This window comes from Eupeodes corollae, chromosome 2 (genome assembly GCF_945859685.1).
Source record: "Eupeodes corollae chromosome 2, idEupCoro1.1, whole genome shotgun sequence".
NCBI classification, from domain to species: domain Eukaryota; kingdom Metazoa; phylum Arthropoda; class Insecta; order Diptera; family Syrphidae; genus Eupeodes; species Eupeodes corollae.
This window is the reverse complement of record NC_079148.1, coordinates 54,130,635-54,202,723: the sequence shown is the minus strand read 5'-3', so window position 1 is coordinate 54,202,723 and position 72,089 is coordinate 54,130,635. Positions and strand designations below refer to the sequence as shown.

The 72,089-nt window shown below is 32.2% G+C and overlaps 1 protein-coding gene across 1 annotated transcript; it reads right to left on the bottom strand.

Moving 5' to 3' along the window:
* Window positions 1-25,820: 25,820 nt before the first annotated feature.
* On the bottom strand, window positions 25,821-68,758 carry LOC129947542 (uncharacterized). The gene is made up of 2 exons (XM_056058139.1): window positions 67,662-68,758; window positions 25,821-27,291 (listed from the first exon to the last, which is right to left on the bottom strand). The coding sequence occupies exons 1-2, from the start codon at window positions 67,771-67,773 to the stop codon at window positions 26,510-26,512; spliced, it is 894 nt and encodes a 297-aa protein (XP_055914114.1). The 5' UTR covers window positions 67,774-68,758; the 3' UTR covers window positions 25,821-26,509.
* Between the last annotated feature and the right edge of the window lie 3,331 nt (window positions 68,759-72,089).

Genomic DNA, 72,089 nt, shown 5'->3' with positions numbered 1-72,089 from the left:
TTGTACGAGTAGGTACAATATCTAAGCCTCAAAATTAAGTAAACCTTAGCTAAGATATGCTTCTTCGAGTAGCCTGTGCTGTGCGGTACAAATCTATAAGTTGTATATGATTTTCAATTTTATTATTGTTTACTCAAAAGCACGCGCACTGATCCGATATAGTTCGGTCAGACGGACCCCGAAGGCTTTTAAACCAAATCCTCCGTCACCGTATTAAATTTCTATATATCTTAATTTAGTGTACGAGTATATCTGTAGACAAATTTGAGAACCACTCTTCCTTTGGGATTAGTTGAATTGAGAAGCATTTTAACGCTCATGACGTCGAACACAATTAGCAATTACGCCGCCGCACAAACGTACGTGATTCTATGGACGAGTAAAGTTAAGTGATTCGGTGGTGCTGGCGGTGGAGGTGATCTATAGCTGTATTTTTCTATTGCAGATTGTAGGTGTCACAAATCAAAGATTCAGTGCACATAACACGTTGTTCAGTCGCGGCGACGAGCGACGACTCGACGGTTGCAACGGAGAGGCTATATGATGATGATGGCGACGTAGATCCTCAACTTAGGGAAGGTGCATGAATTACAGCAGTGGAAGCCATGTTTAGCACTCGACATAGCAGGTAATAATGACAATTACCTTAGTGATGTTGACGCTGATGGAAGCACAGAGTCGTTACAAATCTCTCAATATTTGATGTCAAGAAGTCATTAGGTTGGAAACTTAAAGCTGTTGCTATACATATTGACTTGTTGTTTTTCCTTACAGTATAGCTGGAATAGTGTGAACGTAAGTTATGTGAAGCCTAATACTAGAGATTGCTTTTATATAGTTAGCTCTTGTATACTTGGTGAACTGCACGAATGTGATTTATAAGTTAATTACTGGGCATAATCGGTTATGGATGATAGATGCTAGAAAAAATAAATATTGTTGCTACATAGGGAAATGATTTGATGGATGATAATTAACTATTGAGTGATGAAACGGATGTGTTTTCTGATAGATTTTGAAGGGTTACAGTAATATGTAAGCTTTAGTCTTACATTGATTACTTAAGTATGATTTGAACTTTATTGACTTTTTAAATAACTTTTGACAGTAAAATTGTACAGTAAGTTTGATTTCTATTAACATTTATATAAGATCTAATAACATAGTCTAGTCTTCAAATTGCATAGGGTACGTCTAAACGTTCTGGTCATGAAAGTATTTTTTTTTGCCCACACAAATTGTTTAATAATTTAAAGAAGCTTCTTGTTTGAATTTTTTTGGCATTGTTCGTCGGTTTTGAAACACCATTATTTTGTATTTATATGTATTTATTTGAAGTTTCCATATCTTGGAGTAAAATTAAAGTTAATTTATTATAATCTGGAGCATGTTAGAAGATTCTGATAGAATAACAATGTCATCAGCATGGAGTAATATTTGTATGGGCAATGCATTCTATCAAAAACAATTTTCCAGGAAATACCCTACTTATTTGATCTTCTAAATAAAATTAAAAAAAAACGACTTATTTTGTACATATGGTTAGTTTAGGTTAGGTTGAAGTAGCTGTCCAAGATGGAAACGGACACACTTATTAGAGTTTAATGGCCCATTGTGATACCACATAAATCATGAGGCCTCCTTCTAAGCTCAATGGAACCAGTTTGAGTCCCTATAACGAATCGTGAGAGGCTGATTATGCTGATATGATTTAGATCGTTAAAGAAGATTTCTCTTAGTTAATTCTTGCGTTTTCGAGCTAGAGCAGGGCATGAACAGAGAAGATGAAAAACTGTTTCCTCCTCTTTCTCGTCCATATTCAGCGTCTGCAAAAGTCATTTGAGAATGCCCTCCTCACAGCGTCTTGCATTAACAATAGTTTACAACTAGCTATTTGTATGCAAGTTTGTGCCAAACGTCGTAGGATGGGCTGCACTGTAACGTTCCTGGCGAGTTCATCTGCCTTACAGAGACCTGGAATGTCTCTATGGCCCGGCACCCAGCAAAGGTGAATTTTAAAGACGGAATGAGGTTCTTAATTTCAGGCATTTAGAGTGGACACCTCCACCAACCCCTTCTTTTTTTTTTGAACCATCTGTATAAAAATGGATTGACCCATCTTCCAGAAATGTTTTATCCTTCCAGAAAGATCTGGGAGATATGGAAATCTTGAAATTTCTGTCGAATGGTGTAGCCTGTGTGCTTTGGAATTGATTCTAAATACTTAAGAATGACATAGTAGCCCATTTTGTTGTTAGTCCACTGCGACGAAGCTTTGAGGTGGATACAAGAGCTTGCTACTATTTGTTTGCTAAATATGTCATGTATATGTTAGGTAGAGCAAGGTGTCCAGTGCCTCAGATGGGGTCGTGCAAAGCGATCCGCTTATACATAGGCTAGCTGAACGTTGAACTTCATTTAATTTATTCCGGTTTATTTCATTCTCTAAAGCCATCTAACATACTGCCAAACCGTACATTAAAATCGGTCTGATTACCAATATGTATAGCCAATGCGTGATTTTGGGTTGTAAGCCCCGCTTATTACTAATAGCTTTTTTGCAAGAAAAGAGTGTAACAGTATTGTTTTGACTCTTTCCTGTACGTTGCGTTTCCAATTTAGTTTTTTTTTTTTTATAAAAGACAAGACCCAGGTATTTAGCCTCGTCTAAGAATTTTAATTGGATTCCTTTAATATAGGGAGGGTTGACAAATGTAATTTTGTTCCCCCTTGAAAATAAGACTAAATCGGTTTTGTGTGGGTTAACGCCCAGTCCACACCGATCAGCCCAAAGTATTAGTCTATCTAAGGCTATTTTTAAAAGAGTTCTTTTAAGGTGTTAAGATGCTTTCCAGACACTGCACTCTGAAGCCCTCCGCCTCTAGACTAGTTAGAATTTCATTCACCACTAGGATCCAGAGGAGAGGGGATAGAACACCACCTTGCGGTGTACCTCTACGAAAGAATCGTCTGCCAGAAGAGTTTCCCAGTTTTGAGTTGATTATTCTGCTAGTCAGCATTAAATGAATCAACTCCCGAAGTGAACTCTCTACATTTAGAGAAGTTAGTGCTGATGTGAGTGCAGATGTGTCCACTTTGTTAAATTCACCTTCAATCTTAAGGGAAGCAACCATAGTAAACTCTTTATAATGGAGGGAATATTCGACGGTGTGTACTTAAGTGTTTAACGCTGTTTCCACCGATTAACCTTTACAGTAGGCATGTTGAGACGAAGGCAAAAGTCTTGTATCAATACTTGCCCTTAAATGGATATCAATCGATATTTCCAAGGTCTTAAGAAGGAATGATGATAGATTTATAGGTCGTAGATCTTAAGGATTGACTTGCGAGCATTTACCTGCTTTGGGTATAAAAACAAGTTTAACTTCTCTCCATGCCGAGGGAATATGGACCAGGTAAATACAGCTGGTAAAAATTGCCTCAAGGATTATTGCAATTACCCGTAGTACCCGTAGCATGATGGTTAGTGCCTTGGGTTCAACCCCTACCTGTGCCACCTAAATTTTTCACGGGTACTGCCTTTTGCGAGGAATTGACAAATCCTCCAAGAGTAATTATTCTTGTAATGAAAAAGTGCTTTCTCAAATAAGCCGTTCGGATTCGGTATATAAACAGTAGGTCCCCTCCATCCCTGACAACAGTACTCGCACACAGGAATGGTTGAGTCTGTAAGTAACTAGGCCCTGTTGCGCCACCTAATTTTTTTTTTATTATTGCAATTATGTCAGGATGCTATTATAGCTCGGCTTGTATTATTCCATTTTTTCCTGCAGATTTAAAAGGTTTGAAGCTGTTGAAAGCCCATTGTAGCTTGTCCCTTGAGATCAGACCTTTTGGATATGTTGTATTGGGACTTGAACGTATAACTGTTGCAAGTTTCGGTAAGAGAACTACCAGGAATATGAGTGTATAATAGTAAGTTCAGCGATTCATTACTTGAATTTTTCCAGCAGCCGTCTGCATTTTTCAAGCAGCTTGGCATCGCTGGATTCGTTGAAAGAATTTTCCGTAACCTCGAGGCTTCAGAAGTTTCTTCTATTGTGTCACAGAAGGATCGCCAAGAAGATCGATTAGATTTCCTTAGTGCCTTCTTGTAAATTCTTAGGGATTCTTTGTAAGATTCCCAGTAAGAGTTTAGTCTTGCGGCTTTGGCTCGGTTAAAGAGTTTCCTGCATTCTTTTCTGAGAGCTCTGAGGCCCACTATTATGGTTTCCTCCAAGCAATTTCCAGCGATCTGTTCATAGCTAAGGTGAGGTCATTGACTTTGTTGTCAAGTTTATTAGCATTAGAGAAAGGACTATAGAGTTCTTATAGTTTTTGAACAATTCTTAACATTTTTGTTAAGTCTACAAGATTGCTTAGTTGTAAAAATAAAGATATACTTGAAAAAAAAACACTCTTCTAAAAGTGTCAGTATGTCTAGACCTAAAAGAGACAGCGTTTCATTAATAGGCAAGATCACAGCAAAAGTTCTATAAACCCTAACTTTTAAAAGATATTTTTAGTCGATAAACAATTTTTACCAATTTTAGTAGCATTTCTTAAAAGTTTTTATTTCTTATACAAACGAATAAATATTGGCTGAATGAAATTAATTTGAAGTCAATATCTCTACTTTTGAGCTATGGACGAAGAAAAAAAATTCCCAAACGTACGAACGATCAGACGTCTCTCTAAAAATCTTTTATTTTGACTCTAACGACCTTGGTTCGACGTGGTCCTCAAATCCTTAAATAATCAGTTAATTCAAACGTGGAAATTTTATTGCAAAGTGATGCTGGGAATTGCGATATCCCTACCTCTGGAAAGTCTTTGAACCTTCCAACTTAGTCGCTCGTTATATATTTTTTGTTGTATGGTTAACATTTTGTGCCAGAACACATAGATACTCCAGCTAATGTTATTAAATGTTCCTAGAGTTAATTTTATATTTAGTGAGCATCTTTTAAAAGAAATCAATTAGTTTTACTTTAACTGTCATTTCATAAAAACAACATCAACCAAATGGCCAACAGGCTACCACTTCCACCTTTTCGTTTATTTGTCTATGTATGTCACCTATAACTTCACGAATTATATATAATTAAGGTCTAGAATCAGTATTTGCATAGACCTCTTCTTTTATGTGGCCGGAAACAAAAATTTATTACGCTTTTGAATCACAAAATTGTGATCACCTTTTCGAAAAAGTAGGGTCCAATCATAACACTAGCCCAAAAATTACACCAAACATCTTAAACGTTAAGAATAGAGAGGCCTTTAAACAATCATTTTTGAAGTTTAAAATGCGTGAGAAATGGGTCCATCCGCAAAAACACTGCGTTGCTGGTGATCGACTTGATCGATCTCTAGTGTTAACTCAATTCTATAATTTGTATGACATTAGTCCTTATGTAAAAGTAAAACTGGGTTTCCGACAACATTACATATTACAGCAGCAATAATTTCAGTTGCTCTAAAGCGAAGGACATGGTTTCAATTTCTTTTACAAATATGGCCTAAAAATTCAAAATTTTCCAACAGCTTTACAATGGCCGTCTCAGAAGATTCTTCATGAAAATTGGAAAGTGCTTTAGATTTTAGACTGCAATTTTTGTACAGAATTTGTTTGCATTGTTTAAGCCTGTAACTTTACACAAACGTGTTTCTTTCTAAATACTTAAAAATGACAACTTTAAAAATGCTCAAATAGCAACGTATCAGCCAATAAATCTTCTGAGTGTGAAGTCGAATATCTCGTATTTCAAAATAATATGGGATTAGAAAATTGAAATTGTCTTTTCTTTGCCATTTCTCACCCAGTTTCGTCTTGGATAATATTTAAAAAAAAAATAGCTTAAATGTGTAAAAAATGGGAATTTTATATTCATACAGATTAAAGGTTCTACCCACATATTATGAATAGTCAATGGATATGAAAAGACCGATAACGCACATTGAATTTTAATGAAATGATATAATCTCAATGATAGAGTACTTTTTGTAATGCACCTCAGAAAATCGTAGCTAGGATTTATTTTAAATCCACAAGGACAAAGTAATTCAATTTAAATTAAGAATAAACAAAAATTGAAGAACAAATAAAATATATCAATTTAAAATAGACATGTCTTGCAAAAAAGTCATTAAATATTCAAAATACCAGAGACATGCGCAAAAGAGCTACCAATGTGTACAGGGGTGGATTGAATGATAAGCAAAGGTAAGAATCAACTTATGTCTTTAACTCTTTTACAATTAGAAATTCAAATCATAAGAATTATTTTTAAACTTCTTCTTAAAGTTTCAATTAAATTAATTGCTTATAAATACAACCGAAATCACCCTTACTTAAATTTGAAACATTTTTTTAAAGCTTGGATTTGGGCCCAGTTCAAATCAAAATCCATAGCTGGTTCTAAAAACTTTAATGCGTATAATGTAAATTTAAGAATGTTACGTGTCGTGTTTGTTTCTGTATTACCAACATTATTTTCAATTACGGAAACAATACTATAAAATGATTTCATTATAAAATCACTCAGCACCGCATACGAAATTAATTTAAAAAAAAACGTTTAAACTATTCTAGAAGAACCAAAGCTATACTTGGACTTTGTAGTTTGGTATTGTACTGATGAGATTCTTAAATGCTCTATCTTAAATATGTTTAAACTGTTGGCAGCTACCATCTGATGCTGATCTTAGTCAATCTACATATCTATCTCTTTAGATCGCTTAAAGTCAAGTTAAGTTAACCCATAACCAAATGCTGGTGGTGATGTTGGATGCTGTTGGTTGTTGATTGTAAATTAAATTTGCAAATGAGCCGCTTGTAACCGATGTACACGATATCGAGTACTGACAGCATTAACATCGTCGTCGTCGTCGGTTGTCGTTGTTTTTTTTTTGTTTTTAATATAATAAACAGATATGCTAATTAATTACCTCGCTTGAATTTATGGATTGACGGAAGTATATCAAGGATGCCAACGCGATCAGGGGGAGTTATGAATTTGTGCATTCATTACAGTTTCGGATATAAATATTTGTTTGAGGAGGTGATCTATCGGAATGGAAGCTTATTAAGAGACTTTGAGGCTTAAAAGCTTAATTTGCTTCTTGACCTTTTAATAAGGTTAGCCTTGATAGAGATGATAATTACAAACAACCTTTGCTACGTGAACCAATTAGCAAAAAAAAAAGCCACTCAAACTCGTTTGAGATCTTTCTAGATATAATACAGTTGGTAAGACTGTTTCAGTTAAAGAAAGATTGTGTACGAAAAGAAGAGAATATTTTATCCTTCAAAGTACCAAAAGGAATGTTAGATATTTCTACAAGTTGGCCATCAAGGGCTGATTATTTTCGGACCAATTTTTTATTGACCAATCCTTTATTATTATAAAAAAAAGACGTTAAAAACTTAAGTGAAAAAGAAGAGGTTGTAGTAATCTATGCTGGTCGAAAAATATCTTATGGGATAAAATTAAAGGTAAGTATATTGTCTTGGTGTCGGCTATTAATAGTATGGCTTATGGCTTATGGCTTGTTTGAAAGCACGTTATCTAAGGTTTTCGTTATGACTAGTTCAGTGTTAAGAATGCAGTGGACAAAGCAAGAGCGCGCGTTCGTTGTGGAGGCCTACTTTTCTTTCAACCGTTCGATCATCGCAATTCAGCGTGCTTTCAGAAAACATTTCAATATCGCATCTGCAGGTCGTGTGATCGGAAATCGATTTGTTTGTAGGTGGACACGTTCAGGGATACTGATAGTGTGCAAAAGAAACATAATGGGCGCCAGAAAACATTGAAAGGGTAGGGGCGTCGATTTTGAAATCCCATAGGCGATCTGCACACGAACATTCGGCTGTTTTAGGAATTTCTAGTCGCACAGTGAGACGAATTCTTCATGAGTAACTTAATTTTCACCCATACAAATTGGCAGTGGTGCAATAAATTAATCCACGAGATTATGTTGCGTGCGAAAATGCATAAGAAGCCTTCCCCGAAAGCCTGCCTTAGGACTCCCGTGTTTTCTTTAGTGACGAGGCACATTTCCGTATTTCAGGATGTGTGAACAAACAAAACATGCGATATTGGAGCCCCACTAATCCGAGAGAACTTTATAAGCAGCCTCTGCATACAAAACGTCTGATTGTTTGGTGTGCAAAATTCAGAATCGGCATTATTGGCCCATGGTTCTTTAAAGAGAACGAAGTTACGGTCAATTCTTAGCGTTATGTCAGTTTGATTGTGGATGTTTTTCTCCTCAAACTTGAAGAAATTAATGTAGGGGAAGTGTGGTTTGAACAGGATGACAAGGTCAATGAATATTGTGCGGGACACTTCCCCGAACGTGAACACTTTTCTTAGAGTCGATCTTCAGTGGCAAGCACGATCGCCAGATCAAGCCCACTGTGATTTTTTCCTGTGGAGCTACCTTAAATCGGTGGTATACACTGATCGTCCAAGACCCTTCGTCATCGTAAAATAATATTCGTACTGCCATCGCCGACATTATTTAACTTTAAGTCGGCAACAAAATTTTAACTGGCGGCCATTTTGTCAACTGTGAGTTGATTATTTGTTTGTGTACTTTGCATTTCAAGAATTGAAGTCTCTAGTAGGGAGTAGATTTGATAAATGGGTCCAAATCAAGGTTTCCATTGATTGCAATTTTAATTTTTACTTGCGACATATAGGAACTATATGGCAAGTTTTGCATTCGTGCAAAAATTTGAACTCGAGATTTTAATCAAACATGATATTACGATGGCGATTCCGTCCGGTCTGTTTTGTCTGTCTGTCCACGCTTCTTTAGCTTAAGCAATTGGGTCGATTGAGTTCAAACTTGCAAGTGAAGGTTCTTAGCAGATTCGCGTTAGGCTTTTTTTTTCATTTTTTTAAGATCGAAACTAACAGTGGCCCCCATAGATAAAGCTCACTTTTCATACAGTCAATGGTGACTGCTACAGAGACTATGATTATTAATTTTTCAACTTATAAATTGGGCAAACGTAATGTGCAAGAGCTTCTACACAACTCGTGCCACAATTGATTGATTGAAATAAATTTTTTGTAACCCCATATTTTGAAGTTACTGACCTGTGAATGGCCCTCCAAAATAATGTGATTTTACACTATGTATACTATATTCTGTTAGGATATGTGAACTCGATAGTCTTCCAATGCAGAAGTACCCTAATTTAATCTTTTCAGTTCAAACCCATTTTAATGAGCTTCTATTTGTTTCAATATTCTTAAAATCTCACTTATTGCGAAACTGGTTTCATAGTTTATAGAATAAGTATTTTGAGGAAAGTGGAAATAATAAATGTGCTAAGAACTGAATAAGAACTATATTTTTTTCTTTATTTTTAAATCTTCCCGATTGTAACAACTTTATCTAGAATATATCGAGGATACCATTAAAGTAGAATATTTAAGGAAAAAACATGTAATAACAACCCCTTCCAGTTTGCGCACCTGAACATCAAGAATTAGAGGAGTGCCTCGTTTAAAGTCTATTAAACGATCTCACGAGTTTCGTTCGTTCATGTGGTTCTATATCCCCTTGTGCTGTTGGATAAAATATTTGTTTAATATTTCCTTGTTCTTCAAACAATGAATAAAACTTTATAAAGTATACAAACTTATCTTTTAGGCTTAATACTCTACTCCAACGCAAAAATCCACCAGAGTCTACACTAAAAAGCCCACAAACAAAAAATTCTTAAACATACTTTGTCTGCCTGGTTTACTTGGGTTTTTGAAAAATAAAAACAAAACAAAAATAATAATTGACCAATGACCATGATCAAAGTACCTTCAGCTGTCGGGACACTTGAATGGCTTTACCTACATTCTTTAGAAAAGAATTGACAAAAAGAAGTAATATTATTTTTATTGGCATGTGGCGGATACGTCAAAGTATTGGACCTACAGTAAGACGCTTCAGGGGAATAGGGAGGTGAGTTTTAGCTTGCCAAAGTGACATGGTTGTCTAAAACAATGGCCATTCTCTCTGGTGAAGACTTTAATAGATTGCTCCTGCATTTTTGTGCGTGTCTTTGACAAGCACATGAATTCACTTTGACATGATAATGGAACGTGGGCCACGGAACTTAATTTTTGTTTTTATTTTAGAAGGTAGCAAACTATGTGGGCGTTTATACACGCGTCGTGTCGTTGTCGTGGTCTAGGTTGCGTCCAACTCCACCACTCGTCGTAGTTGCTGCTGTCGTCTGGAACATTGTTGGCCTCAAAGCATTGTTTGTTTAAGCCGATGTGTACAAGAATCACGCATTATTGCTTCAAAAAATAAAATATAATTACATCTTTTTTTGTTAACCTTAAGAATTTTATAGATAAAAACAAAACATAAGATTGTTCATTATTTAAAAGGTTGTGTATAGTTGATGCTTTATTTGCCATAAAATCACAACTTGCGGAAGTGTCTGCAGATTGTATACCTTAATATGGAAGCATTCAAAAGAGGCAGCTTATGGCCACGCATGTTGTGTACTTATCTTAACTTGCCTATGTTTGTTTTAAATGTCAAAAGTTGGTACTTTGAATGATTACCTCAAAAAATTAAGACATTAAACGGCTTAAAGAGATGTAAGAAAAAATTAAAAAAATAACAAGAGATTTAGACATTTGATATAGTCAAGATAAAAATGTCTTGCAACACGCGATGCGTCAAGGTTTATACATTACAAACGTTTTCAATGAAAAACATTTGCGCTTCGCGTTTGCACTCTTAAGTACAAAGACAATGTTGTTAAATTAAGAAAAGCTTTATCATTAGAATATTAATTTTAGTTTTTGGCAGTTAGTTAGACCATCAACTTATATCAATCATAAGATAAATAACAAACAAAAACATTCTGTATCCGGTGTTATGTTCGTTTGAAGTAGTCTAGCGTACCTATATGGGATAACGAAATAATATCATAATAAATCGGACGAGTGATTCGCACGTTGTTGTAAAATTTCAAGGCTTACAATTAGTGGAAGTTTAACATTGAAGATGCAAGGTATATATTGGTTTATTAATATAATGACTTCGTTAGAAGAAGTCCATGAAAAGGTACTTAACAAAACTAATTTGTTTTTATTTTGTGTGAAACGAATTTTTGTAAATCTTCATTTTAGGGTTCTTATAAAACTCAAAAGCAATTATTTAAGAAAACTGTTGATGATAAAATGATTTTCGTGGATTTTCGTGACAGTAATGTATTTTTCGAAAAAAAAACACCTATATTTATCTATTATTTTTAAACGCAACAATTCACATACCATACATAAAATAGAAAAAGTGGACTTAATGCCCTATCTAATTAGTCTAATCTGCAAAAAATAAGCCCTTGGGTACATCTCAAGTCTATGGAGTAGAGCTAATTAATCCTGAAACATGGAAAAGGAAGATAAAACCTATCCTGAGTCTTTCAGACCGATAGCCTTAAATCATTTGTACTTAAAATTTTAAGGCAATCATTTGAAAATTTCTAATGTTCTGAAGTATTAATATTTAATAATTCAACGTCTTAATACAGAGTAGAAAGAAACCGCACTGTATAAACTTTCAAACACCTTACAACAAACCTTAATTACAAAAGAAGTCCATATTTTTTTAATTGTTTTCGATAATTTCTTACATGAGCACTTGTAAGGAAGAACACACTAGCCACTCTTATCATATGTATAGGTGAAATGAAATAATCATCACAACATCGAAGGGTTTTATGACCTTTGCTGTGAAGTTTTGTAGTGGATGAATTACTAGAATAACTAACTTTTGGAGGAATAAGATGCATCGGGTTTGTTGATGCTACAACCATTAGGGTTCTAGGAAAGTTTGAAGGAACTCTTTGTGATATCATACAAAGCGGGCTAACAATTACAAACAACTGGTGTTATATAATATTATTGACCAATACAAATTTACAACCTGACTTGAAACCCTTAACGATTAGCGGGTGAAATAATCGAACTATAAAAGGAAATTATAATATCTAGGAGTAATGATTGATAGTAAATTTCTATTGTTAAAGCATACAGAATTCTTAAATGTAATCATGATCTGCAAGAAACATCCAGGGGAATATAGGAATCATGGTGTACATCCAGATATGTATCTCAAAGTCACAAATACCAAATGGTCAAAAGAAATAACTTTCAGAGAAACTCAAGGGGTTTTTATATACCCTTAACATGTTTAAAGTTTAAATACAGTGCGAGCTTTAGGAAAATAGGGAAGAATGAAAGAGGAGATACCGATGCACATTGGTCTTAAAGTTTTGAATATCAAAATGATAGGGAAAACAGAGCTTGGTAAAGCATTCCACATTCTCGGTGTGCGGTTAAAAAAAGAATCTCTAGACTTGACAGTACGTCCGAAATTGAGCTCAACGTTAAACTGATGTGAATTCCTAGAAGTACGAGGATCCTGTCCAAAATATCTAAACTTGTTTTAGGGGCACCTGTCCAAACATGTGAGTTATATTCAAGTTTTTACGAATGAAGGCTTTGTAAATTACAGCCAGATCAAAAGGGGTGAAACATTTCTTGCACCTAGCAGCATTTTTGGCAATATTGAATATTTGATCATTCCATAAGAGGTGATCTGTGATACGCATACTGAGTGCTGAAACTTGATTAGTTTCCTAGATGCAAGTGCAACTCATGGATAGCGGCATTGGGGTTGGGTTACGCTTTAACGACAGCAGACATCATTGAGTTTTTAAAGCATTAACTTGTACACTGTTTATAATTCCCCATTGGACAATGCTGTCGATATCAGAATTTAATGAGCTGTTGAAGTTTCACATCCGAAGGACAAGGATTGGAATCTAGAAACGAAAAGCTGAGAGTACTGTTGTCAGCGAAACAGTTCAATGGATTAGAAGTGACAGACAAAGGATCGTTTATGAAGATAGGGAAGAGAGTATTAGAAAAAAGGGAGCCCTGGGGAACACCAGCATTTATTTTATGAATTTCAGACTTGAAACCATCCAATATTACTTGTATTGAACGGTTAGAGAGGTAAGTTCTAATTCAACGAAGAAGAGATTCGTCAATACCAACACACGCATTTTCGATAAGCTTGGTGCCAAACTCTATCAAATGCCTATGGAATGTCAAGTGCAATAATCTTACTTTCTCCTAAACGATTTAAAGATTTGTTCCACTGTTCGTTGAGATAAACCATGAGATCACCAGTAATTAAGAAGCTAAGAAGCTTCCGTTCTTTGAGATATTTCTTAAGCTGATAATTAATCAGCGTTTCCATGACCTTTTAATTTAACAAAGAAGAGTGGATAAGCGAAGCTATATCAACTATAATATTTAATCAAATGCCTTCAGGTACACTGATGGTTCGAGAACATCTGATTGAACTAATACAGGGATCTTTAGGGCCTAAAAACAAAATTTCTATACCGATGGGGCAGTTTACAAGTATTTTCAGGCAGAAGAAAATGCCATTGCAAAATTGTTTGAACGAAATATCGATAGAAACCATATTAATCAAAACATAGCCATCATGTCAAATACTCAAGCTGCACTGATAGCAGTTATGTACTTCCTACTTTATTGGTTTGAATGTGGGATTGTATTCATAAACTGAAAAATACTATCACACTTTAGTGGGTAGTTGATCATATAGTGGTTCCGCAAAATAAAGAGGTGGACTCTTGGCGAAAGAAGGTTTCGCCCGAAGCATAGTGTGGAATGGAACCACTTTGAGGAGGCAAAAACGAGTATAATCTCATTATATATAATGAGGCAGGTAAAAATACTACTTGGGAATTTGACCAAAAACTAAACCCAAGAATAGTAACTACCCCACTCACTGACCACTGCAAATTGATGTAGCCTTGGGCGTAAAAGACAGTGTCAGTTGTAGGTTTCATAGCACCCATGAGGAAATACCTGATCACATTCTGGGAAAATATGTAATACTCTTGTACCAAAGCAGGAAACAGTTGGGATACTATACATCGTTGAGGGTACAAAATTACTACTTTTCTAGAGGAGATTAATTTGAAGGAAGAATTGAAAGGTGGGAGATTCACTCAGTTCTAGAAACGCACACAATAGATTTTTAAGGTCTCATTGAAATTATCCCAAAACTTAATTCATCTTGACTTGAACTTCTCAAGATCGTAGTTAAAATCTAAAAACTAAGAGTATCTATTCATGCAGACTAGTAAAATGCTATAGATAAATTTACTATTAAATAATTCTTTAATTAAATATCCTTTGATAAATGAACTGTCAAATTTTGTACTAAGACAATTTGTTTGCTCAAAATTATGAATATTTTTTTTGTATAGCTCTAAATATGAGTAAACACCTGAGCGTTGAACTTGTCGAGTTGAAGAAGCTGAGTAAGGTCAATGATTCTCGTGAATTATTTCTCCAAAAGAGTCCTGAAACTAAAGGTCGCTCGCCCCTCTCCCTCGCCCCTCCCCTTCCCAATCATTACCCCCTCCTACGTCGGCTTTGTGCTATTATGCTGGCTGATGGCTCTTTATTCCCTGACTTTATAGTGTATCACTGTCCGTCAATACCTTGTTTCCTTCCTTGGATGCTTATGGCTTAGTTGCTGTTCATCTCTCCTTTTCCAAAACATATCCCTCCCTTCAACTTTAAAATTGAGCTGGATCTAACGTGTTATACGACACGTGCCGTTGATCAGCCAGGCTGAGGGCCCAATTTTAAAAAATAGCTCAGTCATTAACGGAGTATCCGGGTACCAGGCGACCTCCAGATTAGTTAGCCTTATCTGTGTTAGCCAATCTCTGCACGGATGGACCCCCCTTTACTTCGCCTACTCAAAAACAAAACCAGAAGCAAAAACGAAAACCGGCACCGGTAGTCCAGCTACACCGGGCGACAGTTCGGCGGCAACGCCGGCTGTTGTTGCACCTGTGCCAAACTTGGAAGAGGGGATTGTGCCAAGTCACTGCTCATCCTCGTGTGCTGTCCAGGTTGTATCTACAACGGGCGGTAGTTCGGCCGCAAGGTCAGCTGCCGTTACTGCTGTGCCAAACACCGAAGAAGAGCTTGTGCCAAGTCACTGCCCATCTTCTAGTGCGGTACAGGATGTATCACTGGGGAAAACTCTTCCTCAGGTCGGTAGTAGAAAGTTCGTGAATAACGATCTTTCCACTACCAAAGAGAGTAAACCTCTCCGGAATGCTCCTAGGAGGTTATATAAATAACGGCGTTATGCGATGAGGATTCTAAAATCCCTTGGTTCAACATTGGGCGATGGAAGTATTCCCATCCATAGCAAGAGGCAGGAGTGGGCTAAATCCATTCTAGACTAAACGACTCCACGTCAAAACGACAAAGGTCTTTGGAGGAGTCTACTCCCGTCCCTAAAAAGACCAAAAGTGCAGAACACCAGCACTCCCAACGTGGCTAGAGTACCTCTCACTAAACCTTTTAGTGATGTACTTAAAGAACCCAAAAAGATCATAGTCGCGGTCATTGATAGGAGCAATATTGATGGCACGATTACCTCCGACCGTTGGCAGATGGTGAAACTGGGGATCTTGGCAGTTGCAAAGGAAGATAATCCTTGCAGGCCGAGAGCACGCGAATGAATCCCGAAATAACCCAGATGATGTCCAGATGACATAAATGAAATGATCAGGATCAGCAACCCGGATCTCCCTTGCTACGACTGGAAGATAGCGAAAATGGAGGAGCCAAAGGGTCTTTTTCGAAGTGCTCGTAATCAATAAAGAATCTGGTGCGAAATAACTGAGTGATAAGATACGTGTTCGAGACAGTCACGCTCCACGTTTATAAAAAAGATGAGATAGACGCTTCATGCGAGCCTGCACAACCCTCCTTGAAAGCTGTCTCGCAAGACGTAGGGGATCCCAGTGCTATCATCACCTTCCCATCCTTGGATGTGGATGAGAAAGTAGCGGGGCCCTCTTCTGTTGCAGCACAGTCTTCTACTATAAATGTCAAAAGTTTATCCCTAATGGAGACCGATGACTCAATCAACAAAGTTCCCCTAGTGAGGAAGAAGATGAACTGTTAGGTTCCTCTTCGTCTGATCTGGATGAATTGGATTTAACAGTGGTGGAGGTTGATCTGCATATTTATAGCCAAAATGATTCAAATACTACAGATTAATCTCTAACACTCTAAAATGGCTTCGGCCTTCCTTCTTCTCCGCCTGTCAAAAACTGGGGAAGATGTCGTTCTCATCCAAGAGCCTTCGATTGTGAAAACCCTGGTTCGAGGATATAAATGTAACAGGAAAAGGTAACCCAAGGTCCTGCTTACTAGTAAAACGTAGTCTAAATGTATTTTTAATCCCTAATTTCAGTGATAAAGATGTCACCACAAGCATAATTACTGGCTAGTATCAGCGTATCTGGGCCACGGCCACCAAGGCTCACTGCCTGGTACCATTATGGAGAAGACGGTCGCTGAATCAACAAGACGTAAAACCAACCTGTTTATCGGCTGCGACGCCAATGCGCACCATACTACGTGGGGTAGCACCGATATAAATAACAGAGGTGAGTCTTTTTTTGATTATATTCAAACAACTAATCTGGTAGTAAGTAATGTAGGTATTGAACCAACCTTTGTTACTAAAAATCAACAAGAAGTATTAGATATTGTATTGTCGCGTTACATCTCTCAAATAAAATACTGAATTGGAGAGTATCAAAGGATCATAGATACATCCAATTCACACTTATTGTAGAGTCCCTAAAACCGATTCAATTCCGGAATTATAGGAAAACAGATTAGCCAAAATATAGGCAGACTCTGAAAAGTCTAAAATAATCGAAAAATACTGGTACTTACCTTTTTAAATATCAGAGTACCAAGTATGAGTGCAAGAAACAATTGCTTTAACCTGACACTACTCTACTTATTGAAACAAGTTTTTGTCACATCTAAGACTTTATTAATTACCTAATACAAGATGTCACAATTGGGATGATAGCTAAAAAAGAGTTTACGGGCAGCGTAACATTATGTTATAATTAAGTAATTTGAAGACTTTGTTTGGATACTTAATTTTGAAACTTCCTTTTTTCGTCTATTGAAATATTTATTGGAATGTTGTGCTTACTTACTTTTTATCTCAATATCAACTGTCAAATTATTTTTCGTTAAACAAATAACACTGTCTTAAAACAACAACCTTGGACACCTGTCATACTTATTTAGCAATTCCATGTTGCGTATGACGAATTTGCACGAAATTGGTTTGATAGAAAACAAATTAATTTTAAATTTCTATACATGTTATTCATAAACGTATAGTGCACCTACAATTGTTATTTTATTTTTCAGTTTTATTGTTTTAAAAGTTCATATATACATGCATATTTCAATTTTGTTTTTCAATCTCGTCAAGTCAACACATATAAGGCACTCCCAATTCTATAAATGACAGTTGCTGTCAGCTTTCCAATTAAATTGCGTAAAATGATTTGTTAGCTGTTACATTTTATTCGCATGAATAGTAATCAACTGATCCTAATCCAATCACTGTCACTGTTTGCAAAAAGAGAAACACAAAAAACGTTTCAGGAGATAAATGAGTTCTTTTAAACAAATAGAAGTTTGAAGCTTTAAGGTCTAAGAAAATACATATTCATAACAAACCTCACGCAGTAAGAAAAATGGAAATAGAGTTCTTAATTTTTGTTTGTTCTCAATTTGTATAGTATAATAGACATTTTTTTTATTATAGTTGAATAAAATTTAATGTGCGTATTGTCTGTCCATCAGTTTTCTGAGATTATTCTGCTCCAATAATTATTTATTATTTAGTATATGCAAACAGATCAGTCACTTTTAATTTTGTTTGTAATTCTATTTTTTTTAATAAATAATGTGTCTCAATTAGCAATAGTGTCTACTTAGCAATTATACATTTTTGAATGAAATATAAATCACGCCTTCACAAACAATGAGAATATATCTTTTTGAAACACTTATAGTGCCATTGGCAAAGTCCCATATATAACATAACAACAATAGGCTTAGAGTGGGCCTGGTTGTATATATCTTTTCTGGATGATTGATTTTAGGTCTTTGAAAATACAGGTAAACTGGCGCTTTATACATATTGTGGGTCATGATTATTTGACTTCTAATTATTTGCACTACGCAATTAGCTTAAGAAATATGAATTTATGAAGGTCGTTATTTGTATCACAAAGTGAAAAATGATTGACTTTAATACTGAAAGCCTAATTTCAAAAGTATCACCACAACTTAAAAATAATTGAAATGAGTCTAAAAATAACTAGACACATGTTGATTGTACTTCTTACTTCTTACTACTATTAATCAATCTTATATCTTGACTGTCAAAAGTATTTTAAGCATATGAGCTATGTTTACAAGACTACAATAAATAGCCTAAGTGAAGACACCATCATGGATTATCTCAGCTAGACACTAATTGAATAGAGGATACATTAAAAACAGGAATAGTTTGTAGAGAGGCTAAATATAAAACAACAAAAAAAAACGAAAGTTGTATTGATGGTAAAACAATTTAAGCCTCTTGACTCTTCCTTATACTAAAAACGAGTTAAAAATACATTAAGTCCAAAGCTTTGTTTTGTTTTTCCGTTGCGTGTGCTTGGGATCTTTCTCATCATATGCATTAAGAAAACACACTTTGTTTTACTTTTATTATGCCTGGTTGTTACAAAGATTGGACCGTCTTTCGATAAGTCTTAATTCCGCTAGGAAATATTGTTATACATTTAAAGTTTGAGTATCTTAATCATTTCATTATCAATAGTGCTTTAAAAATGACTCAGATTTCAGTTTTGAAAATAAAGGTAATTTTTGAACACTTCTCCGAGTTTTGTTATTTGTTTGTAATTTTGAGTTTGAAAACTTTTTTTTCAAACACACCAATACGGTGTATCCAGGCATTTGATCAATAAAAGTGTAATCTGTAAATTGTATTGATGGCATCAGACAGGAGGTATATACAAGTCTCTATTTATGGCTTGATTATATGTAGTCAATACAGTCGAACTCGCACGATCTTTGTAAAGTAATTTTTACGATCTAATCTTAGCCGATGAGACTGCTGCTGCTGAATCTTCTTCTATATTATACATTGAATTGAAATAAATACAATCTTGGAAGCAATTTACTTAACTAGACAATAGAGAATTTATGGCAACAACCATGTACGTACATAAAAAGTTCTACAGATATTTAAGTGTTGAGTTTCACATCAGACTTTTTCTAATTTATAACGAGATGTAAACTACTTAATGAGAGTGATAAAATACACGTCATTAACTTAGAAGTATTAATTGAAAGCTAATTTATAAGGATAATGATTTAGAAAGACAGATGAACGGAACCAATAAACAGCTCCAACATTAAACGGTCTTTATGAAACCTTGAAATAAGAGTTTAGAAGGCAACTATCAAACAACTTTATTTAAATCATGATTGATAACTTTTGTTTGTCGATTTGTGTTTGGATCAAAAGCTTTAAGCTTTGTTTTCAATAAAACTTAAGAAAAATCGATAGAGTTGTGATTTATTTTTTGAAAATCAATTCTCAGTGTTAAAACAAAATTAATGAGTTTTAAAGCAAATTACAATTTCCCTTTTTATTTTATAAAATAATTTAAAACTTTTGAATACAAATTTAAAAATATAAAATGAAAAATAAACAAATACGGGAAGTGGTATAATTTCTTGATAATTGAATTTTTGAAGATTCTTTGTAATTGTTCTTTAAAAATATATAGATTAGTACTAAATTATAAGCTTTCGCTTTTTTATTCCTTTTAAATTTCTTTATTACTTTAATTTCTTTTTGTATTGTACTTTTTAATCTTTTGAGAAATTTTAAAATTAAGGAATTACAATTTTAGAAGAAATAAGAATATAAGAAAAGGAATGGTACTAATATCGAAATTCCCCAAAGATTCAATGGTATTTTAAGGTAGTAGGAATAGGGGATAAACATTTTGTTAAACATAAAGTATTTCGAAAGGTGTCGTATAATTTAAAGCTCTTATTGGATCCTATAATTATGAATTATGATTACAAGCAAGTTTTCGGCATTTGGAAGAGCACTAAATTCTGCAATCTTAAGTTTTTTAATTTTAAACCTTAAGGAGTGTTGTTTCCAGCTTGACCTCCATTATAAATGTTTGGGGGAAGGGATTAGAGCACTAAATTAATATATAAGTTCCTCAATCATCGAGTTGCGATTTTCGATTGGGTATTTCCAGCTTTACGTAACACGTTAAAATTCGTATTAAATAAATCTTCAAATCAGCTTAACGAAATTTTAATGTTAAATCTACCTCCAAAACCTTGTAAGAAAAGAAAGAAGGGTATCAATTAACCAAATGTAAAATCTACTTTGAAATTCACTTTTCTTTGTTTTAATCGCTCAAAAAAGCATTATGCTTAACCTCCCTTTTCCCTTCAAAAAACATTTCTTGACCCTAAATTTTTGCCAAATAATATATCTGCTAGTATAATATTGTATTAAAGTTGATTTCCATAATATTTTACATGTTGTTTTTTAAAAAAAGGTATAACGCGTGGTTTGATGTGTTGGACTGTCATGTCAAAGGTTTTGGGTTTAATCCCTGACTGTGCCCACTATTTTTTTTTCACGGGTACTACCTCTTGTGAGGAATTGACAAATTCTCTAAGGGTAATTTTTTTCATGAAAAGTGCTTTCTCAAATTAGCCGTTCGGATTCGGTTTAAAAATGTAGGTCCCCTCCATTATTGACAACAGTAATCGCACAGAATATAATTTTGTAGCTATATTTTCTTAAAAGACGGTTCAATTTATTTTTATAATGTTGAGAATCAAAAACTACTCTGAAATCATGTATTATATGCTTTGATTGTGTTCAAGTGAATATTTCAGTTTGTTTTATCATCACCTCTTTAAAATGCCATTTTACAAAAAGTCATAAGAGGACTTTTGGAGAACTCGATTCAAATCATAATATTTCATGAATTAATTATTCCTTTGACTATCTTTTCTAGACTTATACTACATTGCAATCATTATATTTTGGAAGCGTGTGTCCAATCAACTGCCACTTGCACCTTTGTATAATAGTGTCAATAGGTTCCTGACCCTTTAGTTCTTCATTGAAACAATTGGGCCGAAAAACTCGTACGATTTTTCGCAGACGCCTATTAAGGAAGATCTGCTGTTTCCGTGTAATCAGTGCTGTTATTTTTCAGGTGCTGATATCGTCGTAGTTTTGTCGTTAAGCTGATAGAATTGTTCCTTCAAACATTGGATAATGTCTCGAATGCAGTTTTAGATTTAAACCTTCAATAGAAATCATACTTCTAAGATACTGAAAACTCTGTATATTTTCTAAACATACTCGTACATCGTCTTAATACTTCTTATACCCTAATAGCTAATAGACGTTATTGCGTTTTGTGCACTCAAAGGTGCTTCATTTTTGTTTTAGTACTTAACAAGACCAAGTTTAACTAAAAATTAAACTTCCGGACGTTTTAAGCTTTCAAATTGTTTACTTAAATAAACAAGAGAAAACTAATGTATAAACATTTATGATTTATAGTTTATGGCTTCGAACTGGCACTCATTAAATTTATTTGTTTAGTTAAGTTGATATAGCCAAACTACATTTTCAGCCCGTTTAACTTAATTAGTTGTTTCTATTCAACTTAAACAATGAACTGTCAACAAATCAGTGCACTCAACATGTCATTCATTGTTTTGATTTATTCTGACAGGTTAATTAATAAAATGTTAATATAAATCATTATAATTCTACACCAAGAATTTCCGCAAATTCTAAATGCTATTTTTTGTTTGTTTAGTTTGAAATCATGAAGTTATCATAAATGTTGACAATATTCTTTCAAGTAGAGAAGTAGGTGTGTTCTCTATTACACGTCTCATTAATATTCAACTTACCCAAATCAGCCAACTCTATTTTATTCTGCCATTAAAACAAAATCAATTACTTTTCAGGACTATCTAAATTCCAACACTCACCCTTTTATCGGTCGCTATAAGACAAAAAGAACATTGTTGCAGTGGTTACCATTATTTATTACCACAAATGGATGAAATCTACAAGACTACACTGGGTGACAACGACAACGTCGACAGACAGGCTAATAGCCCCCAAGCAATTTATATCTCTTGGCTGGTATACCTAAGACGGCTCGGGAGACGGGATGTATGGAATGGATTACTTGGCGCGTCAACTTTTCCTCTCAATTGGAAGCTTGAGTCATGACCACTTCAGAGTTCGGACTTCGTTCGCTATGGAGACTTCGGGGTAGACGCCCAGTACCTAAATTTTATACAATCTTTACGTATGATTTGTCCTCCAACCAACCTCAGAGAGAGAACTCTATGTCCATATACTTGCTTTGAGTTAAGTTACCTAGGTGAAAATGTGGTAGCAATGTTTCGAGTATGTAATGTAGCTATAAGTACGTCTTGTTGTCGGGTCGGTGAGTGCGGCTTCATGGTCATTGCCCGGTCGATTTCAGCCTACGGCAAGTTTGAAGTTTGCCAAGATTTGGCGCGAGTTGACCAATAAATTAGAACACACAGTAGATAGGTATCCGCGGTAATTAATTTGTTGTTCTTTTGTCTCAAGGCGTGAATATGCAATTCAAATTTAAATCAGATATCAGCTTGACTGCGCCAACATTTAGCCTATAGCCGATATGCGGAAATCTCTGTACTCTGTTAACCTTACCACAAAAAATAATAATAGAACTAAAAAAATATACCTACATATTTTTTTAAAATAAATTTGCATCCAAGTAAAAGTATAAGTGGTATGCAAGACACTGTAAAACATAAACAATTGAAACTTAACAGCGGAGTTACATATTTTGTTCAAATTCTAGGGTGTGGTTCCTGCTTTAAACAATTGTTAATTTAGACAAATTTGCGTTTTAATCACCACTGGCTTCGGCTTAGTTGATTATGTTTAATTTGTATAGACCTTTGACTTTAAACTAAAACAACATTTACACTCCTTTAATATAGTTAACAAGAGTAGGTACATCTGGTATTCTGGTTAATGTTGGAATTTCAAAAACTTAAAAAATCCAAGTGGCCAGCTGTAATATTTAACCCAAGTGTTTAAAAGAAAAAGTATGGCAGCCGGGAATTATTCTCTTTTTGTTATTCTGTTTTAAAAGCTTTGCTTAATTTTGGGAAAAGTCTGGCTTGTTTAGCGAAAATCTATTTTCAGAATATTTATATAAATACTTTTTTTTTAAATAAGCATTAACTATATATACAAATCTTACATAGTACTAGGGAAACAATTTTTTTAGATATGCGGATGCGAAAAAATATGATTTCGATTTTTTAATGATTTTATTTTATTAATTTTTGATGTGAAAAATTTTGTAAAATAGAATTGAAAAACGCTGATTCTTTACAAAAGAATTTTGACAAAAAAATATTATTTTCTCATTAGGTACTAATCCTTTTTTTGACTTATAAGTTTACTTATAAGAATTTTAAGTTACTTAATTGAGCTCGAAACGAAAATACTAGAAAAGAAATAATTTTATCAAAAATCATTGATTCAAAAAAAAAGAATGAGATTAGTAACTCAACGATTTTAAAACTTAAAACACGTTTTGATGGTTTTGAGATATAATATTGAGATACAAAATTAAAGTCAGTTGTTTTAAATGACGTTCTCGAAAGGATTATACGAGTATAAGATAAAAAAGACATAATGTTTTGGAAATAAAATAAAAAGACATACTTTTGTCTTTACTCCCCAATATCTCCGCAAAAACGACGTTGCTAGGTTTTGACCGAATAAAAACAAAAACATGAAAAGAAAACTTTCTGAATTCGTTCGTCTTCACAATCCAGCCCACCAGAGTATACCGAGCTTAATTTTTGTCACAATATAAATTTCGAAGGAGATTACAGTTCTTGATTGTAGCGTCTCCAAAATCGTCCATTTAATTTAATTTGTACTTAATCCATTTTTACTTGCGACGTATAGGAACTATGTACATACATATATGCCAAGTTTTGCATTTGAGCTAAATTTCAAACTCGAGATATTAATCAAACATGATATTACGATGGTAGATAAGTCAAAAAAAAATTTATTTTTTTTTTCAAAATTTTATGTCTCAAACGCATGTCGATCTTTTTTACGAAATTCAAGTGTAGAGCGTATATTTACAATCCCTAAACAACTGTATATCAAAAATATTGTTATAACAAAATTAAAACATTTTAAATATAGAAAATTTATTTAAAAAAAAGCGCTCTAATTTTTATTTATAAACTAGCATTTAAATTTTTGAAGACAAATTTATTTTTCAGGTACAATTTCGAATCCTAACGATTTACACAACGAATAGACGATCGCTTTACAATTTAAACTTACATGTTCTGCCTCTTTCTTATCTTCAGATAATTTATTTTCCATCCTGGTTCTACTAATATGAAATTAAAATCTATTTAAAGGAAAAAGCTTTGAACGAACTATTTGAATACACAAACAATTGTTTTCGTTAAGTATGCTCGAAAGTATTTTTTATTTCCGGGATGAGTTGTCCTAGGAGGAGTTGTGTCTTGAGATAAAACTACATTACCGACAAAAAATGCTGTTTATTCGATTAGTTTATTCAAATACACAAACCATTTCCCTTAACATAGTATTTTCCGAGTATTTCATATTTGTATTATAATATAAAGTTAAGTTTTTTCAACAAACTATAAGTTAATATTTAATAAAATACAATGCGCATAGTCTACGGAAAATTCTCTTTGTTATGACATCTTATTTGTTAAAATTAGTTCCGTTTCTTGTGAGAGCCGAAAAAGAGAGACATGCTTACGAAATAATACAAATGTATGATGATGATTCGTCCATAATAAATTTCTATTTTTTCACTAAACAATTGCATAACAAAAATATTTTTAAGAAAAAATGGAAAATTTGTATATATACAAAATTTAATTTAAATAAAACCGTTAGTTTTGACAAACTAAATGGCATTTATATCTTTGAAGACAAACTTATTTTAAGAGGTAGATACTAATTTAAACGGACTGTTTACGTACAAGAACAAATTCGTGCTACCCAGTCGTGCATTTTATTTCTTTTAGAATTCTTATTCATTTTGGAATTACATATTATGTGCACATAAATCGAATAAGAAAATTAACGGATGTAAGCCACTTAACCATTTAGTAAATGTTTATTTTAACTCATAAAATACCTTTAAGTTTTATTTCTACTCAAAACGGGTTTCTTAAAATTTTTTAAATTCTTAACTCGTTCTCCAGAAACAGTTACAGAAAGTATAGAGTTTTCATGAATCTTATAATCTATTCCTTTACCGAAAAAAAGGTCATATAATCGAAAATCGTTGAGCGAAATAAAGTCGAGGATCAATTGATAATATTAAAAAAGAGCTGGAGTGAGCTTAAGCCCTTAGGATTAGCTAAGGACTTAAGTCTTTCTAAGGAGCATTAATACGGATTAACAACAGAGAAGATAGTGACATTTTTCTCTTTCAAGTATCTTATAAAGTTACGTTAAGTTTTAGAAATTCTGAATTCAGAACTTTGACAATATTTCATCACGTTAGAAAATAGATTTAATCCTATTTTCCTATAATAATGTGAGTGTCAGCGCCAGCGCCCGTATCCATATTGCAGATATTTTCTTAAGTCAAAAATTATTTTTTTTTTCTAAATCTATAAAATTTACATTAAAATATTTTCAAAGATATAAGATAAAATAAAAAGAGCAACTTAAAAAAATTAAATCAGTTTATTAAGATAAACATTACACATTACTGTATTTCTAGATGCCTTACAAAAATAGACTTTAGATCTAAAAATATTAAGCCTAACTTCTCTTTATAAATCAGCATATTAGTTCTTTTTATTTTTATTTTTGTTTTCTTCTTTTGTTTTAATTTAATTTACACATAGTGGAATATATTTTGTTGTAGTTCTTCTTCTTTTTATGTTTTTTAATGACATTTCATAACTTAATTTAAGTATGTAAATAAATTTATATGTAAATACATTATGCATATATTTTTGTTTTGATGAATTCAAATGTTTCACGGGGTTGATGAAAAAATACATAATAATAATTAATTAAAATAAAATAAAAATAAAATAAGGTGATTGATTTATTTAATGAACAAAATGCGTCGCATCACGTCGCGTCGTCGGTCGCTTCGCTTTCGTGCTGCCATATCGGTTGCATCAATGGTAAAATAAAATTATTAAAATAGTTACATATTTTGTTTACATAAAAATAAGATAGGTATAATTTAAAAATGAAAAATAAAAATTAAAAAAAACATAATTCATTAGATGTGGCTGCGGGTAGATATTTGGTCAAATATCTCACCATCACTATTAACTTAGATAATTTAGGGTGAAAGTCCTCGATGGATATAGCCCGACACGGCTACTCTGATGGATGTTTAACTCAGCGCTAAGAGGGGTTCGTAGTCTAGGTCCTTTGGAGCTGTTTTCTTTTTGTACTTCTTTTCGAGCTTTGTACTGGTGAGTTTGACTTTTGACTTACTAGTGCGATTCTTCTTCTCTTCGAGCGCCTTTTCCTTGTCCAAGAGTTCCAATTGCTCGAAGATGTTCTTCGGCCTAGGATGCTGGGCAGTAGGTGTGGTGGCGTTCTTGGCAGCGTAGACTACAACAAATTGTGAAAAAGCAGAGTCGGCAGGGGTGTTGATGTCAGCAAAGTCTCTGAAATTTGCAAACTGCTCCTCAGGATATGTGAATTTCTGGACCAATTCGTCACTCTGAGGTCGGCCATGGCCATTGTTTGCGTTCTCGCCGTAGAATTGATTGAATTCACTGTTCTCCTCTGGGTGATATGGCATCTCATCTTCTGGATAAAATGTTCCACCACGGATTACACCAAAATCACCAGATCCCAAAATTGCTGGATCAAATCCTCTGGTTGGAATTGGTGCTGCGAATTTTTGAGGAGTCGGAATGGGTCCATCGAGAGGATGTGGTGGAGGGAAATAGGGCCGAGAGTGGCCTAGTGGCGGGGAGTCTCTATAAAAAGATGGATAGAAGTTTTGTGCGGCATGTGGTGGGTCGATTTCAGTATTCGGTGGCTCTTCATGATAGAAGTCCGTTGTAGAGGGGAAGTATTGACGACCTTGTGAACGTATCACCGAGACTGGCGAAAAATCATTTGGCTCCATCAACATATCCGAGTCTTCTTCTGGGAACTTATCTGAAATAAAAATAATAGTCTTAGTATTTTTTTTTGAATTTTGCATATCTATTTGTATTTTTGTACTGTAATATAAGAAAATGAAATGATATTAATAGGCTGTGTAAATTTAAGTCCAGACTTTTACAGTACTAGTAAATATATTAATGTATTTAAAAGCTTGAAAAATTTCAGAATCTTTTATTTCAAATATATTGTTAAGTAAATGAATTTAAAATAAAATATTTTATTTCGAATAGCAAGTTATTTAGACAACTTTAATTTTTGAAACTGTCATTTTTTGACACGAACTACACCATTATAAAAATTAAACAATAGTTGCTTGAAAAAAGTATTGAAATTGTTGTTATTCACTACAAAAGTAATTGAACTTTTGAATAGTCATTAGAACCTTCTTAGCAGCGTAGCAGCGTATAGTTAAATTGGTAACGAAATTTGAGCTGTTTCGACTAAAACAACTTTAATTTATTTAACTTAAAAACATTTGTTTATTGGAAAACTTTTTGTTAAATTTTTTAAAATCAAACCTTTTTTAATACAAAATAAAAAAAGATTGGTAAAAACAGTTTTTCGGTGTAAATTCTTTGAGAATTATTATTGATTAAAACTTCAAGTAGAATTTTAGTTTATGCACGAACCTTACCATTACTAAAGTTCTTAAAATAATTTCGATTAAAACATTTTTCCAAAATATTATTACAGGGTTGTCTAAATGAGATAAATAATAAAGTAGAACTTTTTAATTTTATATACTGAACATCAAATATAAAGTTATCGTTAATCGATCCGATTATTTGAAATATTAATTGTGAATTTTCTCGACGTCTCAAGGTCGCCAGGATCTTAATTAAGGATAACAAGTGGGTGTATTTTTTACCATATTTAAACATTTGGTTAAGCCAAAATTAAATTGTGTGTAATAAACTGTAACGTGATACCTAATAATTATAATTTTGAAAAAAAAAATCAGAAAACGGTTTTATTATAAATCAAAAAATTTTAAAAAAAACATTTGTCACCTCGAATATTTAACGATTAAAAATCGATATTACCTTGCGAATAACGTTTATGACATATCGTAAAATTTTTAGAAAAATAACGTTTATGCCTTCTCGTTGAATCGTTGAAACCAATCATTAAAATTTTCTATCATTGATAAAAATGTCCTGATTGAAAACCACCGACAAATTTTTGCTGACAGAAATCTGTCATTTGAATTGTGTGAAAGTGGATATCAGCGGAACGATTCGTTTCACTTTTGAACATACAAAAATCAGCTGTTCAAATATCCATTCAAAAAATATTTCGCATTGATTTCATTAATAGCTTGGTAACTGGCCCATAATGTCTTTTTTTACAAACATCAAGACATAACAAAAAACGCTACTGAAAGTTGGTAAAAATTGATTTCCAACTCGAACATATTTTCAAAAATTAAAAATATTGCCTTTAAATAATTTTTTCTTATGCAAATAATTATTTCTAAAATGTATCAAATTTATTTATACCATTGGTATAACCATCAGTAATAACCTGTAATTATTTTAAAGGCCAAATTTTTCGATATAATTGGGTAAGCAAAGAAATCTAAAGTGTATCTTATTTTAAAAAAAATATAGTATCAATATAATCAAAGAAAATACATGAATTTAATTTTTCGATCTTTGTTATTAAAATATTAAATATTGGCATAAAACTCTCTTATCGAAAATCCGGGCATTTGGTATTGATGAATTCCTTCTTCGTTGTATTAGAAACTACCTTTTGGACCGTTCAATTCAAGTAGTATTGGACAGGTTCAAATCTGATATTCACAAAATAAACGCTGGTGTGCCCTAGGGCTCCGTTTTGTCTTCGACGATCTTCCTTATTTTTATAAACAATCTTTTGTCTGAAACTTCTAACCCACTAAATTATTTCGCTGATGACAGTACCCTCAGCTTTTTATATTCGTTTTAAGATTCTCATCCTTGTCCTTCGGATGTGCGGATGTGGAACTTCAACAGCTCAGAAACTTGAATATAAATCACATATTTGGACAGGTGCCCTGAAACAAGTTTAGATGATTTGGACAGGATCCAAAAAACAGCTTTGAAAATGATAGGCGATAGAACTATAACGCCGCAATATTACATGTTTTTCGTTGTTTACCGATATTTTTAAAAACCGTTTTCTGTCGAATTAACCAGTTGCATTTTCCTCCTCAAACAATTCAGCCGTAATACTCGTACTTCTAGGAATTCACATTAGTTTAACCTTGAGCTCAATTTGGGACGTACTCTCAAGTAAAGAAATTTTTTTTTTAAATGCACATCGAGAATGTGGAATGCTTTACCCAGCTCTGTTTTCCCTATCATTTTGTATTCAAAACTTTAAGAACAATGTGCATCGGTTTTTCTTCTTCATCCTTCCCTATTTTCCTAGAGCTCGAACTGTGTTTAAACTTTAAACATGTTAAGGGTATTAATAACCCCTTGAGTGTCCGTTTATTAAAACAAAAATTGATAATTTTAAACGACATCAATACTTAAACCTCTTAAGCCTAGAGGGCAAATTAAATGTTTCTAATCTTACAACCTCAATACTACAAACAAGCCAAAAGAACAAAATAAATACAAATAAAACATTTCAAAGAATTCCATCAGTCTATATGCGTAATTAATTCTTTTGCCCTCAATTAACCGACCACGCTTTGAAATACTAGAATATTGTGTACAATTGTACATTCTCTGACTCCTGCAGTGCAGACCTAGAATTGTTTATAGAAACCACTGCTAGATCATTTTAAAACGTATAATAAAAGTCTTATTATCTAGAATTTAAGGTATGACGATCAATGAAATAATTTCGTATGGATATGGACACTGACAGTTGTCAATACAAGATTCCACAATCTAGGACTACAAGACTCAAACATTACCAACAACTTAAATGTTATTTGGTTCAAAATAATACAGAGTAAGAAATGCTTAAATATATAATTTTAACCACATTAAAATAAAATGTTCAATTTAAAATAAATTATTTAGTATAATAATAGTATCAAATATCTAAAGCTTATATAAACTTTTTCTCATACTAAATAATCATTATTTTTACTTAATTACGTACATTATACATTTTTTTTAAATTAGTTTTGCTTTTCAACAAGTCTCACGCGTTTGATATTTATTTACCATTCGACAATCAAATTACTGTCAAGATCAACAATGCATGTTTGATTGGTATCATATCATATATAACCGGTCCAAAATAGGAATGAAGCTTAAAAAAAATGTAATAAAAGATCAAGTTTTTTTGTTTAAAATAAATAAAAATCGCTTAAAAGTTGCCGCTGTATTTAACTTTCTCGCCATGCGTTGTCGTCATCGTCGCACCGACCGCTGAAACCGAGATCTGGTCTGCTCCACAAAAATGAAAACAAAATACCTTATCCCAAGAAGTTCACATCATCAATCCGAACAAAGTAAATTTTGGATTTAAACGTGGGTATATATTAAATGCACCTTTATAGGCATACAAATGTTCACATCACTTCGTCAGATGAAAAGATACTTCTTAAGATGGAAATTGGGAGAAAGTTGTTGTTGATTCTGGAGACTCATGATCTTACTCATGATTGATTGCCTTTCAGGAATCTGTTCATTTCTTATCTTTCTGATTAATAATAAAATGATGAGGTTACCGCATGATTTAAGGACAAGTATAAAACCTTTATGTGTACACGGAAACAATCAAGCTCACGACTCTCACGACTTAATTCAAGTTTGACATGAAAGTCATAAAAAAGCCTCATTTTTATATGTTCATAGATATTATACGTCCTATATTTACAGCATATAAGAAAGCTTAATTTTTTAGTGCAAGGTACGATTTGGTTAAGTTCTTTCTTTTCAAATCTTTAAGTACATCCTTCAATAAGTTCGCAACGAATTCCATTTACACGGAACTTATAAATATGTCAAAAAATGACAACATGAAAGTAATGGTTATTCAAGAGCAAGTGCGTACTGTGTTTAAGACTCGTTGTTCATGCGTTTCCTTTTAGATTGCCTTTCAATTTAAGGTAATATAAAATTCGAAACAAGAAGGTAACAGAGAAAATTTAAATTATTTTTTAATGTCTTGTGTGTGTAAACCTTTCTTGGCAAGTTTAAGCTAGCTGTTAGTATATTATACCTTATCTGCTTGACAGACAAATTGCTGGTATTTCAGTGTCTTACTTAACACATGGATGTTGAGATGCCGCGCTTTGCCGTTGCAGCGCTAAGTGCGTTGGTGCTATTGCAACAGTGCAGTTGTGTATGACATCTGTCACAATGACTTATTTGGATGAACTGAAATACAAAATCGATCCGTCAAATTGGATGATTGACATTTAGATTTATGGCTTGAATACAAGCTGTTTTTTTTTTTTGTATAAATGTGCAGCATTGCATTTTGATTTATTATTTCGATATTATGATGAGGCTTTATTTCCTAATTCTTAATGAATGCCGCGGGCGCGTTGCATTTTAAATTGTAAAATGTTGAGAATGATTGATCTTTTCCAAGAAAATAGTTAAACATTTTTGCATATAGAAAATTTGCTCTGAACAAATTCAGCGAGAAAGAGAAAATGCTTCTTGGTATATGTAATTGAAGTCGGTTGGAGTTCTTAATTTTTGTATGATCTATTTTTGTAAAATAAGTGTTGTTTTTAGTATGTCTGGCAATACTCTTTTCGGAGTTCTGTTTTTTGACAGCCAGTTACTTTATGCTTTATTTGGTTTGTCATTTTGTACTTAATAGACTTAATTCTGAGCAATGTTTGTAAATTGGGCAGCTATTGCTATTGTAGAGGAAAGTTTCAAAAAAGACCCGAATTTATGGATATTTTTGTGGAAGGACCTTGATTTGCGGGCGTGCAAAATCCAGCTCACCTTGTGTAAGCTTTTTTTTTTAGCAAAAAGTTAAAAGTTAAGCTTTGGAGCTGGGCTCGTTCCGAGTATTTGTTCAGCTGATCCAAAAAAAATTGAATTTTCTTCTCTCTCCAATCATCGACCAATAGCTCTTTTTAAGGCCATGGAAACACTGTATTATTATCAGCCTAAAAATATCTTGAGGAAAAGTATCTTAACGACCGACAATACAGCTTTCGTAGCAATAGGTTCACTGTTGATCCCATGGTTCATCTCACCGAATAGTGGAACAAATCTTTATAGAAATTAGGATTATTGCACTTGATATTTCAAAGGCATTTGATAAAGTCTGGCATCTTGCTCTCTTATCGAAAATGCGTGCTTTTTGGTATTGATGAATTTCTTCTTCGTTGGATTAGAAATTTTCTTTAAAATCGTTCAAACCCATAAAATAAAGGCTGGTGTGCCCCAGGACTCCGTTTTGTCCCCGATTGTTTTTTTGATTTTTATAAATGATCTCCTGCCTGCTACTTCTAATCCAATACATTGTTTCGCTGACGATACCACTCTTAGCTTTTCATATTCGTTTCCAGACTCACAGCACAATCCTCCTCTTCGGATGTGGAACTTCAACGGAAAAATATGATAAGCTCATTAAATTCCGACCTACACAGCATTATACAATGGGGAATAAAAAACCTTGTGGAATTTAAAGCTACAAAAACCCAGTGCTGTCTTGTATCGTTAAAGCGAGATAAACCCTCCTTGTAACTAACTATGAATGGCGACTGCATTAACCTCAATATCCTCGGTCTTAGTATCAGTAAACAACTCTTGTGGAGCGATCGTATATGCAATATCGCCAAAAATGCCGGAAGCTGTCTAGGTTTTTTAAAAGGACTCAAGACATTTTTTCTCTTTGACTGATCTGGCTTCAATCTACTAAACCTATGTATAAACGTCCAAAACTTGAATAACTCCTACCTCTGGGCTAATGATTCACTAACTTGTTAAAGCTTTTTGGACAGTACTCAAAGAAGAGCTTTTAAATGGTTGGTGACATTACCATTAACAACTCAAATACGTTACTCAAACATTGTTGGAAAGTTTCTTGTCTCATGCTTTTTTCCCGTTATTTTATGGGACTATGCTTAAGTGAAATAGCCATTTGCATTCCTCTCCTTAAACAATTCAACCGATTACGGTATTAACTCGCGCTTCTAGGAATACTCATCAGTTTACTTTTGGGCTCAATTTTGGTCGTACTATGAAATACGAGATTAATTTTTTAGACTTACTACGCGAATGTGGAATGCCTTGTCACGCGCTTGCAATGTTCAAGAATTCAAAATAAATATACACCGACACCTTTTATCCAAGTATTCCCTCTTTAGTGTGCGCTTACCGGACTAAAAATCCATGGTTTTTGTTTAAAGCCAAAGAAAAGTTAGTCACTCATAATTATTTAAGACATCGAGACAAAACCATGTTTATATCAATACCTGCCCTAAGCAATCAAGCTGGAATATCAACATGCATATGTATTATGTTTTTTTAATGGGAATAAATTAATTTTTTTATAAAAAGTCTGAAATGTGTTCTACATTTGTGTCATCTTTTTATATGGTCATCTAAGTCCCACTATATAGTTTGCAAAAACCTTTTTAACAATCATTTCCATTCTCAACACTTAACTGAGCCTGAACTTGTTGAGTATGATTTGAGCACATTTTTGCAGAGCTATCCTATTTATGTATAAAACAAAAACGTACTGAATCACTTAATAGTACAAACTAATGAAACTACTCACACTAAGCTTTTGTCGCTCTTACATCCAAACATTTAATCTCTAGATTCCATTAAGCATTTTTCGCCATCTATTTGCTGACAGTATTCCAATCAAGCAAAAATAACACAAATAACCTTGATTTCCGGAACAGATCAATATGAATTAAAAAACAAAAAACTATGCATGTTCGCAGTTAATGGATTTCATAAATTACATCATAACAACTATGAGAACCAACTCTTCTAAAAACACTTAAGGTCGAACTATACGCTAATGTAATAATTTTGACAGTACTAAATATACACAAACGTTCTAGTTTAGACACCTGTAAGTCATGAAGGGTAATCCGTAACTATACTCTATTATTTTATATGTTCTTCTAACACCTCTTAATAATATTCTAACTATCATTACCTTTGAGCTGCCAAGTTGTTAGGTAATGTTTACAACTTATAGTTTCTCAAACCAGACCATAAATCAAATAAATCACCAAGCACAACATCTCGTTACTTCGTTTCTCGATCAATTCTAAATTATAAACGCGGAAGATCTTGGATGTTGTGGTGATTCTAATGATCACTTGCCGTAATATTCTTATGTTCACTCGATGCTCAGGCATATTCAGAGCACTGGTGCTTCATAAATCGATTAAGGTGCCATAAAAACGTTAACCCGTCTTTATATGCAATAACTTTATGGCTAATAAAAATCTTGCCATTCATTTGAGTGTTCTCTATGCAATTGTACCCCTTTGTATATCTCTGATGATCTCCTCTTTGCCCCCTTGAAAAAACGCCATCGTTATGGCACGAATCATTTAAGAGAAGTTAACAAACGAATTGCAATTCATGACTAATTGAGTCGACTTCATTACTATATTGTTGCATTATACATACTATGGCAATGATATAGATTTAGATTAGGTTTAGGTATATGAGTTGAGTATATGCATCTAGATATAGACATAGGCTAAGAAGGCGTGAATTCAGGTGCTTTGTTAGAAAAAAAGACGTTTTGTTTGACTTTGTTCTTATACAAGTTGCAGTAGGTATTTTGTAATGTTTGAATCTTGAGCTTCTGATATTGGTACTTGCTTAGTATTTATTGGCTATTGTGACATTGGATTGAAATATCTATTCAATAATTCAGTCAATTATTGGCTGCTGTTGTTTCAGAATTTAAAATGTCTTCCGCATTGTTAAGAAATAGCTTTAATGGAGGAGTGAATTGTTTCTGTTGAATTTCCACATCACACACGTGATGATTAAGGTAGTTTCTAATAAACCATAATGGTTATAAGAGTGCATTATACCTTTGTTTTTTTAGATAATATCTCAAACAAGTTTTCGAAGAATTAATTGATCATCAATTATCATATGGTTGCTTTTTTCCTTTTAATGTTTCTTATAAAATGCAAAAATTATGCAATGAATGAGGGTGGGTTTTCTAATTAACCTGTTGCTTCATAGCACAAAAAGCAGGAATTGAAAGTGTCAGAGTGTAAGACTCGAAAGCCTACAACATTTTTAATAATTTTACCTAAGTTACCTGGGAGACTTAAATACGAGGTCAGAGCAGCAACTTAAAGTTTATCTAATAATTTTGGAATTGAAATATTAAAATCTTCCAAAATGTTCAGTAATAAAATGATTAAAAAATAAAACAATATTAAAAAAAGAATATTTTACTTTAAACAAAATAACAAACTGCCTACATTATTTTTCAGAATTATTCTAGTCCCCTCTCAGTTTTAAAGAAGATTTTGATCTTTTGGGCAATGAAAAAGGTGAGTGATAGATTTACTGATCGAAATATTGAAATTTTTGAGGAATTCTTATCAAAAATGTTAAGATTTGTATTTCAGATTGAGAATCGAAATTATAGATGGAGAGAAAGAGTTTTACTTACTTTCGGGTAAATTTAGTTTTTTATAAAACGACAAATGTGTTTTTTCAAGTTTATTTTGATTTTGAATCGAATAAAATCAAAATCAGTGCCACCTGAGTCGCGGTCTGCCTCTACTGCGCCGTCCCTCGGGATTGGATACGAAGACCTTCCGGGCTGGAGCGTTGACGTCCATTCGCGTCAGTGTCACTGTACAGCCCGTACAGTTGGTCGTTATATTTTCTCCTCCATTCTCCACCAATGCATACAGAACCAACAATCACCCGAAGAATTTTTCTCTCGAAGCATCCTCAGACGCTCTCATCTTTCTTTGACAGGGTCCAGGCCTCAGCGCCATAAATGAGAACCTGGACTTTACTTCTCAATTGCCTTCTAAGTCCAAAGTAGAAGCGATTTGCAAGAGTTATTCTTCATTATTTTCAGCGCTGGTGTCGTTGTCTGTGTTAATAGAGGTGCCTAGGTAGACAAAGTCCTCAACTACCTCGAAGTTATAGCTGTCAATGGTGACGTTTTGTCCAAGACGTTGTTGTTCAATGTCCTTTTTTGATGACAGCATATACTTGGTCTTGCCCTCATTGACCACTAAACCTCAATGCTCAAAAATGCTCCACTGACATCACGCTTTGAGCTTCCAATTATGTCAATATCATCATCGTATCCGAGTTATTGGATAGACATTTGGAAGATTGTGCCTCTAGTGTTGACGGTTGAGTTTTGCACAATTCTTTCCAGAACGATATAAAAAAAGTTGCATGAGAATGCATCGCCTTGTCCAAAACCTCTTTTGACATCAAATGCATCGGAGAGATCTTTTCCAACCTTGATAGAGCTGCGTGCATTCTCCATCGTCATTCTGCACAAACGGATAAGTTGGACAGGGATGCCAAAACAAGACATTGCTCTGTAGAGCTCTTTCCTATGGATACTGTCGTACGCGCCGCTTTGAAATCGATAAAGAGATAGTGGGTATCGATTGCACCTTGGCTACAGTGAGGTAGTGGTCCAAGTCAATGTTGGCCCCTCGGAAAGTTCGAATATTATGTATACTGGAGAAGTGTCGTGCGTCGATCGCAATGTGGTTGACAGTTGATTGATCTAATTTCCATGTCCCCTTGTGGATATTAAGAAGTGTAAACTGCGTACAAGCTACCAGAACGTCTCGCCATGCAGCAAAATCGATCATCCTGAATCCGTTGTCGGAGGCTCTGTCGTGCAGGCTGTATCTACCGATTGTGCCACCAAAGATGTATCCTCTTCCTAGCTTGGAGTTTAAATCTCCTAAGATAATTTTAATGTCATAGCCAGGGCACTACGCATAAATATTGTCCAGGAGCTCGAAGAATATGTATTTGGTGTCTTCATCTTTCTTCTCTGTTTGGGCATTCGCGCATATTAGGTTTAGTTAGTTAGTTTGACGAATTTATCCTTGGTGCGGATTGTCATGATGCGCTCTCTTACACTGTTGAAGCTCAAGACCTGAGTCTAGTTTCAACAACAGATCCACACCCAAAAAAACGCTGTCTTTGTTCTCTGTAGCAGTCGTCCTTGTATACATAGCAGTCTTTTAGTTTGCGTTTACCAAGTCCATCCCATCGCACTTCTTGGATGGCGGTAATATCTGCCTTGCAGCAGTTTAGGGCCTAATTGTTTGGCTGCACGTGGTCTGTTGAGGGACCTAACATTCCACGTACAGATCCGAAGTTCATTGTCCTTATTTTGTTTGCTTGGGTTGGCAACAGTGAATCCGTCCGTATCCGAGGCCTGTTGGTGCTTCGCAACTAATGTATTTTTTTACGTGATCAGGTAGCCATCCCGATGGCACAGACCTCAACCTTGGTATAACTCCAAGAACGGGGAGCCGGATAAACCACTCTTTATAGGCCTGGGCTCCGAATATGTCGAAGAAGCTTCCCTCTCTCGTTTGCTGCCCCAACCAACTTTCAACTGGGGTTAGAACCCAATCTTCAGTTGAGGTACCCGCGGGAAAGTGAGAGTAGGAGTTGAAAGACAGAGGTGGGTTTTGAGAAAAACCTGTGGATGCTTGTGACTTGAATTCACATGTCTACCATTTGCACATCACAACGATTAGTTTTGTCATAAAACGTAAACTGCAATATTATTCAAATGGCAGTCTCGGGATTGGCAGCATGCTATTCTCTTAAGGAAATTAACTAATTTTTGGACTATTAACAAGATTTTTTTTGTATAGCTTCACTAAATAAATCTTATGTTGTTCAATTGCATAATCGTGGCCAAAGTGTTAAACTACGTAAACAGAGAACTTCTAACACAGTAAAGAAATAATAGGTCAAAGAAATACGGACCAATGACATACTCTATAAATCCGACCTCGCCTTGAACTACTTTTGGATTTTCTGAGCCCCATATGAGCTTTATTACTTTGTTTCTTAATATATATATTATAAAATTCTTTGAAAGGTAAAAGTTTTAGCGCTTTTAAATTAAAATCATGAAACGCATTAGGCTAGAGCTCCTACAGTATGTAATATGTTTACAATAAGATGGCCAACGATTGTTGGTGCTTTTTTGTTAACATATATTGGGATAACATAATTTAAGGATAAATTTGTTTAAAACTGTTTTTGAATTGTTTCCTATAAAAAGATCTATTTTTTCGATATGAAATTTATGCTGGTGGCTTAAGCTATTTTAAATATCAGCAGCAGTGTATACAAAATGTTAAAATTATGATACCTTCCTTAACAATCTATACTTATCAATCAAAATGCAATGAACATATTTTCGCAGCGTGGGTGCATTATGTTTTTATTGATTTTGAGCAATCTCCTTCTATAAGTTGAAATTTTAAGAATTATTGTTTTCTTAAAAAATTGATCCATCCGAGAAGCCTTGAGCAAAAAAATATATGGGTATTAAGTTTTATTCGTGACTTTTGTATATATCAAGGTACTGTGCATAAATATGAACCATAGTTATATCTTTGTATAGAGTCTTTGAATGTCAGCATATTATAAAATTCTTTAAACAAAAAAAATTATGTTCAAAAGCCAATCAACAGACACAACCTCCGTGAAGTCACGTGTCTATTGCAGATGTAATGTAATTATTCTAAACTGAAATGTGATCTTCTCTCTGACTGCATAGCATATTGCAAAAATATGTGTTGCAATATTTTTGTTTTTTTTTTCTTTAACTATTTTTTCTCTTAACAATAACATAAATGGATATATGAGTAGGCCAGGCTGTTTACTGAGGTATTGAAAATGTTCACAGAGTGCAATCTTATTAATAAAGTTTGGCGTGCAGCATCAGGGCTTCATTACTCATAATAAATAATATTAAGTCAAGGCCTAACCCATCATCTTATAAGTTGTATTTTATTCATGATGTTGTTAAACACAACTTTGTATTAAGGCAAACATATCTGTTTGCAATAATTCTAATATTCGTGATTGAATTTTAGTTCTATGAGTTCTTGGTTTCTAAAATATTAAAATTTTACATTCATTGTAAAGTATTGGTATGAAATAGAACATAAAATTATAAAATGAAGTTTGGCATTTTTCATGGTCTTAAGAGTTAACAGAGACGCACATATTGCATTTAACAAAGTTATGAGCTACGCTCTGTAATTAATAATTTTGGGTCATGACACTTTGAATAAAACAAATAAATTATGAATATGCTTGTTAAAACGTATTAAAGTCAAAATCAAAATAGGTAAAATAATTCAGTAATTTATTATCTTTTAAAAATATTTCATACTTAAAAAATGTTTTAAAAGTCAAGTTTGTGGCAAAATAATTCAGTTGAAAGAACATTATTTTATTTTTCTGCAGTATCCATTCTAGAAAATGTTGAACAGAACCGTTTGCGTCTTTCAACACTTGGAACATATTTCATAATGTGTGTAAAAGATAAGTACTTTAAGTTTGTTCTTTTGCTGCAATAAATAATTTTCATAGATATTTGTGTATTTTTCGTAAAAGTATATGAACTTAGGCCTTGAGTCATATTCGGCCAACGCATTAGGCCTTGTTTCATAAAGAAATAAAAGATAACATTTATTGATTTCCACTTTGAGATGTGTTGTGGTCACATGACAAAATTGTAAGTAATTCCAAGGAAAAAAATATACTAAAATGTTTGTTTAAGAAATTATTGCAATTTTATGTATGAAAAATTATTACGTATTTTGCAGTTAAAAACTTTAGTTTTGAAGTTAATTCAATAAATTCAATCTACAAATTGAAATCATAAGGATATTTATTCACAAAAGATTGAATAATGATTGGGTTTACAATCAGGTTACATACTACGTGTGTTTGTTAAAATAATAATACAGACCCAATAAATTAAAGAAGGTACCAACTTAAGAAGTAATTATGTTATTAAAAAATATTCAAAAAGAAAAAAAATAGTAACTCTGTCTTTGAAAAAGCATTCCCTTTTTGTTTATTATGCTCTGAGATCAATGTATGTTCATAGACTTCATCTATAATTCAAATTCAAAGCCTTTTGAATTTGTTTCAAAATAAAATGACTGCCTTTAGAAAAGAAAATATGTATGTGCATTGTTTATCCCTTGATAGAAAATAATTAAATATTAAATTGCTTGAAAATCTTCTTTTCGATGATTTTTGTTATCACTAATAATTGAAGAGTGTTGCAAGCACTTAATTAAATGAAATTGCATTTTTATTCATACAAAGTTTTCAAAGTCCGCAAACAGGACAGTAAAGCATTTTGTATTTATTATGGGAAAAATAAGAGTTTCCAGTAAAAGTATGTGATAACCATTCTATGTGAAAGACAAGTGTAAGTTTTTTTTTTAAATTGGTAATTTTATATTTCTTATTTATTAAACATTTTTGTACACAAATTTAAAATTGTATTTAAAGTAGAAATAAAAGATTTTAATAAATATGTTAGTGCGTGCGTGTGTGTACGTCCGTACGTTAGCGAGGTTTTTTCGTCATCCATAGCTCAAGAACCAGAAGAAATATCGACTTGAAATAAATTTTGTTATACAGATAATAAGACAGAAAGATGCAGTAAGGGCTCTCAAGAAAATTGAGTAGGTGGGTTTCTTTTACTATTGCAGTTCAAAAAATTTGGTTAACCATAAATATCTCATGAACCCAAAACGCTAGAGATTTAAATTAAATTAAATATTATGTATTGTAATGTGATACCAAACAACTATATTTTTGGAAAAAATTCCAACTAACGTTTTTTTAATCAAAATAACTGAAAAAAATGTCTCCTTGAAAATTTTAGGAATTAAAAATGATTTTACACAATTAAACAATTTTTTTTGCAACGAAGAATAACATTTTTAGCATCTATTACAATTTTGAGAAAATTTCGAATTGACCGTTGTAAAAAGTTGGTAAAGTTTTATTTTCGACTCAAATATCTTTTCAAAACTTTAAGATTATAGCTTCAAATTTATTTTATTATTATAAGAAATATTGTTTTTAACATTCGGTTAAATTTTGAGAAAAATCGAATGAACAGTATTTTTACAAAAAATAAAAACCTACAAAAAAAACAATACTAAAACTTGGTAAAAATTTACTTTCGACTCAAATAATTTTTATAAAATTAGAAATATTGTTTTCATACTATTTTTATTTTTACAGAAAATATTGTTTTCGATATTCAGTAGTTTTTTTTTAAATCCAACAGTTTTTACATAAAAAAAATATAATCTACTAAAAATAGTAGGTACGCACATTTGGTAAAAATTGATGTTCTATTCTTGATGTCTCCCAAATTAATTTCATACATCAAATTTGCAAAACAAAACTAGATTTTCAAACTAAACTGTTTCTTGATATGAAAAATATTGTTGGTAATTTTAAAATTTTTGAGAATAATTCAACTGACAACTTTCTTTACCCAACACGAAAACGAGATGGGAAGTTATAAGTGTGGGTCGCACCTCAGCCACTTTTTCCATTTTATTTTAATTTTGGGGAAAACTAGGTTCCCCAGTAGGAATCGAAGATTATTTCTTAAGACTGCTATTTTGTTTTTCTTAAGTGAATAGTAGTTTTACTTAGATATAAAAATTCTTCTACTCATGTTTGCTTTGATTTTATTATATTTGCGATTTAAAAATTTCAACGATTAAATAAAAAGATTCGTGTCGAAAAACGTTTGAATATTTGGTGAAAAAATATGAAAATTTACAAATTTGTAAAAATTATATTCATCGCAAACTCTGATTTGATAAAACATTTTTCAGGAACGCACACCATCAATATTTATATCAATTTTCAAAAGTCTCGAAAATTTACCAAGGCTCTTATTTCATAGTATTCTAAAAAATAATGCTTATCTCCTAAACGAATACTAGAACCACATTTTTTAACTTTATTAGTATTGTTTTAGTTTTGTTTAACCAAAAAGAAGACTCTTTTGATTAAAATGTTTGAATATTTTCAATTTACAATTGGAAGTTGTTTTCGGTTATTAACATTTTTTTGACTTTTCAAGGTCAAAGAAATGTAAATACATATTTTGAAAATGTGTAAGTTTTGAAAGACATTAATGCATTTGTCTGTTATATGTTAGACTTTTTTTTTGTTTTTCAATTTAGATTAAATTCTGTGAATGAGAAAAGTAAATTCATATAGTAAAGCAGTTATAGCCCGAGCTTCTGTGTGAGTATATTTACTTGAGGTCATAGACCCCTGCAGTAATATTATCATCAGAAATAAATTAAATAAATTTAAAAACATATTTAAAAAACCAAATAAAATCATTACATGTCAAAAATTATAAAGTAATGACGTGAGCTGCTTCCTATTCAAAGTCAAGAGGGGGAAAACCATCCCATCTTAAAGAAAAATTTTAAACAGTCGAAATTTCCTAACCTTCTATTAGTAAAATTCTATATTAAAGGTTGTTAAATTTTAGGCTACGATGTTAGATGTGAATCAAACCTAATTATCATGGTTTTTCTGTAATTTATTTGACATTTCTCAATTTCAGTAAAACTTAATTTTAGCTGTGGAAATTACACAATAAAGAAACGCGTTAAAGTTATACAGGCCAATTCGGTCAATTGAATCGTCCAAATGTGCGTATAATTGAAAAATCACGCAAAAATTTGAGCCGGGTCTGCTGAAGATGTGCATGTTCGTACTGCAGGTAATATTGCTTCTGTTCGCGATAGTGTGGCTCCACCTTAACTTGTCGTCGTGCCCATCAAATGCACCTCTCACACTTTTCGTTGATGAAGAATGTTAACGAATAAAGCCTTTTTCACCATTTTAAGAGTCGTCGTCGTCAATAGTCAGAATGGTGGCAAGAAATGTCTACATCCATTTTCGAAGGAAATCACCTTCAATGATGAGGCACATTTTCACCTCAGAAGGTTTGTCAATAAGCAGAATTGGCGCATTTGGGCGAATGAGTAATTGTCGAGAAACGAATGCATTCACAACGAGTAACGTATTTTTATTTCCATAATGAGGCCGGTAAGGCAGTCACTGTATTTGGTATTCACTATCGTGAGATGATAACGAAGTTTTAATGGCTTGAATTGAAGGATATTGGATTTGGACGATATATGATTTCAACATGACGATGTAACTAACCTCACAGGTAACGAAACAATGGCGCTTTAGCGCTACAAATTTAACAGCCGGTCATGGAAACGTGGTGACAATGTCAGTTGGCCGCCAGGAGCATGTGATTTCAAATCATTATAGGTTTTTTTAAACAATTTACAGGCACTTAAAGGGTTATTAATACCCTTTATATGTCAATTTTTAAAACAGGGCGACCGTTAGGAAAATAGGAATTTGAAAGAAGAGGTATACGTTGACAAGCAAGCAAAAAGTCAAAAGCTAAAGGATGAGATAATTTGGCATATTAACGGCATTGAACCTCAATTATCCCCTAGCGTCATCGAAAATTTGGACCATCGCGGCGGCCATTTGATTGAACCATACCAATATTATCATAATAAAAAGAAATGACATTAGTTTCCTAAATAATTTGTTATTTATTCAAAATCAAAATCAAAATCAGCCCTTAATGTTTAACTTCCCTATATAAGCCTATCCATATCTTTATTATGTTTTACATGTTATCTTCAATTCAGAGTTAGTTTCCAAATTTAATAGAGTTAACTTGGGAACAAGGATATAAATTGATTGAAAAACAAGTTTACTTCAAATAAACCTAAAATTCTGAAACTGGATATAAATTAATGTATAAACTGCATAAAGGGTTTAAATAAATCAGAGTATAAAAGAACACTAACATTTTAGACCAATTAGTTTTTTTAAAAACTAGCGCAGGTCACAGCGCTGCAAAGCAGTTATGATTGCATAACATCCTACACTTATCTCATATGTATGTATGCAGGTTTACAAAGCGTCTAATGACTTGCTTACGGTTAACAAGATAAACATTATAATAACCATCGATTATTTATTCTTTTAATTTATTAACAATTCATTAAAAAAACAAATCGCATCAACCGTATAGATACTCGTAAACTTATAAAGAGAAAAGAAATATTATATCGGACTCTTAAAACAAAACTGATGATAAGCCTATTAAAGCTTGGTTCCGAGCAGATTGCTATTGTAGAAAAAACCTGCTAATGGGTCGGGACGGTGGGTTTAGGCAGTCGGTGAAAGTGATAACTTGCGGTACGGCAGTCGTCAACAACAACTATAAACAGCAGGGGGCAGCACAACACAGCAGAGCACTCTGTTCCGGCTGCGGGCGGCACGCGGTGTGCGAAATGACGGAAAGGCAACAAACTTCAACGAAGAAAAACATAAGACTTTTGGAGATAAGGGGGCTTCAGCTTAAGCATCAGGTTTAAGTGATTTTAAGATGAGAGTGAGAGTTATAAACAAATGTGGTTATGTCAATGCGCGATACGCAGACAACGGACAAGCTGTTGAAGTTGAAGTTGGGGCAGGTTGCTTTTGTTGATGATACGAATGTATGAATGTTATGAGACTATCTGACTATGACTCTGCCACTGATGACCGCCCTGAGGCTAGAAGCAACGTGGGATGCTGCATGTTTTTGTTTGTGCTTCTATTTTGTTTTGAACACGGATTTTCTTATCGAAAAAAAGCGTAGATTTCTATTTATTCGAAGTTTATTTTGTTGTTAAGATTAGGTTTGTTTTAATGAACCTGTTATGTAACTTGCGCATGAAATGGCTATCATCGCGTTCGTCGTCGTCGTCAGCGCCACTTAATGTCGTGAGCGAAGTCGGTCGTTGGTCACGTCATTAAATTGGTATTACTTTCTCACCATAATATGCTTTTAGTGAAATATATATTTTCATTAAATTATTTTTGATTATTATTATTATTTCTTTTTGCAATCCGATTTCTATTTTATAACTCGAATAAAAATATTGTGCATATTACATCACACATATAGTATAATATGTTTATACACTTTAATATGTAGATTGGGAATATGATTAGATTAGAGATACATTAATGTTTATAACATCGCAGATGGATGTAGTTTGATTGCGATATTAAAGTTAACATTATACCTATACGAGGTGAGATGTGATGTGATATGATATGTGATGTTTTCTTTTCAGAGGTTGATGGAAGGATTGTTTATTGCGGAATTAAATCAAATGATTATTTTTTTTCATTTTAATTGCATATCTAGAGGGACCGAAAAACAGAGGGAAAGAGAAGAGTCAAAACATTGCGAATCATTTAAACGTTGAATATGTTGTTGTTGAAGATATAAATCAATTTGGACAGTTTACACACAGGGGCGATGCGCGTATACCGCTAGTATAAAAACACATCGCTAATTTCAAAAATTTTGTCTACTCACACCTTGGAAGATGGTGGAAAACTAATTACAGTTTAATCGTCTAAGTTTAATGGAATCATTAATCTATAAAATAACATTTAAGAAAATTTCGTAAAACGGTAATTTATTGGCTTTTTAGAGGAATAGCAAATAGCAGTTATCATCTAAAAGCTTAGTTTGGAGAAAGGGATTATACTTTACTATCGTAATTAGATGTTTTGATTTTGAAATAAATTTTAAACGATTTGACAAATTTCATAATGCGTTTATTGAGCAGTAGGTCACAACTTAAATTATGGGAACTTTGCAAAAAAAATTAAACATTGGGAAAGCTAAAAAGCGTTTGATGGTAAACCTTGTGATTTGAAATGTTATGAAAATCGAATTGAATTATTGCAAGATAGTTAAAGTGTACCTCTTCCTGCTATTGTGTCGAAATTGATGTTAAACTAAATTTTTTCTAGAAATTGATTTCCACATAAACAGACATACATATGTATGTGTATAGAACACTTGATTAACATAATTACAAACAATTCGTCTTTTAAAAATTAACGAAATTAGTTGGGAACACAGAGTAAACATTTTTGTTATGAGCACTTAAGGTACATTTTTAGTCATTAGCTTCTGTTATCGACAGGTAAATTTGCCTTAAAAAATTGAAATTACAATTTTTGTAATAAGTCAAATTGTCATAGGATATCAGCCATAAGTTGTTTTTTTTATTAGAAAGTTCTGAGATGGTCAAAAATTGAAGACTACGCAGTTTGTAGGAAGTTTTGAAATTGGGTTAAATTTTAGAAGTTTTTGCGTCAGACTTCAATTTTTCTTTACAAAATTTTAAACTAATGCAAAGCCAAATATCAATTTTCAGCAGTTTTTAGTTTTATTTTTCAATTTTTGGTTAAAAGAAATCTTAATTAATTAGTTATAGAAATTGTATTCCTGTTATTTTTAGCAGTATGAAATTGACATTTTTTTAGATTTTCATAATTTACGCTTCGCTTTTAATGATTAAAAAAAGCTTATATGTAGGATTTGTTAATGATGCCAACATTCTCCCTCATTCTTTTAGCTCACACTCATTTAAAAAAGAAGAAAATTGAAGTGTTTGTGTCACTTTCATGCCCTTTTAAACTACATATACATAATTAGAGAAAAAAATTCAACTATGGGAAGTTATAATAAGTAGCCTCAAATGAGTCCAATAATTACTGTATTTCGTTTAAGTTAACCTTCCTTTACATCACTTCAAAAATCGGTACAATCGTGGCATGGGGCCCATTTGTACCTCAGAATGTTTAAAAAATTTGTTCATAACTTATTTTGTTGAATGATTTTTAAACATTTTTAAGACAAGTAAAGATGACTTTTTAATATACAATTAATCTTTCAGGCCATTCAAAAATGTGTTCTTTAATTTATTTCCAATATGTTTTTAATTTCTCGCAGATCTTCCTTCGGTTAGGGTTCTCAAGATCTAAAGTAGTCAGGGCCGACTAAGAGGCATGTAATAAAATAACACGAACAAAGATTTCTTTTAAATATGCTTTCGAGCTTTTATTGCGCCGATTATATCATCAAAATCTATATTCTCGATATTTTGGTTCATTTTTGATCTTACACAATGCCAGTGAGATGCAAATTTTTAAGGGGGTATTCTGGTCTAGAGACATGCATTTTAGGTAATTTTTGAAGTGCTGTAGAAAAAAGCAAGCAACAATTTTACCATCAATTTTTCTCAAAAAAGATTATTAATTACAATAATGTCGCAATGTCTGGAACTACGGAAAAGTTACAAACGTTTTTTTTTACAAAATGGCGACTGCCTAAAGAAAAAAAATGACCACTTTTTTGAACATTCTTCGATTTTTTAAAAATAGTAAAAATTTAAATTTGGGGATGGCCGTAGTTCCGGACGTAGACAAGTCCCTAAAGAAGACTCTCTTAAAATTTCAAGTAAATCGGTTCGGCAGAACCTGAGAAACGTGGGTATCAGATTCAAAAAAACAGTTCTGAGAAAAACGAGTTTAAAGTCATTATGTCTTTTGTTCGATTAGTTGCAGCCCAACCGATTTGGATGGCTGCTCAGCAAAATACTTATTTCTCCGAAAATAATTTGAATTTGGGAAAATCCTCTAGTAGACATATTCTTAAAAAGTTAAACTATGAAAATATGAAGAAAAAAAAATGATTTTTTTTATTTCTAGACCAGAATACCCCCTTAAACAAATTCTCGTCGCCAATGATAGACTCTGTAATGAATTTGAAAAGTTCCAATCAACAATGAAGCTTAAAAATTCGAAGGCTGTTCAAACTTCTGCTTCTTTTAAATTTATTTTTGCAGCTCCCATATGACACCACCGTGTTCCCCAGATTTACTAATATGATACTGTTCACTGTTAGGTCTGTAAATATTGAGTTAAGCATTGGAACAACAGAACGCAGCTTTTCTTCCGTTTCATCAAACAATATTTTCGGTTGAAGAGCAGAGAAAACTACTGATACAATGTCTCCCATGGTATTAGACCGATGAATAAGTTCAGTGCAAAATGTATCCCGACATTCAAACATGAATCTTTGTGTATCAACTTCCAACTTCAAACCAGCATCTACAGCCCTTTCGCCTTTAATTTTTCTTCCCTGTCTTTCAATTGAAATTTCCAGATCGGTGCATTGTTCTTTTGCGTAAATTATGGCCTTGTTCACGGCTTCATCACGATTTTCATGAAGAAAACTCGCCCGAATTTTTGCAAATATTTCTGTGCTGCACCATTTTCTTAAAAAATATCGCACCAGAAGCAAAGATAATCCAAAAACGTAAATTCGCATACAGCAGATAAGAGTATTGTTGCCTCACTAAATTGTATACAAATTTTCCTTTTGACGATCACAAAGGAGTTCAAGAGTTTAAACTATCTTCACGTAATTTTTCTTCAGTGGCTTAACGGCCTGGCGATAAACACTCCATCTATTGTATACAAGTCTCTTTGCTGACCAACGTCTCTTTATAGGAATATACCAACGATGCGTAGACCCTGAGAAAAATGTGTAAACTCTTTCCACTGTCCCAAAAAACGTTGTACTTGAAGAAGTGCTTCCTAAAGACTATACTCCATGAACACCGGCAGTAACATACCTCCTTAAAATAAAATACACCTTAAGAGATTTTCAGCTTGTTGGAAAAAAAAGAGAACAACCCGTCGGTCGCTATTCTATTTTCTATTTCTGTGGGACCATGTCTGATGTGCAAAATAGTTATTTTGCTTTTGCTGATGACACCCCTATTGATTTTCTTAGAGAATGGCCTTGGTGACTTAAGTTTAAAAACTAAGTTTGTTTTTGGACGCAATATAACTGTAAAAAAGGCACCTCTGGTTCTCAAAATAAACCTGTGATGAAACTGGACTTTAACAAAAACAGGGATGCATTCGATTTTTCGATCAAATGGTTTACATTTATTTCTGCACACGTCAAAGAAAACGTTGACCGATTGTTGTATTTTACAACTTACTAGACATTGCAGCACTAGCGACTGTCATAGTTTTGACATCTTAACCCCCTCAGGAAAAACAACAATTTATTTAGAAACAATAACCTCATCATAATGGAGGCGAAAATGAATGATCGCTCGCAGCCTGCAATGCAACAAAAAATAGTAAAACTACTTTGGATGCCCTTTGACTTATGGGGAGAGTTCGTGGATGATACCTTTGTTCAAGAGCTAAGGACACATACACAAGAACCGTCCGTGAACGTTTTTTTTGATATACTATAGTGGGGTACAAAGGGACCCCACGGCAGGTTTATGAATTATTTTCGCACTCAAAATTGTTTAAAAAGTCACTCATTATAATAACACACAAAATTAATAGAAATTAAATTCTGAGTATTAACCCCACAGAAATAAAATTAAAAACAAAAAAGTTATGTCTAAGTTTTCATTTTTTATAAATATTGACCAAAAACTGTTGCACAAATTTGAACAGATTAATTAAATGCACAAACTATTTATTTTGATACATTTGACAAATGTTTTTGTTTTAATAAGAATTAAAGTTTTTCAAAAAAAATATACATAAAAATTCAAATGAAATACAGTTTTAATAGTCTACAGATAATTTTCTTTCTTTTGACACTTCATTTGTTAAAATCGGTTCAGTTTGAGAGCTGAAAATGGAAGCCTTTCTAACGATTGATTATACTTCATTCCAATCTTGAAGGGACACTCAATAATATAAGAAACTTATTCTATTTTAAAAATTTGAAAGGCAAATATTTAATTTTGAAAGATGATCCACTTCTTTCTCAACGCTTAAGAAAATTGTATTCGAACCATGTAACGTTAATCCGTTATTTAAATAAGATAACTCTTAAAGTCTATGGTCAATGAAATTCAAAACATTTACTCTTTCGACTTTCATACGTCAATCCTTTATAACTTGTATGTATTTGTATGTTATTAATGTTTTTTTTACTGTACAAAATATGACATCAAATTATTTTTAAGACAACATAAAGAACAAAATTACCAACAAGAAAATAAATGTTCTTAACATGGTCTTAAGTGCAGAATTTTTAAGATCTTTGGACTTGCAGTTTATAGCTTTCATCCAATCACAAACTCTGCTCTGGAACCATTAAATTTACACGTTTTCAACAAGAATAATAAAGTCGGTGACCTTATCCGCGAAAATTGTTTAGTTCTTTTTATTTTATCTTAAGGTGCTTTAAGTAAAATACCAGTTTGACTACTGTCAATGACATTGTCATAGATTTTTAAATTTAAAAAATAAAAATAACAAACATAACAGTTTGTGTCTTGCAAGTGATTGTGCTTATGCGGTGATGGTGACTTGAGGTTTCTTGCAAAGTGTATGCAAGTGTGTCAATGCATATAGGAAAAGTTGTTCCAAAAATCACCATGAATTAAAGATCCAATGTGAGCAAAATTTGAATACGAAACAAATCAAAAAGCACAGTTATATTTTCCCCCCGATGTTTCCGCTACTTCAGCGCCATTACCACTTCTACTTCCACTTCCAGTTCCCCTTCTACTATTTTCGTTGATACAGGCATTTATGACAACCGCATAAAATGTGGAACTTTGGCTCCTAGTCTACATAAACCGTTAGATTCTTGACAACTCTTAGTTGGATTTTATCTAATTGTCGTTATTTATAAGATTTTATAGTGATAAAGTCTATATCTGTAGGTGTGTGTCGCCATGTTCTGTCTTTATAGAAGCTTTTAACTTGATAATAATTTGAGATATAACATTAAAAATTAAAGCTCCTTATTTAGATTAATTTGCAATATTGGAAAAGTAAAAAAATTAATAAACATGTCTAACGAGTGTCAGCTTCCATGTTTAGATTATGGTATTATTACGAGTATATTAGATCAGGGTTGTTCTTGAAATATTATACTACTATATTGTATGTCTGAGATAGGTTATTAATGTGCTCTAATTTTGGAAGGAAGTTTTTTTTTATAGTGCGGTATATCGGCAATATGCAAATTTTAATATGAAATGCTTATGTAGTAGGCGTGTATAAAATCTGTTATAGTTTTTTAATATAAGAATTAAAATTAAGAATTAAGTATTGAGGCAGTTCTAAAACAAGAAAAACGAGCTTACGGCTAAATAATAAGATAAGTGATACGAAGGTAGTGGTCAAGTCACTTTTATCAGATTTTTTTCATGTCTTAATTTTATGTTATAGACCGGCTGCTGGCGTCACATTATTAAATGTCATATCATAATAAAGGATGCACTCAAAAAGCTTAGCAATAAAATTTATTTTAGTCACCTTCGATAATGGGTGATTTTTCGGGAAATATTCAGAGCCAATCGATACAGTCAAATATTCATGCTACGAAAAAACATATAAACCACCTAGATAACGAAGGTAAGTTGTCTCTGGAACGCCAGAAATGTATGGTAACACCCGTGGGACATCTGCTCATTAAGTATTAATACATTATAATTTGGTACCTTCATTTATAATAAACTTTCAGAATCATACATTTTCAAAACAAAGTCGCTCATTTCCATAACCATAACATGATAATTAAAAAGGATTTGAGATTAAATGTAAAATAAACCGAATAATAAAATGTAAGGTTTCCTAAGATCTTGAAATATAACCAAAATTAAAATACAAACAAAATATGTAAAATTTATTGAACAAAATGTCAAACGTCAACTTTAATGTCAAATTAGTTGAAAGATCAATGAATTTAGTAAACATTTGTACTACATTGAAGTATTCATTCCGAATAATAACACGAAAGCGTTTGGTTTTATTTTATTGCTAAATTAATTTTGTTCTTATAAAAAAATCAAGTGCAAAGATTCATTGGTCCTTCGAGCCGGATTTCCCATGTTAGAACCAGACAACAGGCTAATGCTGGTTGGAGATTAAGTACTTCCTCCAGAATGACAATGAGACATATAAGTTGTATATGGACATCAATAAAGTTTTTGAGATCCTTATTAAAGACGTTATGTGTGCAATATAAGATCGTTTAAATGGCCGCCACCGTGGCTTCGATTGGTGCATTCGAAAGATTAAGTTTTCAGATTATGTTGTCTTTGAGAGCGGCGATGGTTTGCGGCTTATTTGCATAGACATGTGACTCAAGAAAAACGCACAAGAAAAAGTCTTGAGCTGTTTGCTACGTAGCTACTTCTTTTTTGAAGAGTACGGACCGATGGCGCTTTCTGCTTAAAACTCACATCAGTCCAATACTTTTTTTTAGATATGTTTGCACCTCTCGAACCTCGCATGAATTTGTGTCGTTCGTCGTTCGTCGTTGGCAATTTTACTTATTTACGTCCTTATCCATTCATCCCATCCAATAACGACTCTCATTGGTAAAGAGGATTTTTCGACAATATTTTGGTTCAACTTTCAACTGCTCCAAAATACAATTACCGAATACACGACTTTGTGTATTATCGTTTGGTTTCAGCTCCTAGATCAGTTGGATTTTGTATGGGTCCATGCCCATATGGCGGCCCAAAATTTACCACGTTCTGACATGCCAAGTTCTTGTGGAATTGACTGCCTTGGATTCTGCTGCACACTTTTACGAACAGAGGCGTTGTTTTCCGCAGATCTTCTATTCGTTGACTAACGGGTGTTGACTGATTACTCACTGAGCCGTTAAACTCAAAATCAACAATGAACGCAAAAATAAACTATTGTTCAAGGATTGTTTTATAGGTTCAATGAAATATGAAGAAAAATCGATTTAATTCATTAAACGTACAATGTGTGAAATATTTTTGTTTGTCTCTTGAAAAATGGTCCAAGGAATTTATATTGTATAAAATATTGTGAAAATATATTTGACTTGACTATTTTTTCTAAAAACACAAATCTGTTCATTGTTCATAGTTTTTGAAGTCACACATCTTCCTTGCCTTTATTTCAGTTTTCTTTGTCTTCAGCTTTTTAGCATGTGACATTATCCATTTAACCAAAATCACGTCCCATCACAGCAAACACTTTAAACAGACAACAAAAAATAAACTTAACAAATGGAGCTTCATTATGCCAAGATACACTTAGTCATAAGTCACTCATCAAACACTGTCTTTGATCAGAGAGTATTTTTGTTGTTGTTGCGCTGTTGTTATAAGTTCTCCTATAAGCTTTTTACCTATAGAGTCAACCGACTATTAATCTTTCATTTACAATATAATAACTTAGCTTACAGTCACGTCTATCTTGTGCTTCTTTCCATATGGCCCGCAAAGATCAACAATAGATTGAACTTTAAAGTATATAAAAGGCTGTTGTTTTCAAATACTATCGTACATACTCCTATAGAGATACAGATCCGTTTACAATATACTAACTTTATACTGACGGTATGCCATAAACATATTGTCAATGTCATCCGAATGATTTTTTCCCATAATATGCCTCAAATAATAACGTTCACGACTTAAACATGAGATTCTTTCCACAATAGGAGTCGTGTCATTACCAACGAAATTGAAAAACAACCCAACAAAACATGTGCTGCACCTCCTCCACACCAATAATAATTGTATATGGCAGCCTTGTTTAAGAAACTTAGAATAAGCCTCAAGCTTGAAAATAAGCATCAGAGGCATAACTATTTAGGCAAAGAATAATCATCTTTAATCTATGTATCTTGGCCTTAGGGTCAAATGCGTGGATACATTTGTATCTATATACTCGTCATAAAATAACCATTTAAAGAATATCTCTTTATAGTTTAGCAAGCATAACAACAACAACAAACATAATAACAATGCTCGTGATTGCTTATGTTCTAACAGTTCTCTATAATCACATGTCATTTGGTTATAAAGAACAAAGGCGGGAGATAATTCTAGCAATTAACCAAAACACTATACGTCTAAAAGGCTGGCATTGAGCTCAAGCGCAAGCTTTAGCAAACAACACTAATTGATGCTTTGACAAATTACTGAATGTCGAAGAACTCATTTATTTTTAGATAAAGTACTCATGCGTAGTTAGAACAAAGCAAAACAAATCATTGAGTTCTTGATGAGTCGACAAGGTAAGTTGAATTTTTTCACACCCTTTCAAGGTTTAAATTTTGAAAATTAAACGAACCAGAAAACATCACATCATAACGTAAGAAATATGGAGAAATACCTTAAAGAAAATTTCTCCATGTAAAATGCTGTACATTATGACTAAGTCTTGTGAAATCATAAAAGTCTTTCATTTTTAAAAGAGGAATTGTATACGTTCGTACATAAGTTCCATTTTTAATAAATAGGGTCCGCTGCCACTCCGTCCTGTTGGAACCAAATGTTGCCAATATCCTCCTCTTCAATTTTTGTGATAAAAAATTCCTTCAACATGGCCCGATAACGATGGCAATTGACTGTAACGGCCACTCCTTGCTCATTTTCGAAAAATGGCCCAATTATGCCTCAGGACCAAAAACTACATCAAACAGTGACTTGTTTTGGTTGTATCGGCTTTTCAATGTATGCGTGCGGGTTTTCTGTGCCCCAAATGCAACAATTTTGCTTTATTACATATCCGCCAAGATCAAAATGAGCTTTATCTGAAAATGCAAAAACTCCATCTTTTCTAAATAGCAGGCAGTATTTCCCAGCCTTTATAAAAGACTACATTTGTTAAATACACCGAAAATGAGGTTTTGAAAACTTTGGAAAGTCTTGAACAGCTATAACCTCAGTCTGACTTTAACATAGGTTCTTTAATTTTACAATAAAATAATAGAGAGAATAAAACGTGATAAAAAATAAGAGAAATGGCATACGACAGGGTGTCTGTACATTTTTAAAGAAATAATCTCAGCCATTACATTATATTAAACATCATATTTAATATCTTCCAAAGATACAATTTAAATAAGTTTTTAGAACCAAAATAACTCTTTTTTTTAAATCATTCCGAATATTGATCACCTAAAAAGTGTTGAACACAATAAAGCAACAAAGTTAATTTCTCGTATTAATCGTGCCAGATTTTAGTTTTGATGATTAACTACTTTGTTGGATTAGAGGAATAATCTTTCGTAAAAGTCGTTTTGGATGCGTTTGATTCTACCGCTCATAACCTAAACGCTGGTGTGCTTCAGGGCTCCCTCCTGTTAACGATACTATTTTTCTTTTTTTTTGTAAATTGCTAGTTGCATTATTTCTACAAGTTTATCTTGAATTTTCATTAGCATACCCTTGAGTTCTGCTTAAATCTTACTGTAAATTAACAGAGATTTGTTCTTAAGCCGTACTACATGAATGCTGTCTTCTGTGTGCTTAACAGCCATTGCATTTTTTTCGAATTCAAAATTACTTAAATTTTATTTCAAACCCTTTTTTCCTATTCTGTGTTATTGGCAAAATAAGGGTACCTACAATTCCTATAATGTGCTGTTGGTATACAAAAAATTTATTTCCATTTCAAAATGGATTTCCAATAAAACTTCTTGCCTTGTGAAATTCTCTCCTATGAAATACCAACTTGCTGTGTCATAAAACAACCACTATACAAAATAAACCAACGTACAAGTATAATTATTTCAACTTCAAAATGCCTAACCTACTTGAACTTGCTTGAAGAGTCCGTGGCAACGATAGTGTAGTATTTGACCAAGAGATAATGTCAAGCCTATATGGGATATGTCGGATTTGCTTCTTGGCCGCCGCTGCCGCCGACAATCAAGCAGAAGCGGTGTTGGTGGCGTCGGACATGTGCCAGATTTGAATGTCTCATCCTCAAGCAATAGATCGGAACATGTTCCGATGTTCCTATACGCCACTGCTACTTGGCCATAATGTCAATGCCGAGTCCGACTCCGACAACGATTCTCAACTCAAATGAAGACTCTGTAATTGGAGATGATATCGTGTTGCACATGATGCTCATTTATTTTGTATAATAAATATCAACAGCAGATTCTTTTTGTGTTGTTCTTTGATGATGCGATGCTGGTGCTGAAAAAGAGAGGTATCAAGTGCAAGCCATAAGTCGGTGTGGGAACGGCTCTCGAAAAAAGACTTATTGTTGTAAGTTGTTTTGTAAAACCTTTTTTTTCGATTGGCTTAAGGTGTGATGAGACTTTATATACTATTTTAATCTGCCATCATCATGATCACATGGGTTGTGCTGGTGATGATATTGGAGGACTGTGAATATAGCATCACACTCATTGTTTGGTTTGGTTTTATTCTTGTGAATGGTTCTCCAAGAATCGTGATGTTCCTTGGCATCTGACCCATTTAGGTGTTGCTCAAATGCAATTCAATTGCAGCATCTTTCTCATAATATCAATATAAAGGTAAATCCCATTAGGTAAACATCACCTAAGCTAAGAAAAAGAAGTTTTTATTATTATGGCTTTCATGGCTGTAATTAGCTTTAATTATTTAGCTCTAACTTAAAGCCATGAAGGCACGTTTGAATATAATTTATATATAAATTTCCCAGATGCATGTGAATGCGCATGCAGCGATACTTTAATCATGTCACACTCCATCCATCCGACACGCATACCATAGGCAGGCAAGCAAGGTATCAATTGACTTGCAATATATCTACGGTTCATGTGCCAAGGGTTACCCTCACCATTATTTCGAAATTAAACCATAATTGTACCGATTCTGCAACGATCCATGAGCGTGTAAATAAGGTTACCCCTAAGTCGTGTCTTATACTGGCGTCATCGTTCAGTCCGTCGTCAGTCGTCGTCGTCATACTGGGGACAGGGGGTGTGTATACTATGGACTGACTGAAAGTGCATTGAAAAATATTATTATTGTAGGTATAGTATCTCAATTTCAAACCTTAGCCGAGTAGCTATAATTTTGCAGAGATCATTTCGACTTTGAAACACAATCAAAGCTAAATGCTATGTTTCACTTGGTGGTGGTAAGAGCGGTGTTATAAGAGAAAACAAAACAAAATGTGGCAACTAAGAGGGTATCAAAATGAATTATGTGGTTTTTGTACATATCTTTCTGAATTGATAATAATGATGATGTGTAGATATCTAATGTCACGATGGAAAAAACAAATGCATTGGATAAATAATTGCGTGTAAAAACTGCAAGGGCCATAAGTTTCCTTTACCACTACAGTTTATTTTTTTGGTCTATTTGCTTACTATATTAAGCCTAAATGAGGAACCTTAACACTTTCCCTATCAATTTCTCGTCAATCGCCGATCATATCGACTTTAAGAGAGTGTAAAATGTGTTGAACTACCGTAAAAAATATGCCAACATAATGAACATAGAAATTATTTGCATGAAGTTTCAAATTAATGGTTAGAAAAATTTTATCTATGTACATTTTCAATCGGCACGAAGTTAAAAAGCGCTTCAAGAAAAATATAGGTTGAAAATTGAACACATGTCTTGATATTTTTCCGTAGTAAACAATTTGAAACAATCATTTTCTATTGTATGAAAATACAAGAAGATGTCCTAAAGGCTTTAAATTAAATTATGAATTATAGGCTTCATCGCATAGCAACATTTATAATAATCGGTTGAATGGAGCCTCAAGAATTCATAAGAAGTGTATCAATCGAAATGAATTGTGTTTTTCTTTAACTACCTAGCTTGGTAGGCGATGAAATAGCTTAAGTTTTATATGGTAATTGATCTTAACGTTATTTTATTTGATTGATATGTATCGCACCAAAATAAAAAAACGAATAGATAAATAATCTAGATTTGAATTATAAATGCCTTACATATACCATCAGCTTGAATTAAACTATTTTAATTGAAAAATACAATAGCAGAAAAGTTGGCTCAAGAAAAAATGAAGGCAAATTAAATATGAAAATGATTTTATATGAAAAAAGTACATACACGCCCAAGTGCATATTACGACACATTTTTTGTTCTTTCAGCGAATAACATATTTTAATATTTCATGTTTTCAGAATTTAATTTTATTTATGAGCAGTTTACATTAAAGCTAAAATAACTTATTTATAATAAGGCTTAAAAATGGGAAATAGCTACGTTAATGATTCACAAAATTGGTTCTTTCGTAGAGGTTAAAATATAATAATAAAATTATTTTCTTGTTGTATTTGAATAAGCTATGTACAAGTTCCTAACTTTTATTGAAATAATTTGTTGAACAGGCCAAAGTTTTCAAAGGACCCATTAAGTTTTTTAACTGTCTTACTTACATAAAGATACCAAGTTAGAGTCCGGTAAAATATTACTCCTAAACTTTTGGCTGAGTCTACATAAGAGGAAAGTTAGATATATTTTTTTTATATATGTAGTTTTCAATGGACAATTGGTCAATCATTTCCAAGTCTTCATTGAAGCTTGCTACCAAATAGTTTGCTTTGTCCTTAAGGCGACCCTTAGACCTACTAACTTACACAATTCCGTAATGAGACTACGGAAAAAAACAACAATAGACCCTTGTGGTACATCACCATTTACCGGCAGACATTCGGACTTTGGTCTGTTGAATTCAACAGTTTGTTATAAATTGGTTAAGTATGAACACTTTATTATGGTTATATTGAAATTGGTTTTAATTGAACTCCTTCGATATTATTGTTGTTGAATAACATATGTAATTTACAAGAGAGTTTAAAATATGTGTTATAAAAGGCAAAATTATGGGCAAAGTAATTTCAATAAAAAGAAGGGTGCATGTTATCAAGTCCAATGGCATTTGATTTGATGAAAAGTAGTGCTTCTATCAAATTCTCGTCAGTGATAAAGCTAAATTTAAGTAAAGCTGATTTCGAGCTTTATTTTACAGAAAGACTTTCTGAAAAAGTTAATTTTCTGGCGATTTTTTTAGTTTGATTTTAAAACTTAAATCTAAGGTTATTTTGACACTAACAGCTAAAAGTTAATAGGAAAACTAAGGGGAGTTTGTTTAGGTTTGAACAACGTTGGAAAATATTAAAAACTTAAGCAGCGCGCTTTTAAAAACAAGGACGACTTCTAGTTCATTCAGCCCAAGCACACTTAAATCCTAAATCGTGTTATCAGCTGCCTTGGTGATATCCATTATATGCCATGGAGCTGAACTCTTTTCGATATTCTCTCCACTATATATTTTGTTTGTGTGGCAATTGTATCAACACATTTTTATGATTTTTTTTTGCACAAATCCAAAACGCATTTAAAGAAATTACTTTGAACTACTTGTAAAAAATTTATAAAATGGTAAAATTCTGTACAGGACCTCCTCAGGGTCGAAATATGTTAATTTGTTTTAATGTAATTTAATTTGTGAAACCAATTCTTTGACTATAAAAAAAAATATTAAAGTTTAAAAAATTGTTCCTAACATTTTTAATATGTAACATAACAAAATTAAAACAAAAAAAGAAAATAAAGTGAGGCCTAATTCTCAATATGTCATAATTTTAATTAATTAATTAACTTGTCATTTATGAAATAGGTTTGTGTAGATATATTGTGTGTATGAATGGAAACTCGAGTTAATTTAATAAATTAGAATGAAGTTCCTAATACTTAAGACACCTACCGAAAAATCTAGAACAAGATGGAAATTCCTATTAAACTCTTAATATTTTCTCTAACACCTTGTTCGAAACATAGACACAATTATTTGATGTCTAAAACTACCTATGATAATTTATTTCAAATTTTATTAGCTTCAAAGTTAACTACCTGTTTATTTTTTGCTGAAATTAAGATCTTATGTTAAAATGTTTGAAGTTTAACCACCTATTGAATTAATTTGCATTTTCAAAATTCCCGCTATTTAGTGGAAAAATATGAATATTCACTTCAGTTTTATATGTTTAAAAATTTTAAAATGAAAAACAGAGTTTAATTTTTCCATCGGTAAAGAATTTAAACAGGAATGTCATTTAAACACTTCGTACAATTCCATATATGTACATATAATACAAGTTTTCATAACTTGACGAAAATACCCTTGCATAAATCATTAGACTTCAAAAAGATGCGACCGCTCTTGAAGAATTGATAACAACTCTTAACTTGTTCACAAAAATCTTACCGCTGGCAATAATAAATTGTTAACAAACACAAAATTGTTTTGTCATCACACATTTTCGTATACTGGCTTCAAATTGATATAGTAGGTATTTTGCGAAGGCGGTCATTAGATATATTATGAAGGTATCTCAAAATTAGTCTGACATAAGATGGACATCGGAGATAACATTTGATTTGAAAGAAATTTATTTCAATGATTGCAAAATGTCAAGAGGTTAATTATGAATCAATTATGAACCTAATTTATTATTCAAACTTTCACTTGTAAAATATGTTTATATGAGATTTAGTTTAAATTAAAAATGTCAAAAACAATATGTATGTACATTTCTACACACGAAGATATTTGATTTATCAAGTGAATGGTAAGTTTTATTGTTTAATTTCTTATTTTCAACTTATTTTGGGGTTAATAAAATCAATATTCAGATCATTTCACTGTAATATTTTGAAACAGGATTTATTTTGGAAAAAAAATTGACAATGATTGATTGAAGAACAAAGTGATTATTTTGAGATTGTTAATTACATATTTATGGATGTATCTATATAATAATTAAATCAAAAGTTAATGAGTAATCCTGAAATTGTTAAAACAAAAACAAACTTAATTAAAGACTGTGAGAAAATAATGTGACCTTAATAATTATTTTTTGGACTAAAGTTTCTTAACCTATAACAAGCATAAGTATATTACATTAGAAAATGATTATATGACTGAACAAATTTAAAAAAAAGTCTTAAATGAAAGGCGAACTTAGGTCAATTAGGATGAAGTCAGTGTTGCCGGAGAACAAAAATTGAAACAAGAGTTCGTAGTGTCGTACTAATAAAAATTCAAAAAATGAATCATGCATCTAGATATAATAACATTAGAAAAATATCAGCTTAAATTAAAGATTTCCAAGAATTTTGTTAACTATTAAAAGGCAAGACTGATTGCCAGTGTCACTTTTAATGATTTAAAATATTTTGCTTTTGTTTTTGTACTTTACATAGTGTAAAAAATAACAGTGTTTTTTATAAAATAAAGTAATCTTGGAATCACTATACTAAGTGATAAAATTCTAACTTAAATTAAGCGTTCCATTTGATTTTATTTGTCTGAGCACAGAATTAGTTCTTATGAGTGTGACTTTTAACCATGAATATCCAAAGTCGATCAAATATTTACGTTACGACAAATTCTGGGGCCATTTCTATTTTGAACTCGTTTATTTGTGAAGGTGTGTGTAATACACTGCTCTATAAGGTTTGAAAATAACTTAATCCATCCTTCTAATGTCAAAAACGGTTTAGAAAACTTGACGCGCTGTCATTTCTGTGATTTCTCTTACATTGTCCTGTAATAAATATAGAGTTGAGCTCACACTCAAGCACAAGTGACACACTCTTTCAAAAATCTGTTTAATTACTCGCAAATGCTGATGACATTGACATAATCATAAGAATAATAGGGTTGGCGCAGTGTCAATGGGAATTTTGTGAGTATTGAGATAGAGGCGTCAAGACCTACAACACCAAAGTCTTGTTTAACTGGGATCTACTAGGAAAGCAAAACACAATAACAGCTCTAAGATAATAGAAGAATTATTCTTGCTAACCGTTGTTTCTTTGAGATATGTAAGGAATTGAGTAGTAAAGCCTATAAGGCCTTCATCAACTACGTCCTGATGCCAACTACTATACGGTGCCAAGTTTAATGATAGAACATTCTGTAATGCGTATGACCCCTAATTATGATTTCAATGATCTCAAGGCTGAGCTCGAGAAAACTTATTTGGTAATTTTGGTCAAACACTTAACTTCTAAAGATTTTGTAACATTTTTTTGAAGTCCATTACTGTATCCTCTTTCTTGGCTAACAACGAGGTAAAGTAAAGTATGGCCAATAAATTTTTTGCAAACCAAGAATAGAGAATACAATATCTTCTAATTAATACCAATAATAGACTCATCATAATACCAATTTTTATTGTAACAGAATTCTATGTTACCTTTTTAAAACTGTTTCAAGGTATATATATATCTTAAGTTTTGTAAACTTAAGCAGTTGATTTGGTAATTATTCAAACAAAATAAATGTTATGAAACGCTGTTCCAATGCACAAGAGTCAAGTTGTTTAAACGCTAATAAATGTTGTACATCAAATAAGTATGATAAAACGCATGTTTACAAACAGTTCTTAAGCTTAAGCCTATATTCTTATATTAGAGAGGGATGTACAAGAAAAAATTATATAAATGAGGATTAAAAAAAAAGAAACTATGGCCTAAAATCTTACTAATATTCTTAAATTAAGTCTCTACACAGAAAGCTTAAATAAAAAGGAAGCCAATTTACTTTTCTGAAGAAAGTCCGAAAACAGCGGTAGTTTCAAGTCATAAAAAAATTCAATTTTTATTTCCTATTAAAATCATACACAGATAAATAAGTTATAAACTTAAGTACGATCATAAGTAGTTAATAATTATATCTCCTTTGCAAAACAAGTATCTTGTTGAATTATTACCAAAAGCCCAGCCCATTTAACTACACCATGACTCATTTTAGCCTAAAGTGCTATACCGCAAACTTAAACAAACCTACCTAACCTATACGGTTACTATTTTAAACCTTAGCGACAGACATAAATGGTAATCAAAACCAATAAATGCATTTTCAAGCCGCAATGGTCGCACAGAGATACTCGTACTTATTAAATCTGCACGTTTTGTATGGTCACGTTGAGGAGCACGTGGATATGATCATTCTTCCAAATACCAAAGACAATTCATGTCACGTTGACGCAAGGTGAAGGTAAAATATCATAAACACTTCTTTTTCAATTGATTTCGATTGTACGCGTGGCCTCAACAAATCAGTCAATTTTTTTCCTACCAAAATAAAAAAATCATTAAATTTATCGCTAATGTAATTTGTTAATTGAATCCACAAATTATAAGATTACCACACTAGTTGCCTGTGACTGTCTTATATTTCGTATTGCATGGAAATCAGTTAGTGTGAAATATCTTCAAGAATTATTACGTTGTCGTCGGATTCAGGCTGCGTGAGCTTTAATTGCAAGTCAAGAATCAGACAACTGAGACTGACTGTTCTTTGCCATGCAAAAGGTGTGATCTTACAACTTGTACCTTATACGAGGGTGTACCATACCATGTTCCTACACACAATATATACCCCATTTTACACTTGACTTGCTTTGTTGTTGAAGACAATGGGTCTGGGAAAACAAGATACATGGCAATAGGGTTGGGCTCAGCTGCTTTAGGTTTCTTATAATTGACAGCATCTTGTGTGAAGAATTAATGTGATTTCCTACTTTTATTCAGTCACTTGGGCATGCGCAACGAACAATGCATTATTCAAAGACTACGGCGGCAAGGCAGCTCGGCGGCAAAGTGCGGGTGTCATTATGATGTCATAACGTGTAAATTCATTCACTAAGTCATTAAGTTACTTGGCCAATTGCACACGCATCTGACTTTTGTATGTAAAGGAAACAACAACAACAACAACTTTCTAAAAAAACACAAAATAAAAAAAAATGACTCTGTCTAAAACAATGGGTTACTGATTTTTTAAAGGTGCTAGATAGTTATTCCAAAATCTTGTATTGTTAAGTTTATACTCTGCAATTTTTTGTATCTAATTTTTTTTTTGAGCTAGCCTATGTTTTGATTACAGAAGATCATTATTATTTCTGCGAGCGCGAGAAATTCGTTGATGAAATATATGTGTGCAGGCTTAATTTGAATACAATTGTGGTTTTGAAATAATTTGTTACACGATTACACGGAATCATGTTTGGGGGCGAAAGTATGTTAAGGTATGGTAAAATATATGAAACCTTTCACTATTTTTTCTTTTTAATTTAACTTTTTTATTGATTAATAAATACGAACGTATAAAGGGTTTTCTTTTGATTAAGTAACAAAAGAATTTAACTTCCTGAAAAATACATTACCGAAGCTTATGACATGAAAGCTTGTAAACTGAATGTATAATTGTATACGGGTCATAAAACCAAAAAAAATCAGACCGTGAGAAATTGAAACAATATAAAATGTAATAGGAAATTAAAAACAGCCATATGGAATATGATTTAACTTTTATTAGTTTTGCTACCAACATTTCTTTCCATGCAAGAATATGCTGTGGTGGAGAAGTACCTACTCCTTGGATGCATTTGAAGCAATGATGAACTAAATTATGAACTAATTTAAGTGAAATGAAATCTTAAATATTTTAAAACTAAGATTTCTTTGTCCTAATGGACAACGTTAACTTTGAATTCAACAGTCAAAATTATGTACAGTAAAATCTTAATAATATTTGTTTTTGTTTTAATTGGTACAACTACTCCGAAAAGTCCTGAAGTTATATAGTGACATTATCAATATTGATTATTGTAGCTGAAGAGAATTTTTTTTTACAGTGTTTAACAGGCCACAAGAATGTCTTCTTCAAAATTTTAAATATATGTAGCTACCATTTTTAAGCAAATAATTGATATAGAAAATTGTTAAATCAATCAATATTCAGGAATTCAAAACCAATGTGCACTGACATCTCCTTTTAAACCCTCTCTCCTCTTCCTAGTGCTCACACTGTGCATCTGCATAATAAGGGTAGTAATACCCCTTGAGTGTGTGTTTATTCTAAAAAAAAAAAAAAAAAAAAAATCAATCGGGATAACTTTTCTAGTACCTACCTATGGACACATTTAGATAGAAAAATAATTTGAATAAAAAAGTTGGAATACACAGATATTGATCGTAGTATAGTACCAATGGCAACACTCATCTCGAACATATCAAGAAATAGGGTTTATGGTTTTCCAAACATTCTTCCAAATAGACAATATGCTTAAGAACTACTTACTGGATATACCCCTAATAGAAATATTTTATAAATTCTCAAAAGAAGTTTTTGTTTCATTATAATGTAATTGAAGTGTATAAGGATAAAAGACGCCCTTAAAAAAATAATAAAAGGGGCAAACCTTTGTTTCATTCAAGAAGAGTTTTCACTTAAACGAACCGCCTTTTAGTAAAAAATAATGTGTAAAAAATACACTGAAAATAATTTATGAAAATGATTTATGAGAGCAAACGTCATATTCGTAATGAAATTGTGGTGAAGGTGGAAAATAAAGTAGAGATTAAAGCGTTCAGTAAATTATGAAATTATGTGCGGTTCAGTTTATCTTTTAAGAGATTTTTATTTATGCAAAATGAAAACAAATAAACTGTAAATACGATGGTATCTGGAAAAGTTTTGATAGTGTTTGGTCGACAAATACTCGGGATGTTAAAAGTGTTTGATGTGATCGTTTTTTTATATTAATCAGTTTTCACTCAAGCGGGTCCTACTGTACAATAATTTAACGAGAACATTTGGCGCCATATTGATACAATATTTATTCGAAAAAATAGGTTTTATATTAAATAAAAAATGCGGTGCACTTAAATCCACACATAATATTGGTGAATTTAAAGAAAATAAAATTGTACATTTTTGGATAACCCAATTTGTTAATTTTAGAACTACGACACAAATTAATATTTATCTGTTTTCGAAGAGATTTGTAAGACATTAAACCAATTTAGTTTAATTATGGATAGTTTTTTTTTTTTAATTTTTCAAATTGAATTACAAAAAAAATCAATTTTTAACAACACATTTTTTAAAAATTAAACTAAGTTTAATGTTAGTATCTGGCTATTTCCTCAGCATATTTGATTCAAAAATTAATTTTTACAAATGTTTAAAAGCTTTTTACTTGCGAAATATAGGAACTATATGGCACGTTTTGCATTTGAAAGAGATTTCGAACTAGAGATTTTTAATCAAATATATCATTAAGATCGTAGAGAAGTCGAAAAAAGTGGGTCCCGCTATTCCGTCCATCTTTCTTTGCCCCCTACTGACCAAACCATTTAGTCGATTCAGTTCAAACTTGGGAATCAAGCTCTTAAGCAAATTCGAACTAAATGTGATTATTTTAAAGATCAAAAATTCACAAGTCCCATACAAATTTTTGCTCAAAAATTCGAAAATTGTAATTTTCTCAAAAACGAACCGATAGATTTTTATTAAATTTTCTTTATTTTTTTTAACTTGGTTTCTTTAAAAATAGAAATATTTTTGTATTCCTCTAGAAAAGAGCCCTTATTTTGTTTTCTCAAGAACTAATGAACCGATTTCAATAATTTGTATTCTTCAAAAGCTCTTATATTGTCTTAATAATATTTGATCATCCAACATTTCGTTTTTTAGGATTTTTAAAAACTATCAATATTTATTTTCAAATTTCGGTAATGTGAAAATAAGTCTTTATTTTTCTTGCAAGAACGAAATATAGCACGTATAAGCTCTTAATAATTTCTAAAAATATTTTGAAAAATTAAAAAAATTTGTATATCAAAATTCAAATAATATAAAAACAATGTAATGATTTTCGAAAAAAACAATAAATCAAGTTTTATTTTTTAGTACCATTTAAATTTTTAAAGACAAAGCTACATTTTTAAATGTAAAAATATTTTAACTTTTTGCAAACAGATTTCTTGGACCTATTTTTATTTTAATAAGTTTATATTTTGTGTAAAAAATATATCTATACATATATATTAGATTTTTTATATTTTCACCAAGAAAAATATTTTTCTTATTATAAAATCATTTTTATTAGTGAAATATTCAAACTGAAAAATGTTCTCTTGATTTCTTTTTATTGTAATAAATATTTAAATTGATTTTTGCTCATACCAATGCTTATGTCGTGATAAATGTTAAATTTCTATTCTCTAAAAAAAACACAAACTATTGAACGTTAAGTTAGTTTTAAAGGTTCTAAGATTCGGAATAGTGCAAAATTAATACAAATTATTTTATTTTGGATTAAAAAAGGAAATTATATATTTAATTATTACTATTTAGAATTTCTAAAAATTTAGGCTTTATATCGAAAACTATTGAACAATAAGTTTTTTAAGATTTTTTTTAGAATACGACGCTACTAAACAACATATTCTGAAAAATCATAAAACTGTGTACATCATTTCATGATTACCTTTGCATTTAAAAAAATTAATATTTAATTTATATTTTTTGAAAACAATGTTAAATGTTCCTATGCCTTGTTATATTTTTAGAAAAATTGTCTCATTTAAAGAATACTAGACAAAGTAACATTCTGTATTAGCTCCTTAAACTATGAATTAGTACGCAAGTCCACTGGTATAGAGTAATTTCAAAAATATTTGTAGGTATTTTTTGAAGATCACTTCTAGCGAAACAACAAAATTTATTCTCCAGAATAGCTCTGTATTGTTCACTTATTTCTAATCAGGCAAGGATATAATGAAAATGAAAATATGTCTAAAAGTAGTTACAATTCCCAGTCAATGTTTTTCAACTTATGTGACTTACCATTTTTTGCATCAGTCATTTTGCTAGACTCTGTTGCAGGTTTGGCATCGCTCCCATATATGCTCAAAGCAGCAACCAACAAGCAACCAGCTAATCCAAGTTTGGATACCATTTTTATTGAACTCGTATTTAACAATGATATGATTTTGTACAAATGTACAAAAAAGCCACAATAATCCCTTTTATAGCTTATATTAAAAAAAAATAAAAAAAAAACTTTCACAAAACCAATGCGAATATAAACATCCGGAAAAAAAGATCAATAGAAGTCATAATATGTTCATATGAGGGTACTCGGAAATTTATGCGATTTTTTATTCAAACATCAATCTATATAGATTCGTTTAAAATATTCAACTTTATTATTATTTCTATCTTTTGTTTCATTAAAACCAAAATCAAAACATCACATACATGTAAAAATGAAAAGAAAAAAACTAAAATATGGGGAAAACGAAAAATTTCACTTTCTTATAAAAATGCTTATGGCAATCATCAAAAAAACAAAAAAAAACGTAACAATAGAGATAATTATTATTTTTGTGGATATCTATTCGATGCACATTCGTTATATTTTCTATTCTTCTTGTTGTTGTTGCTTTTACATAAATTTATTTATTATTATTTTTCCTTTTTTATTTGAAAAAAAATCAGATTAATAAAGCACTCGAACGAATTACCCAACCAACGCAACAACAAACGGTCAAAACTATTAGTGCGTGAAATTCAATGGGAAATCGTGTGCACCATAAAAAGTTAACACCACCAAAAGGAGTAAACTACTAGTCTGGATATAGTCTCGTTAGTACTTTTAGTCCAAGCCCTCGAACAGTGGATGTAGATCAGACGAGTATTTCCGTTTTGTCGATTTATTTTGTATTAAAATTGCAATAGATGGTTTTGACTTTATTTTGTAAAGATATTTTTTTTACAGATTGAAAATTATTATTATTTGAAGTACAATAATTTGATTTGAATTCACGACGACGACCACCAATAATTTGACGACGACGAAAGCGGAAAAGTTCCCTTAGCACCTTTTTAGAGACACGTCCGTACCGTTCGAATGTCTAAGCCGTCTAACTGGCCAGGGAACTTTCTACAGTAGTTTTGATTTGCTTGAGAGTCAAATCGTTGTCGAGTCAAGATACCAATTGCCAATGCCAGTTTGAAAAATGAATCTTTATATTCATCAGAGAGAGAGGATGAATTTCGTCTGTTTTTTCATTTATTTTGAATAAACGTTTAAACGGAGAGAGGATTGGTATCTTTGAAGTTGTTCTCCCCATCATAAGTTCCAACTATGAGAGAGCCGGTTTTTGTAGAGCTTGTTATGCTTATAGCCAACTTTGAGTGTTGTGATATGAATGAAAATGAATAACAAATCAGCTGGTCACCCAACCGGTATCGGTAGTCATAGTAAGAAAACCTAACTGTACTCTTTGTATTTTGTATCTATTTATCTGTATTTATACTTTTTTTGTTTTGATTTTTAATCGCATCTATCTTATAGATGAGAATGACTATAATGCACGTGGTCAGTCTCTCTGGAGTTCGGAGTCTCAGTAAAGTCTCAGTCTCAGTAGATAATAACCAAGAGACTATAGGCATTGAATTAAAATCGTTTGTTTTGGCGTCAACTGAAAAAGATACAAACAAAATAGATACAAAATAAAAACACAAATAGAGTGCGGTCAATTTGCTTTTTCCATGGTTCAAATGACGTGTATAAACAATGTTTTGATACGTTTCAATGCGGTGTAATCGAGTGCAAATTTTGTTATGTTATTTTAATACATGTTGTACTTTAGGTAAGGTATGGAGTATGGTGTGGTGGTGTAAGAAAAAGTAGATCTTGCATTGGTTTTCACACACACTTATATGATTATTTTCGTTACTTATAGACCTGATTTTTTTTGACGTATTTTATAGATGAAGTTCTCATATTTTCCAACATTCATCTACCTTATATGTGCTTTATATTTACAGATATCTACAGTAAATGAGTCTGTTTTTATATTAAAGAAAAGTTAAAATGTTTGGTAATTTGTGCTTTAGAATGAAGTATTCTACGAGTATAAGGCTTATTATGTGGGAAGGTAAATGTATATTATTTAAGATATATTTTATAGTAGTACCCGTGGCATGATGGTTAGTGCATTGGACTGTCATGCCAGAGTTCGATCCCTGCCTATGCCATCTAAAGTATTTTCACGGGTACTGCCTCTTGCGAGGAATTGACAAATTCTCCAAGAGTAACTCTTGTCATGAAAAAACGCTTTCTCAAATAAGCTGTTCGAAATCGGCATATAAACAGTAGGTCCCCTCCATCCCTGACAACAGTACTCGCACACAGAAATGGTTGAGACTTGTAAGTCACTAGGCCCTGGTTCTTCATGGACTGTTGCGCCACCTTATTTATTTATTTATTTATTTATATTTTATAGTTATCAAAGGTTTTACCAACATTAGTTAATGTTTTCATTTTTCAAAAGAGACAAAATTGATAAGATGATTAAAGGTTTCATTTTTAGCGGAAGGATCAAAAATTGTTAGGGAAAAATTGTTTACTAATAAATAAAAGACATGGTTTTCCAAGAAGATTTAATTTGTTTTAATTTTAAGAAAAGAATTTTTATTTCATTGTAAAAAGAAATAAAGGTTGCAGCATCATCAATTCGTGCTCTTTATAACTTCAAACATTTTTCCTGGTTCCACAAATGTATATGGTTATAATAATAACACTGGAATAACCAAGTTTTATTTTTAACTTTGGTGTAAAATAAGTTTGATTTCAGTATTTGTTTTTGTTCTTGAAATTTTTAGCTGAAAACCTATTTTTACCAATTTTAGCACCATTTTAAAAGATTTTATAACGATTGGATTTTTCCAGAATATTATTTTAGACTGGCATTTGAAGACACAAAATTGTGCTGTTTGAGCAGTTTTTTATCAACTCAATTTGCTCAGTTATTTTGTGTCTTGATTAGCCGACATTAAGTTAAAAACGCAAATTTGCATAGAATAATATAATGTTGAAGTCCATTCCTTTATCAATTCTCGATATATTCGAATTGATCATTATACCAATTTTACGTAGTATTTTTTTTGTATTATTATTTTGTACAAAAAAAAAATTAGGTTTTTTTTAGATATGAACCAATGCAAAAAAGAATAAAAAAAAAGTATGATAAAATTAGTTTCAATGCAACATATTTATTTTTAGTCAAGATTTTCGAGGCAAATATAAATTTGTACCTGCTTTTTTTTATAATTATACTAATTTGTTGTAACTGGAGACTTCTAATTGGTCACCGAGCTAGATGGAGAAGCTTTTTTGATAAGGCCATAGTTCACAGAAGATCGTATTTTGTATCACGTTACATATTACAATTTAAAATTAAATGAAGAATGTTGGAGGTCAACCAAAGATTTCACTTTTGTATAAAATTGTTGCCGACCAATATTTTTCATATTGTAAAACAATTGTTTTAAGTCGTTATCTCTACTGGTTCTTGAGATAAGAAGAAGAAGGACAATTGTATCCTCAATGTAGTGACGAAAACATACGAACGTAAGTACACAAGCATACACAGATATCTCTTTAAAAATCTTTTATTTAAATTCTAAAGAAATGTCTGGAAATTTCAAGAAATTTTAAAATTTCCAATTCTACAAATTAGTTGGACTACAATAACTTTCTATGGATAGCTATAGCTAGCAAGGTTCAAAATGTTAACCGTTTTAGAAATTAATAAGGTTACAAAAACATCCCTAGTTATAAAAATAACCAATGCATACAAACTTATGAAATATTGCATTAGCTACTAAAATTGTGAAAATATACTAGATTATAAAAACAATATAGGTTATTAAAAGAAAAATAAGCTGAGTTATTAAAATAAAAATAACCTAGGTTATTAAAATAATTTTGGTTATAAAAATAACCTAGTAAAATAAAACTACACAGGTTAAAGGAATAACCATGGTTTTTATTTGAACGAGGTTTATTTTTATAATCTTTGCTATTTTTAAAACTTAGGTTATTTGACAATTTCGGAGAGAAGAAGACGAGACAACATTCTTTAAACCTCGTTATGTGGGAAACTACGTTTTTGGTTAACTCTTAATTGAGAACATATTAAAGCCCAATATTTCTAATTGTTCTATAACTTCAGTACAGAAATAAAATCATACAATTTAAACTCATAGTTTCTGGTACAACTAACATAGCTATAATGCTCCTCTTGAAATGTTAAATCGTTAGCAGCGATACACTGGCAAATCATTAAAATTTAAAATTTCAGATTTGACGATCTAAGACATTGATTCTTTATATAAGATCCGTGATCTAACGTTTTTTTTTCAACTAGTGCTTATTTGTGAATGGTTAAACTTAGCTCATGTCCGATTTGACAGATAATTAGT

Excerpts from the sequence above, each read along its gene's own strand:
- LOC129947542 (XM_056058139.1), bottom strand. The coding sequence starts at position 67,773 with ATGGTATCCAAACTTGGATTAGCTGGTTGCTTGTTGGTTGCTGCTTTG. Across the intron at positions 27,292-67,661 it reads AATGACTGATGCAAAAAATG|ATAAGTTCCCAGAAGAAGAC; the intron begins GTAAGTCACATA and ends TTTTTATTTCAG.